Source organism: Pristis pectinata, chromosome 10 (assembly GCF_009764475.1).
Source record: "Pristis pectinata isolate sPriPec2 chromosome 10, sPriPec2.1.pri, whole genome shotgun sequence".
Lineage (NCBI taxonomy): Eukaryota > Metazoa > Chordata > Chondrichthyes > Rhinopristiformes > Pristidae > Pristis > Pristis pectinata.
This window is the reverse complement of record NC_067414.1, coordinates 161655-233743: the sequence shown is the minus strand read 5'-3', so window position 1 is coordinate 233743 and position 72089 is coordinate 161655.

Sequence of the window (72089 nt, the reverse complement as noted above, 5' to 3'; positions counted from 1 at the left end):
AGGGTGAAGGAACCGTGGGTGACAAGAGAGGTGGAACAACTAGTTAGGAAGAAGAAGGCAGCATACATAAGGTGTAAGCAGCAAGGATCAGACAGGGCTCGTGAAGAATATAGAATAACAAGGCAGGAATTTAAGAAAGGACTGAGGAGAGCAAGAAGGGTACATGAAAAGGCTTTGGCGAGTAGGGTTAAGCAGAATCCCAAGCCTTTTTTCTCTAACTTGAAGAGAAGAAGGATGGCTAGAGTAAAGGTAGGTCCAATTAAAGACAAAGGTGGGAGGATGTGCCTGGAAGCTGTGGAAGTGGGTGAGGTTCTCAATGAATATTTCTCTTCAGTATTCACCAAGGAGAGGGGACTCGGTGAAGCTGAAGAAAGTGTTGGTAAGGGTAATGTTCTAGAGTATGTTGATATCAAGAGAGAGGATGTGTTGGAGTTGTTAGTAAATATTAGGACAGATAAGTCCACGGGACCTGACGAAATATTCCCCAGGTTGCTTTGTGAGGCAAGGGAGGAGATTGCTGAACTGTTGGTTAGGATCTTTGAGTCCTCGTTGTCCATGGGGATGGTACCGGAGGATTGGAGGGTGGCGAATGTTGTCCCCTTATTCAAAAAGGGTAGTAGGGATAGTCCAGGGTATTACAGACCAGTGAGCCTTACGTCTGTGGTGGGTAAGCTGTTAGAAAGGATTCTAAGAGATGGGATCTATGAGTATTTAGAGAATCATGGACTGATTAGGGACAGCCAGCATGGCTTTGTGAAGGGAAGATCTTGCCACACAAGCCTGATAGGGTTCTTTGAGGAGGTGACCAGGAATGTTGATGAGGGTAGTGTAGTGGATGTGGTCTACATGGATTTTAGTAAGGCGTTTGACAAGGTTCCACATGGTAGGCTTCTTCGGAAGGTCAGAAGCCAAGGGATCCAGGGAGGCTTGGCCGTGTGGATTCAGTATTGGCTTGCCTATAGAAAGCAGAGGATTTTAGTGGAGGGAGTACATTTGGACTGGAGGGCTGTGACTAGTGGTGTCCCACAGGGATCAGTTCTGGGACCTCTACTTTTTGTGATATTTATTAATGACTTAAATGAGGGGGTGGAAGGGTGGGTTAGCAAGCTTGCAGATGACACAAAGATAGGTGGTGTTGTGGATCGTGTGGAGGACTGTCGAAGCTTACAGAGGGATATTGATAGGATGCAGAGCTGGGCTGACAAGTGGCAGATGGAGTTCAATCCAGAGAAGGACAAACTCCAAGGCAGAGTACAAGGTAAATGGCAGGATTCTGGGCAGTGTAGAGGAGCAGAGGGATCTGGGGGTTCATACCCACAGATCACTGAAAGTTGCCTCACAGGTGGATTGGGTAGTTAAGAAAGCTTATAGGATGTTTGCTTTCATAAATTGTGGGATCGAGTTGAAGAGCCGCAAAGTAATGATACAGCTTTACCAAACTCTGGTTAGACCACACTTAGAGTGCTGTGTCCAATTCTGGTTGCCTCATTATAGGAAGGATGTGGAGGCGTTGGAGAGGGTACAGAGGAGATTTACCAGGATGCTGCCTGGATTAGAGAGTATGGATTATGAGGAGAGACTAAAGGTGCTAGGGCTTTACTCATTGGAGAGAAGGAGGATGAGGGGAGACATGATAGAGGTGTACAAGATATTAAGAGGAATAGATAGAGTGGACAGCCAGCGCCTCTTTCCCAGGGCACCAATGCTCAAGAGGATATGGCTTTAAGGTAATGGGTGGGAAGTTCAAGGGAGATATCAGAGGGAGGTTTTTCACCCAGAGAGTGGTTTGTGCATGGAATGCGCTGCCTGGGGTGGTGGTGGAGGCTGATACGTTGGTCAAGTTCAAGTGATTGTTGCATAAGCAATATGGTGGAATTTAAGATAGAGGGATACATGGGAGGAAGGGGTTAGATAGTCTTAGGTGTGGTTTGAAGGGTGTCACAACATGGTGAGCCGAGTGGTCTGTATTGTGCTGTACTTTTCTATGGTTCTATGGTTGAATGGGTTCTTTGAGGAGGTGACCAGGAAGATTGATTAGGGTAGTGTAGTAGGTGTGGTCTACATGGATTTTCGTACAGCGTTTGACAAGGTTCCACATTGTAGGCTTCTTCAGAAGGTCAGAAGCGAAGGGATCCAGGGAGGCTTGGCCGTGTGGATTCAGAATTGGTTTGCCTGTAGAAAGCAGAGGGTTGTGGTGGAGAGAGTGCATTCGGATTGGTGGGCTGTGACTAGTGGTGCCCCACAGGGATCGCTTCTGTGGCCTCTACTTTTTGTGATATTTATTAATGACTTAGATGAGGGGGTGGAAGGGTGGGTTAGCAAATTTGCAGATGACACAAACATTGGTGGTGTTATAGATTGTGTGGCGGGCTGTCGAAGCTTACAGAGGGATATTGATAGGATGCAGAGCTGGGCTGACAAGTGGCAGAAGGAGTGCAATCCGGAGAAGTGTGTAGTGGTACACTTTGGAAGGACAAACTCCAAGGCGGAGTACAAGTTAAATGGCAGGATTCTGGGCAGTGTAGAGGAGCAGAGGGATCTGGGGGGTTCATATCCACAGATCACTGAAAGTCACCTCACAGGGTAGTTAAGAAAGCTTATGGGATGTTAGCTTTCATAAGTCGTGGGATCGTGTTTAAAGCCACAAAGTAACGATGCAGCTCTACAAAACTCTGGTTTGACCACACTTGGAGTAAGGTGTCCAGTTCTGGTTGCCTCATTATAGGAAGGACGTGGAGGCGTTCAAGAGGGTGCAGAGGAGATTTACCTGGATGCTGCCTGGATTATAGAGTGTGGATTATGAGGAGAGACTAAAGGAGCTAGGGTTTTACTCATTGGAGAGAAGGAGGATGAGGGGAGACATGATAGAGGTGTACAAAATATTAAGAGGAATAGATAGAGTGGTCAGCCAGCACCTCTTTCCCAGGCACCAATGCTCAATACAAGAGGGCATGACTTTAACGTAATGGGGGGGGGAGGTTCAAGGGAGACGTCAGAGGGAGGTTCTTCACCCAGAGAGTGGTTGGTGCATGGAATGTGCTGTCTGGGGTGGTGGTGGAGGCTGATACGTTGGTCAAATTCAAGAGATTGTTCGATAAGCATTTGGAGGAATTTAAGATAGAGGGATATGTGGGAGGAAGGGGTTAGATAGTCTTAGGTGTGGTTTGAAGGTCAGCACAGCATGGTGGGCCGAAGGGCCTGTATTGTTCTCTGGTTCTATGGTTCTCTCCTTAACTTTGACCGTTCCCCTGGTGAATCTGCTCTCACCCTTCTTCCCCACAACTGCCTATCACTATCGCTTACTTTCAGCTACCTATCACCACCGTGTGCCCACCCTGCCTCCCCTCTTCTGTTCACCTATCACTGCTCTGCTTTTCCCTCCTTTTTATTGAGCTTCCCCTTTTCCTATCTGCAGTCCTGAAGAAGGATCCTGACCTGAAACATTGACCACTTGCTTTTCTCCACGGATGCTGCCTGGCCGGCTGAGTTCCTCCAGCATCAGTGTGTTTTTCATCTAGACTCCAGCAAAGGATTTCAGTCCTTTGTTTCTCACATATTCTAAAAATTAGTAAATTGGTAAATTGGTTTATTATTGTCACATGTACTGAGGTAAAGTGAAAAACTTATCTTGCATAATGTCCATACAGATCATAGAGGTAGTACAAGGTAAAACAATAGCAGAATGCAGAATAAAGTGTTACAGTTATAGAGAAAGTGCAGTGCAGGTAGACAATAAGGTGCAAGCCCATAGCAAGAGAGATTGTGAGGTCAAGAGATTATCTTATTGTACTAGGGAACCATTCAATAGTCATATAAGAGTAGAACAGAAGCTGTCCTTGAGCCTGGTGGTACATGATTTCAGGTTTTTGTATCTTCTGCCGATGGGAGAGGGAAGAAGAGAGAATGTCCGGGATGGGTGGGGTCTTTGATTATGTCGGCTGCTTTACCAGGGCAACGAGAAGTGTAGACAGAGTCCATGGAGGAGAAGCTGGTTTCTGTGATGTGCTGAGCTGTGTCCACAGCTCTCTGCAGTTTCTTGTGGTTACTATTCTAAGTTGGTTACACCAAACTAAGGAATAACTAAGGAGAATTGATGCAATTATACTTTTGGAAACAAGATTCCACTTTAGCTGCCCATATGAAAGTCGTAGGTTCAAGTCTCACTCTTGAGACAAGACCACAAAAATCACTGAAGCACCTCTCCTGGGAACAAATTAAGAAAAATCTAGACTTACGCTCAAGTGCAGTGTCTAGGGAGTGCTCATTGTCAGAAGTGTCACCTTTCAAATGGGAACTACGACCCTCACTGCTTTCTCAAGATCAAGTCGCATGACAAGTTTCCAGACACACAGATTCTGTCCCAAACAAATCTCCCCAGCATTCACACATTGCTGAAAGAATCACAGGTCAGGTGGGAAGGACATGTCAGAAGAATGTTTGATGACAGAATACCAAAGCAGCGACATTATGGAGAGCTGAATGAGGGCAAACGATCAGTGGTGGACAGAGAAAGTAGTTCAAAGACCCCCTTTGAGTATCCCTGAAGAGTTTCAACATTGATACATCCCACTGGGAACAATAAGCATTGGATTGCCCTCTTTGGTGTACCCACATTAAAACCAATGCTCGCTACATGAGGAAACTAGAATGAAGGAATCTAAGAGGGAAAGAGAATCTTGAAAATCAAGAACCACTGATGCCACAGCATGCCCACCTCTGTCACCAGTGTGACAGGAACTTTCAAACCCAGATTGGTCCAATCAGACATCTCCATACATATTGCAACACGATAGACTGGAAGTCATGGTCTTAGTTGAGAATCAGTGATGAACAACAACACTGTTTTTAATGGAATGATATAAATGCAAATCATCCTTATTTTATTAAACTGATGCCAATTGTTATTTAATTATTCTGATGTCCAACTGACAAAAATTAAGATAGTATGAGGGAGGAGTATTTATTTGCAGTTGCATATTATCACATTATTAAATAAATTTACATTTTACAAGTGAACAAATAATATTACTTGGGATGAATTTCCTAGATCATGAAGTACCTGAGCAGTTGATACAAGAGGCATCAAAGGAATATAAAATCTGCTGTCCTGACGTGAGCCTGACCCTGCGTTGGATCGGGTGTGTAAAAGGATCAAACTTTCAGGATTAGGTTGGGTCAGGTTCGGCTGCTCTGTGTATGCCTGCTACTTTATCCAGATCAAAATGGATGACAATATTGTGGCTTCTGTCCTTGATCTAATTTGGTGTTTCATCAAGTAAATCAACAGCATGTTTCAAATTGCCATATTTATGACAATGATTGGGTCAGGAACAGGAAAATAAGATTGCAGGCTTGGGTCACATTCAAATTGGTCCTGGTTAGTTTGAGTTTAATAGAGTTATAGATTATACAGCATGGAGACAGACCCTTCAGCACAACTCATCCATGCCAACCATGTCTATATGAGCTAGTCCCATTTTAATGCTACAGTACACTAAAGCAAACCTCTAATATTAAGGGACTTGTTCTTCTGAATGGATGTAGGAAAGCTAAATTAATCTTCTTGCTATATCCTCATTTATATAATTCTTTCTTCAGCCATCAAGCAGATGCTAAGTGCCATACTTGTAATCATTGACATACATTAGTAGGAAGGGTCTGTGGTGGAAAAGGTGAGCAGCTTCAAGCTCCTGTGTGTCAGCATCTCAGTGGACTTATCCTGGGCCCAGCACAAAAATACAACCATAAAGAAGGTGCACCAGCATCTTTACTTTCTTAGAAGTTTAAAACGATTCGGCAGGTCTTCAAATGTTCTGACAAACTTACAGATATACAGTGGAAAACATTCTGACTGGTTGCATCATGGCCTAGTGTGGAAACTCCAATGTACAGGAATGCAAGAGGCTACAGGAAGTGATGGACCCAGCGAGTTCCATCACAGGTACAGCTCTCCCCACCACTGATGACATTTACAAGAGGCAATGTCTCAGGAAGGTGACATCCATCATCAGAGACCCCACCATCTGGGCCATGCCCTCTTCTCGATGCTGCCATCAGGCAGGAGTTACAGGAGCCTGAAGACCCACAACTCAAGGTTCAACAACAGCTTCTTCCCCACTGCCATCTGGTTCTTGAACCCTCCTGAAAAACCCGAACACTACCTCGGACTGTATATTTTTCTCTCTCTCAACTTGCACTAATGTCATAATGTTTATCTTGTTTATTTTGTTGTGTAACTGATGTATAATTTATGTTAATTTAAGTTTATGTTAACTTATGTAAACATGTTTGTAGTGCACTTTGCTGCTGCTGCAAAAAGCTCATTTTCATGGCATTCATACCTTTTGTATCAATGCCCAACACAATAAACTTGAACTTGAACTTGTAGTGATAGAGTCATAGAGGCCTTCAGCCCAACTGGTCCATGCCAACCAAAATGCCCATCTGAGCCAGTCCCATTTGCCTGCAATTGGCCCATATCCCTCTAAACCTTTCCTATCCATGGACCTGTCCAAGTGTCTTAAAAGTTATTATTGTACCTGCCTCAACTGCTTCCTCTGGCAGCTCGTTCCATCTACTGACCACGATCTGGGTGAAAAAGTTGCCTCTCAGGTTCCTATTAAATATCCTCCCTCTCCCTTAAACCTGTGTCTGCTAGTGCTTGACTCCCCAACTCTGGAGAAAAAACTGAGTGCACTCACCCTATCTATGCCCCCCATTATTTTATACACCTCTATAAGGTCACCTCTCAGTCTCCTACGCTCCAATGACGAAAGTCCCAACCTGCTCAACTTCTCTCTATAATTCAGTCCCTCAAGTCCTGGCAACATCCTTATAAATCTTTTCTACACTCCATCCAGTTTAATGGCATCTTTCCTATGGCAGGGTGACCAAATCTGAACACAATATTCCAAATGCAGCCTCACCCATGTCCTATAAAACTGCACCAGGACCTCCCAACTTCTATACTCAATACCCTGACTGATGAAAGCCAGCCTGCCAAAAGCCTGTCACTACCCTGTCGACCTGTGACGCAACTTTCAGTGAACCATGTACTTGTACTCCTTCGTCCCTCTGTCCTGCAACACTCCTCAGGGCCCTACTGTTCACTGTGAAAGTCCTACACTGGTTTGACTTCCCAAAATACAATACCTCACACTTATTTAATTAAACACCATGACTTGATTAAATAAATTTTCTCTTTTGTGCCTGTACCTCATAAGACCATAAGACACAGGAACAGAATTAGGCCAATTGGCCCATCGAGGGGCGAGAGCGGGAAGCAGTTTGGAGAGCAAGTTTTGTTGCTCAGCTAATTGGGCGGCAGCAGCAGCCAATAAAAAGAAGGTAAGCTCCTGTGGAGCAGCCATTGTGGAGCGGCCATTGTGTGAGTGGCTCAGTGTCAGAGTGGGACCTTGCAGCTTTGGCTCAAGGGGCTTCATCTCAAGAGACAGAGTAAGTGAGCAGAGGCTCAGGTGAGGTTCAGGTATGGTGTCTTTTTCTCTTATTGCACAGTTTAGAGCACTGGGAATGGCAGGCAGGGCAGTAGTTTGCTCCTCTTGCAGGATGTTGGAAATCAGGGAGATCTCTAGTGTCCCTGATGACTACACCTACGAGGAGTGCATCCGGCTGCAGCTCCTTACAGACCGTGTTAGGGAACTGGAGCTGGAGCTGGATGATCTCCGGATCATTCGGGAAACTGAGGAGATGATAGACAGGAGTTATCGGGAGGCAGTTACAGCTGGGTTGCAGGATGCAGGTCGCTGGGTGACTGTCAGGGGTTAGAGAGGGAATAGGCAGTCAGTGCAGGGTACCCCTGTGGCCATTCCCCTCAATAACAGGTATATCGTTTTGGATACTGTTGGTGGGGACGACCTACCATGGGAAAGCCCCAGCGGCCAGGTCTCTGGCACTGAGTCTGACTCTGCCACACAGAGGGGAAGGAGGAGAAGAAGACTGGGGTAGTGTTAGGGGATTCATTGGTTAGGAGAACAGATTGGAGATTCTGTGGATGAGAACAAGACTCCCGGATGGTAAGTTGCCTCCCAGGTTCCAGGGTCAGAGGCATCTCAGACCAAGTCCACAGCATTCTTAAGGGGGAGGGAGAGCAGCCAGAAGTCATGGTACATATTGGTACAAATGACATACAGTAGATAGGAAAAGGGATGAGGTCCTGAAGAAGAAATAAAGGGAGTTAGGAAGGAAGATAAAAAGCAGGATAAAAAGCAAGGGTAGGAATCTCTGGATTGCTGCCTGTGCCACGCACCAACAAGGGTAAGAATAGGAAGATATGGCAGGCAAATGTGTGGCTGAAGAGTTGGTGCAGAGCACAGGGTTTCAGATTTGTGGATCATAGGGATCTCTTCTGGGGAAGGTATGAGCTGTACAAAAAGGATGGGTTGCATCTGAACTCGAGCGGGACTAATGTCCTTGCGGGCAGGTTTGCCACAGCTGTTGAGGAGGGTTTAAACTAGTTTAGCAGAGGGATGGGAACCAGAGTGTTAGGTGAGATAATGGAGCAGTTGGTGTAAAGGTAGATGCATTATGCAGAGAGACTGTGAGGAAGGATAGACAGTGGATAGGTTGTAAATGCAGTCAGTTGGATGAGATGAAAGGTGTTTAATGCGAGAAGTGTCAAGAATAAGGGTGATGAACTCAGAGTATGGATCAGTACACGGAATTACGATGTTGTGGCCATTACGGAGACTTGGTTGTCACAAGGGCAGGAATGGCTGCTTGATGTTCCAGGTGTTATGTTTGTTCTTCATCACAAGACCAACTTGGCGTGGGTTTAACATCGGAACATTTATTAAAAAAAAACAACAAAACAACAGACTGCACAGACTTACAACCCCAGGCTGGCTGCTTTTCCCGCTCTTTCCAGCTACTTCCTGTTTCCCCATGTGACCCCTTGCATTGCCTGCTGGGAACCGTAGTTCTTCATTATAACTACATAATAACACATAATAACACACCAGGGTTTAGATGTTTTAAAGGGGATAGGGAAGGAGGTAAAAGGGCTAGGGGGAGAGCGGCACTGCTAATCAGGGACAGTTTCACAGCTGCAGAAAGGGAGGATGTCGTGGAGGGATCGTCTACTGAGTCAGTGTGAGTGGAAGTCAGAAACAAGAAGGGAGAGATCACTCTACTGGGAGTATTCCATAGACCCCCTCCCCCCCAATATCAACCGGGACACTGAGGAGCAGATAAGTAGACAAATTTTGGAAAGGTGCAAAAATAACAGGGTAGTTGTCATGGGTGACTTCAACTTCCCTAATGTTGACTGGCACCTCCTAAGTGAAAAAGGTTTAAATGGGGAAGAATTTGTTAGGTGTGTCCAGGAAGGATTCTTGACACAGTCTGTGTACAGGCCAACTAGAGGAGAGGCCATACTGGATCTAGTACTAGGCAATGAACCTGGTCAGGTGACAGACCTCTTGGTGGGTGACATTTTTGGAAATAGTGACCACAGCTCTGTGACATTTCACAGAGCCATGGACAGGGATAGGAGCAGACGATATGGGGAAGTTTTTAATTGGGGAAGGCTAATTACAATGGTATTAGGCTGATACAATAGGGACATTTAAAACACTCCTAGATAGGCACATGGATGTACGAAAAATGGAGGGTTATGGGCAGTGCAGGAGGGAAGGGTTAGATTGATCATGGAGGAGGTGTTCATATTGTTTGGCACAACATCATGGGCTGAAAGGCCCGTACTGTGCTGTACTGTCTATGTTTTATGAGTTTGCTCCACCATTCAATCATGGCTGATTTATTTTTCTCTCTCAACCCCATTCTCCTACCTTTGACACCCTTACTAATCAAGAACCTATCAACCTCCGCTTTAAATATACCCAATGACTTGGCCTCTACAGCCGTCTGTGGTAATAAGTTCCACAGCTACCTCAAAAAACAAGATGCTGGAGGAACAGTCAACGTTCCAGATCAGGACCTTTCTTCAGGACTCGAGAAGAAGGTCCTGACTCAAAACGTTGACTATTTTTCTCCACAGATACTGCCTGACCTGCTGAGTTCCCCCAGCATCTTGTTGTTTTTTCATCCAGATTCCAGCATCTGTAATTCTTTGTTTCTCTGAAGCAAAATACCTTTTTAGTTCATCCTTCATTTTTTTGTTCCCTATTTCTATCTCTCCAGTATTACTTTCCAGCAGGCCTGATGTCCACTCTTGCCTCTCTTTTATCCTTTATGTGTCTGCAAAACCTTTTGGTATCCTCTTTTATATTATTGGCCAGCTCATCTTTTCTTCCCTTATTGTTTTTTCAGTTGCCTTCTGTTGGTTCTTAAAAGCTTCCCAATCCTCTTGCTTCCCACTAATTTTTGCAATATTGTGTGCCCTCTCTTTTGCTTTTATACTGTCTTTGACTTCCCTTGTCAGCCACAGTTGCCTCATCCTCCCTTTAGAATGCTGCTTCTTCTTTGGGATGAACTGATCCTGCATTTTCCGAATTACTCCCAGAAACTGCTGCCATTGCTGCTCTACCGTCATCCCTGCTAGGGTGCCCTTCCAATCAATTTTGGCCAGCTCCTCTCTCATGCCTCTGTAGTTACCTTTACTCAACTGTAATCCGGATACATCCGATTTTAGCTTCTCCCTCTCAAACTGCAGGGTGAATTCTATCATATTATAATCACTGCCTCCTAAGGGGTCGTTTACCTTAAGCTCCCTAATCAAATCTGGTTCATTGTACAACACCAAGTCCAGAATTGCCTTTTCCCTAGTGGGCTCAACCGCAAGCTGCTCTAAAAAGCCATCTCGGAGACATTCTGCAAATTCTTTTTCTTGGGATCCAGTGCCAACGCAATTTTCCCAATCTACCTGCATATTAAAATCCCCCATGATCACTGCAACATTGCCTTTCTTACGTGCCTTTTCTACCTCCTGTGTAATTTGTACCCCACATCTTGGCTACTATTCGGAGGCCTGTATATAACTCTCATCAGGGTCTTTTTACCCTTGCAGTTCCTTAGCTTTACCCACAAAGATTCCACATCTTTTGATCCTATGTCACTTCTTTCTAAGCATTTGATTTCATTTTTAACAAAAGAGTCACCCCACCCCCTCTGCCCACCTGCCTGGCTTTTCAGTAGGATGTGTGACCTCCTCCAAAGCAGAGTGACATTTGTTTCTCCAAAGTCTTATAATGAGTGACACAGCTGAAAACAACTGGGGATTATTCAAACCTGTATGACTGCCTGAACCGCATAAGATCACCTTAAAACTGCCATATTTTTGTTTATTCATTCAGGAAATGTGGAGTTTGTTGATAAACCCAACTTTTTTTAATCTATTGCTAAATTTAGTGGCTTGCTAGCTGATTTTAGAAGGCAGTTAAGTCAACTACATTGGTGGACTGGAGATGAATATGACCAGACTGGGTAAGGATAGCAGATTTCTTTCTTTTAAGGACATCAGTGAAATAGCTGGTGTTTTAAGACAATCTAGTAGTTTCACAGTCAATATTGCTGAGAGCAATTTTCTATTCCAGATTTATTTAATGACTTTAATTTAAATTGCGCAGCTTCTCTGGTGGAATTCAGACTCAATGTTCACTTCTGGTCGCCTCATACCAGGAAGGATGTGGAAGCTTTAGAGAGGGTGCAGCGGAAGTTTACCAGGATGCTCCTGGATTGGAGAGCATGTCTTATGTAAATAGGTTGAGTGAGCTCGGGCTTTTCTCTTTGGAGGGAAGGAGGATGAGAGGTGACTTGATAGATGATAAGAGGCTTAGATCGAGTGGACAGTCAGACATTTTTCCAGGGCGAAAATGGCTAATACGAGGGGGCATAATTTTAAGGTGATTAGAGGAAGGTATAGGGGCGATGTCAGAGGTAAGTTTTTTTAGAGACTGGTGGGTGTGTGGAACACACTGCTGGCAAAGGTTGTGGGGGCAGATACATTAAGGACATTTAAAAGACTCTTAAATAGCCACATGAATGATAGAAAAATGGAGGGCTGTGTGGGAGGGAAGGGTTAGATAGATCTTAGAGCAGAATAAAATGTTGGCACAACATCGTGGGCCGAAGGGCCTGTACAGTGCTGTAATGTTCTATGATCGTCGGGCTCTGGATATCGATGCATCATCTTGCTCATGATGCAACTCCACATCAACATCTCTCAACTTGACACCAAAACAGTTACCTGAACTCCCAAGACATTTTCAACATCAGGTATAAAATTTATACAAACACAAATCTTTAATGAGACCTGTGGTCTGAGCTTGCAGCAAGACAAATCAGAAGTTATTTAGGTGACATGATATTACAGATTGAGGTGACATGATATTACAGATTGCAATACCTAGTTTTAGTTATAAATGAGAAGCAATGTTCTCATCCACAGTAATGGAATTGTTCCAAATTTAATTTCTTTGCTGAAAGGTAAAGTGGCCTAATTCTGATCCCCTGGCTGCTCAGTTTAATTTCACATCAATCCAATCGTTCTCAAGTAATGAAAGGAAGCCTCATTTATGGTTCATGACTGTGACCCAAACTTGCAGCTGTTTGATTTGTAGATGTGTATGCAATCACTGAAGTTACAAGCAAGCAGTTTTATATCAAGCAACCATCACTGAATGCTGCTGAGGAATATTTTCCTGCGGATTCTGTGGTATTCATTAAAGAACATTTTTGTAGCTTTGAGCAAATAGCTCCACCTAGAGGATATGCAATTCTTCCCTCTTTCCTCATCAAATTATCTGACCAAACTTTTATTTTTTTAAATGAATAAATAAAAGCTCATGTGTCACTTCTGTTGTCTGAGGTTCCCACCTGCTTCAAAAAGGCATCTATTGTACTGAAGCCCAAGAAGAGTGAGGTGACCTGCCTCAGTGACTATCGTCCAGTAACGAAGGGCTCCGCAAGGTTGGTTATGGCGTGAATCAACTCCTGCCTCAGAGATGACCTGGATCTGTTCCAATTTGCCTACCACCACAACAGGTCCACAGCAGATGCAATTTCTCTGGCTCTTCACTCTGCTCTGGACCATCTGGACAACTGGAACTCATACGTCAGGCTGCTGTTCAGCAACTACAGAGTTCAACATAATCCTCCCTTCAAAACTCATCATCAAGCTTCAAGACCTGGGCCTCTGTTCCTCCTTCTGCAACTGAATACTTGACTTCCTTATTGGTGACCTCAGTCAGTGAGGATTGGGAACAACATCTCCTCGCTGATCATCAACACAGGTCATCTCAAGGCAGCATGTTTAGCCCCCTGTTCTACTCTCTATACACACATGACTGTGTGGCTAAGCACAGCTCCGATGCCACTTTCAAGTTCACTGACAACACCACTGTTATTGGATGAATCACAGGTGGTGATGCGTCAGCTTACTGGGGTGAGATAGGACACTTGGTTGAGTTATGCCGCAATCACAACCTCTCGCTCAACGTCAGCAAAGCTAAAGAGCTGACTGTTGACTTCAGGAAGGGAAAGGAGGGCTAACATGCACCGGTCTACATTGGAGGTTTAGCGGTGAAGAGTCAGCAGCTTTAAATTCCTGTGCGTTAACATATCAAATGACCTGTCCTGGGCCCAGCACATAAATGCAATCATAAGAAAAACATGCCAGTGTCTTTACTTTCTCAGGGAGTTAAGGAGGTTGAGCTTGTCAAAGAACACTAACAAACTTCTACAAGTGTACTGTTGAAAGTATCCTACCTGGTAGCATCATGAGGTTAGCATAGAACAGGCAAGTGTGTTGGAGCATGTCGAGATTAAGGAAGAAGCAGTTAGGGAGCTCCTAAAAAGCATTAGAATCAGTAATTTAAGATAGGATTGTGCTGTATTGTTCTATGGTTCTCTGGTTCTATGGTTCTATGGTAAGTTCCCAGGGTCGGATAGGATCTACCGCAGGTTACTATGGGAAGTGAGGGAGAGATTGCTGGAGCATTAAAAATGATCTTTGAGTCATTCCTGGCCACAGGAGTGGTACCGAAGGATTGGAGGATGGCAAACGTTGTTCCATTGTACAAGAAAGGCAAAATGGATAATCCCAGCAATTATAGACCAGTGAGTCTTATGTCAGTGGTGGGCAAACTATTGGAGAGGATTCTTAGGGACAGGATTTATGAGCATTTGGAGAAGCTTACAGAGGGATATTGATAGGATGCAGAGCTGGGCTGACAAGTGGCAGATGGAGTTCAATCTGGAGAAGTGTGAGGCGGTACACTTTGGAAGAACAAACTCCAAGGCAGAATACAAGGTAAATGGCAGGATTCTGGGCAGTGTAGAGGAGCAGAGGGATCTGGGGGTTAATATCCACAGGTCACTGCAAGTTGCCACACAGGTGGATAGGGTAGTTAAGAAAGTTTATGGGACGTTAGCTTTCATAAGTCATGGGATCGAGTTTAAGAGCTGCGAAGTAATGATGCAGCTTTACAAAACTCTGGTTAGACCACACTTGGAGTACTGTGTCCATTTCTGGTCGCCTCATTGTAGGAAGGGTGTAGAGGCGTTGGAGAGGGTACAGAGGAGATTTACCTGGATGCTGCCTGGATTAGAGAGTATGGATTATGAGAAGAGATTAAAGGAGCTAGGGCTTTACTCATTGGAGAGAAGGAGGATGAGGGGAGACATGATAGAGGTATACAAGCTATTAAGAGGAATAGATAGAGTGAACAGCCAGCACCTCTTTTCCAGGGAACCGATGCTCAATACAAGAGGGCATGGCTTTAAGGTAATGGGTGGGAAGTTCAAGGGAGATGTCAGAAGGAGGTTTTTCACCCAGAGAGTGGTTGGTGCATAGAATGCGCTGCCTGGGGTGATGGTGGAGGCTGATACGTTGGTCAAGTTCAAGAGATTGTTCGACAAGCATATGGAGGAATTTAAAATAGGGGAATATGTGGGAGGAAGGGGTTAGATAGTCTTCAGAGTGGTTTGAAGGTCGGCACAACATGGTGGGCCAAAGGGCCTGTATTGTGCTGTATTGTTTTATGGTTCTATGGTTCTATGGTTACTAGGGATAGTCAACATGGCTTTGTGAAGGGCAGGTCATGCCTCATGAGCCTAATAGAGTTTTTCGAGGAAGTGACAAGATAAATTGATGAAGATAGTGTGGTGGATGTGATGTATGTAGACTTTAGTAAGGCGTTTGACAAGGTTTTCCGTGGTAGGCTTGTCCAGAGAGTCATGAGGTATGGGATCCGTGGGAAATTTGCTGTGTGAATTTGAAATTGGCTTGCCCTCAGAATGCAGAGGATGGTTGTAGAAGGGGAGTATTCGACCTGGAGGTCAGTGACTTGTGGTGTTCTGCAGGGATCTGTTCTGAGACTCCTGCTCTTTGTGATTTTTATAAATGACCTGGATGAAGAATGGATGGGTGGGTTGGTAAGTTTATAGATGACACAAAGGTTGGTGGTGTAGTACATAGTGCAGAAGGTTGTCGTAGGTTGCAACAGGATTTAGACAGGGGGTGCAGAACTGGGCAGACAAGTGGCAGATGGAGTTCAATCTGGAGAAGTGTGAAGTGATACACTTTGGAAGATCAAACTTGAATGCAGGTTACATGGTTAATGGCAGTGTTCTTAGCAGTGTGGGTCCAAGTACATAGGTCCCTCGAAGTTGCTGAACAAGTTGATAGGGTGGTTAAGAAGGCATATGGAGAGCTGATCAGCACAAGATCTGAGAACGCGGCCCGGGACACCATCTGGGCCAGCTGCTTTCCTCGTGTTCGCTCTCCGGAAGACTGATCTTACGTCCTCCACTGTGATCACAGGTTCAGCTGCGTTGGTGGCTGTCAGGGTGGATGGTGACAATCCACTTCCTTTTGTTCAAAATGCGCATAGAATACGTTAAGTTCATCAGGAAGGGATGCGCTGTTGTTAGCTATGCAGCCCGACTTCGTCTTGTAGCCTGTTATGGCGTGTAAGCCTTGCCATAACTGGCGGCTGGTCAGGGACTCTATTTTGATTTGGTATTGCCTCTTGGCATCCCTGATAGCTTTCGGAAGGTCATACCTCAATTTCTTGTACAGATGAAGATCACCAGATTTGTGTGCAGCAGTCCTCGCCTTCAGTAGGGAGTGGATCTCTCGGTTCATCCATGGTTTCCTGTTTGGGAACACCCGGATTGTCCTCTTTGGTACACAATCCTCCACACACTTGCTGATAAAGTCTGTGATGGTGGTGGCATACTCATCAAGGCTGGCAGCTGAGTCTTTGAACATGGACCAGTCCACTGTCTCAAAGCAGTCTCATAGGAGCTCATCTGCTTCCTCAGACCAGCACTGCACGACTCTCTGTACCAGATCCTCCTGTTTCAGTTTCTCTTTCTATGCAGGACAACATCGTGGGCCGAATGGCCTGTACTGTGCTGTAACGTTCTATGTTCTATGTTCTAAAACGAAGTCAGGCAGTATCATCAACAACAGCGCATCCTTTCCCAATGAGCTTAACACATTCTATGCACGTTTTGAACAGAAGGGGATTAGAATGTCACCGCCCACCCTAACAGCCTCCAATGGACCTGAAACTACAGTCTTCATTGCGGACATAACGTCAGTCTTCTGGAGAGTGAACCCATGGAAAACATATTAGATCCGACGCAGATCAGCTGGTGGGGTACTTGCAGACATTTTTAACCTTTCACTGCTTCAATCTGAGGTTCCCACCTGCTTTAAGAAGACCATTATTATCCCAGTACTTAAGAAAAATAAGGTAATGTGCCTTAATGAATACTGACCATTTTCTCTTGACATCCTCCATCATGAAATGCTTTGAGAAGCTGGTCATGGCACGCATCAACTGCAGCCTCCCAGACAACCCTGACTGACTGGACAGTAAAGACACCTATGTTAGACTATTGTTTATCAGCTGCAGCTCTGCCTTCAAAACTATAATTCCAAGAAAACTCATCTCCAAGTTACTAGACCTGGGACTCAACACCTCCCTTTGCAACTGGATCCTTGACTTCCTGACCAACAGACTGCAATCAGTGAGGATAGTCAGCATCAACTCCACCATGGTTATTCTCAACACTGGTGTCCCACAAGGCTGCGTCCTCAGCCCTCTGCTCTACTCTCTGTGCACTCATGACTGCATAGCCAGATCCTGCTCTAACTCCATCTACAGGTTTGCAGATGATACCACCATAATGGGCGCTATCTCAAATAACGAGTCAGAGTATAGGAAAGAGATAAAGAGCCTAGGTGACATGATGTCATGACAAAAATCTTTCCCTCAGTCTCAACAAAAGAGATGGTCATTGACTTCAGTAAGGGGGGCGGTGCACATGTTCTTGTTTACAATAATGGTGCTGAGGTCAAGAGGGTTGAGAGCTTCAAGTTCCTTGGAGTCAACATCACCAATAGCCTGTCATGGTCCTACCACGTTGACCCTATGGCCAAGAAAGCTCACCAGCACCCCTAATTCCTTGGGAGGTTAAAGAAATTTGGCATGTCCTCTTTGATCCTCACCGCTTTTTATCGATATACCACGGAAAGCATTCTATCCGGATGCATCACTGCTTGGTATGGCAACTGCTCTGCCAGCCACCGCAAGTAACTGCAGAGAGTTGTGAACACAGCTCAGCATATCATTGGAAACCAGTCTCCCCTCCCTGGACTCTGTCTACACTTCTTGCTACCCCAGTAAAGCAGCCAGCATAATCATAGACCCCACCCACCCTAGACATTCTCTCTTCTCCCCTCTCCCATCAGGCAGAAGATACAAAATCCTGAAAGCATGAACCACTAGGCCCAAGGACAGCTTCTATCCCGTTGGTATAAGGCTATTGAATGGTTTCCTAGTATGATAAGATGGACTCTTGAATTTCCACCTTATAGTCTACCTGCACTGCACTTTCTCTGTAACTGTTACACTTTATTCTGCATTCTGTTATTGTTTTAACTTAACTCCCTCAATGCACTGTATAATGATTTGATCTATGAATGGTATGGAAGTTTTTCACTGCACCTTCTCACGTGTGACAATGAGAAACCAAATTACCTATTCTACAACACTAAGGCCAAGGCCTTACACTAAGGCCAAGGACTAAAACCAAGGCCCTACCATTCATTGTGAATATCTGTGCTGCTAAAGTGAAGTTTACCATTCTGCACTCTGCCAATGTCAGAATTATCTTGCTGGACAGGTATAAGATTTATGAGTCGTCGCCCATGGATTCTGATAATGTACATAAATCTCAATATACTACCTCTTACTGTATTGTGCCAAGGTTTAGGTTGAGTTTGCCCAGACTTTGAGTTTCCTTGCTTCAGCTGGCAAGGGACAACAAATTCAAAATATCACCATGTCCTTACTCATACTAAGTCTCTGTCACTTAATTTTCTTAAAGCTCCATTGAATCTTCCTACGACAGCAAGATGAACTCAATTTCAGACACCTGTGTGGTTCCCCCAATCCTTCAAGTTGTCTCACCCATACATATTTACTGTTCATTCCTGCTTCAAAAGGGCATCAATCATACCGGTGCCCAAGAGGAGCAGGGTGAGCTGCCTTTTGACTTTCAGCCGGTAGCACTGACATCTACTGTGATGAAGTGCTTTGAGAGGTTGGTCATGAGTAGGATTAACTCCTGCCTGAGCAAGGAGCTGGACCCACTGCATTTTCCCCTCTGCCACAACAGGTCTACAGCAGACGCAATCTCACTGGCTCTTCACTTGGCTTTGGAGCACCTAGACAACAGCAAAACATATGTCAGGCTGCTGTTTATCGATTACAGCTCGGCATTCAACACCATCATCCCCTCAGTACTAATCAACAAGCTTCAAAACCTGGGCCTCTGTACCTTCCTCTGCAACTGGATCCTCGACTTCCTTATCAGGAGACCACTGTCAGTGTGGATCGATAGTAACATCTTCTCCTCACTGACAATCAATACAGGTGCACCTCAAGGATGTGTGGTTAGCCCATTGTTCTACTCTCTCTGCATTCATTACTGTGTGGCTAAGCACAGCTCAAATGCCATCAATAAATTTGCTGATGACACCGCTGTTGTTGGCAGAATCTCCAATGACGATGAGGAGGCGTACAGGAGTAGATAGATCGACTGGTTGAGTGGTGTCACAAGAACAACCTCACACTCAGTGTCAGCAAGACCAAGGAATTGATTGTGAACTTCAGGAAGGGGAAGTCGGGAGAACACACACCAGTCTTCATTGAGGGGTCAGTGGTGGAAAGAATGAGCAGCTTCAAGTTCCTGGACATCAACATCTCAGAGGATCTATCCTGGCCCCAACACATTGATGTAATCATAAAGAAGGCATGCCAGTGGCTCTACTTCATTAGGAGTTTGAGGAGATTTGGTATGTCACCAAAGACTCCTGCAAATTTCTACAGATGTACAGTGGAGAGCATTCTGACTGGTTGTGTCACTGCCTGGTATGGAGGCTCCAATGCGCAGGATCGCAAGAGGATGCAGAGGGTTGTAGACTCAGGCAGCTCCATCATGGGAACAACCCTCCCCATCATTGAGAACATCTTCAAAGGCGATGCCTCAAGAAGACGGAATCCATCACTGAGGACCCTCACCACCCAGGACGTGCCCTCTTCACATTACTACCAATAGGGAGGAGGTACAGGAGCCTGAAGACCAACACTCAATGTTCCAGGAACAGCTCCTTCCCCTCCACCATCAGATTTCTGAATGGTCCATGAACCCACGAAGACTACCTCGTTGTTCCTCTTTTGCACTATTTATTTGTTTTTGTAACTTAAAGTAATTTTATGTCTTTATGTCTTGCACTGTATTGCTGCCACAAAAAACAAATTTCATGACAGATGTCAGTGATTCCTATTCTGAAGTCTGGGATCCTCCTTGCCTTCTGCTGCTTCTCCTCCACTGCAGATTGCTGCACATCCATTTAATACGGTCTGTTCTTTCAAAGTTATCCAACTGCCTACATTCAAAAGACGATTTGACTGAAACTTGGATGTCTTGTCCCTGATATCCAAAGTCAAATAGTCAAGTCAAAGTCAAGTTTATTGTTATACTGTGTACAGGTGCAATGAAAAACTTACTCACAACAGCATCACAGGCACATAGCATCATATAAGCAGAATTCACAAGAAAAACATAAATTATACAAATTATACAAGAAAGAACACAACTGGAACAAAAATTATGTCCATTGTAATGCAAAGTAGTCAGAGTGTTGCTAAACTCTCGTAATTAGGGTTGTATCAGTTGATTTGAGAACTGAATGGTTGAGTGGAAGTCGCTGTTCTTGAACTTGGTGGTGTGGGACTTCAGGCTTCTGTACCTCCTGCCTGATGCTAGCTGCGAGAAGATGGCATGGCCTGGATGGTGGGGATCTTTGATGATAGATGTTGGCCTCTTGAGGTATACCTCATGTAGATACTTCCAATAGTGGAGAGGAATGTGCCCGTGATGTATCAGGCAGAGTCCACTGCTCTCTGCATCTTCTTATGTTCCTGCACATTTGAATTGCCGTCCCAGACCACGATGCAACCAGTAAGGATACTTTCAACAGTCCATCTGTAGAAGTTTGTTAGAGTGTTCAGTGACATGCCAAACTTGCTTAACCTTCTAAGAAAGTAGAGACACTAGTGCACCTTCTTTGTGATTACATCTGTGTGCTGGGTCCAGGACAGATTATACGATATGTTAACGCCCAGGAATTTAAAGCTGATGACCCTGCCTACTGCTGATCCCTCAGTGTAGACTGGCGCATATTCACTCTTCTTCCCCTTCCTTAGGTCAACAATCAGCTCTTTAGTTTTACTGATGTTGAGCAAGAGGTTATTGCTGTGGCACCACTCAACCAAGTGCCTGATCTCACTCCTGTACGCTGACTCATCACCATCCTTGATTTTTCTACATTCTCTTCCTACTTAGAGTCACAGAGCACTACAGCACAGAAACTGACCTTTCAGCCCTTCTAGTCCATGCCGGCCTGGTTTTCTGCCTAGTCCCATCTACCTGCACTCGGACCATCGCCTTCCAAACCCCTTCCATCCATGTACCAATCCAAACTTCCCTTAAATGTTACAATTGAACCCGCATCCACCACTTCCACCTGCAGCTCGTTCCACACTCGCACCACCCTGAGTGAAGCAGTTTCCCCTAAGATTCCCCTTAAATATTTCACCTTTCACCCGAAACCTATGGCCTCTAGATCTAGTCTCACCCAACCTGAGGGGAAAAAGCCCGCATGCATTCACCCTATCCATACCCCTCATAATTTTGTATACCTCTATAAGATCTCCCCTCATTCTCCTGCGCTCCAGGGAATAAAGTCCTAACCTATTCAACTTATCCCTGTAACTCAGGTCCTCAAGTCCTGGCAACATCCATGTAAATTTCTGCACTCTTTCAAGCTTATTGATATCTTTCCTGTAGGTAGGTGACCAGAACTGCACACAATGCTCTCAGTTTGACATTAACCAAAGTCTTGTACAACTTCAACATAACAAAGAACATAGAACATAGAAAAACTACGGCACAATTCAGGCCCTTCAGCCCACAAAGCTGTGCCGAAAATGTCCCTACTCTAGAAATTACTAGGCTTACCCATAGCCCTCTATTTTACTCAGCTCCATGTACCTATCTAACAGTCTCTTGAAAGACGCTATCGTATCTGCTTCCACCACCATTTCCGGCAGCCCATCCCACGCACTCACCACTCTCTGAGTAAAAAACTTACCCCTGACATCTCCTCTATATCTACTCCCAAGCACCTTAAACCTATGTCCTCTTGTGGCCACCAATACAGCCCTGGGGAAAAGCCTCTTACTATCCACCCGATCAATACCTCTCATCATCTTATGCACCTCTGTCAGGTCCGTCCTCATCCTCCATCTCTCCAAGGAAAAAAGACCAAGTTCCCTCAACCTGCTTTCGTAAGGCCTGCTTTGCATTCCAGGCAGCATCCTTGTAAATCTCCTATGCACCCTCTCTATGGCTTCCACATCCTCCCTGTAGTGAGGCGACCAGAACTGAGCACAATACTCCAAGTGGGGTCTGACCAGGAACCTATATAGCTGCAACAATACCTCTCGGCTCCTAAATTCAATTCCCCGATTGATGAAGGACAATACACCATATGCCTTCTTAACCACAGAGTCAACCTGCGCAGCCACTTTGAGCGTCCTATGGACTCGGACCCCAAGATCCGTCTGATCCTCCACACTCCCAAGAGTCCTACCATTAAGACTATATTCTTCCAACATATTTGACCTGCCAAAATGAACCACTTCACACTTATCTGGGTTGACCTGCATCTGCCACTTCTCAGCCTAACTTTGCATCCTATCTATGTCCCTATGTAACCTCTGACAGCCCTCCAAACTATCCACAACACCCCCAACCTTCGTGTCATCCACAAACCTACTAACCCACTCCCTCATCCAGGTCATTTATAAAAATCACAAATAGTAAGGGTCCCAGTACAGATCCCTGAGGTACACCACTGGTCACTGACCTCCACTCAGAATATAACCCTTCAACAACCACCCTTTTTCTTCTGTGGGCCAGCCAGTTCTGGATCCACACTGCAACATCCCCTTGGATCCTATGTCTCCTCACCTTATCCATAAACCTCGCATGGGGTACCTTATCAAACACCTTGCTGAAATCCATATACACTACATCTACTGCTCTCCCTTCATCAATGTGCTTAGTCACATCCTCAAAAAATTCAATCAGGTTTGTAAGACAGGACCTGCCCTTGACAAAGCCATGCTGACTATTCCTAATCATATTATATCTCTCCAAATGTTCATAAATCCTGCCTGTCAGGATCTTCTCCATCAGCTTACCAACCACTGAGGTAAGACTCACCAGTCTATAGTTCCCTGGGCTATCCCTACTCCCCTTCTTGAATAAGGGAAAAACATCCGCAACCCTCCAATCTTCCGGAACCTCTCCCGTCTCCATCGACGACGCAAAGATCATCGTCAGAGGCTCTGCAATCTCCTCCCTCGCCTCCCACAGCAACCTGAGGTACATCTCATCTGGTCCCGGTGACTTATCTAACTTGATGCTTTCCAAAAGTTTCAGCACCTCCTCTTTCCTAATATGTACATGCTCAAGCTTTTCAGGCTGCTGCAAGACCCCACTACAATCCCCCAGATCTTTTTCTGTAGTGAATACTGACGTAATGTATTCATTAAGTACCTGCCCTATTTCTTCCGGATCCATACACACTTTCTCACTGCTGCACTTGATAGGCCCTATCCTTTCGCATCTCATCCTCTTAGTCTTCACATACTTGTAGAACGCCTTGGAGTTTTCCTTAATCCTGCCCGCCAAGGCCTTCTCATGTCCCCTTCTGGCTCTCCTAATCTCTTTTTTAAGTTCCTTCCTTTTAGCCTTGTACTCCTCCAGATCTCTAACATTACCTAGCTCTCTGTACCTTTTGTATGCTTTTCTTTTCCTTTTGACTAGATTTATTATAGCCTTCGTACACCACAGTTCCTGTATCCTCTCGTGACTCCCCTGTCTCATCGGTACATGTCTATGCATAGCTCCATACAAATACCCCCTGAATATTTGCCACATATCTTCCATACTTTTTCCAGAGAACATCTGGTCCCAATTTAATCTTCCAATTTCCTGTCTGAGAGCCTTATAATTCCCTTTACTCCAAGTAAACGCCTTTCTAGTCTGTCTGTTCCTATCCCTCTCCAGTGCTAACGTAAAAGAGATAGAATTATGATCACTATCACCAAAATGTTAACCTACTGAGAGATCTGACACCTGACCAGGTTCATTTCCCAATATCAAATCAAGCACAGCCTTTGGTCTTGTAGGTCCATCTACATACTGTGTCAAGAACCCTTCCTGAACACACCTAACAAACTCCACCCCATCTAAACCCCTCACTGTCTGGAGATGCCAATCGATGTTTGGGAAATTAAAATCCCCCATCACAACAACTCTGTTATTCTCACACCTTTCCAGGATCTGCTTCCCTATCTGCTCCTCAATAGCCCTGTCACTATTGGGTGGCCTATAAAAAAACACCCAGTAAAGTTATCAACCCCTTCCTGTTCCTAACCTCCACCCACAGAGACTCCATAGACAATCCCTCCACAACGTCCACCTTTTCCACAGCCGTGACAGTATCTCTGATCAACAGCGCCACTCCCCCACCTCTCTTGCCTCCTTCCCTGTCCTTCCTGAAACATCTAAAACCCGGCACCTGAATCAACCATTCCAGCCCCGGAGCCATCCAAGTCTCCTTAATGGCCACCACATCATAGCTCCAAGTATCGATCCAAGCTCTAAGCTCATCCGCCTTGTTCACAACACTCCTTGTGTTAAAATAGACACATCTCAAGCCTGTCTGAATATCCCAACTCCTGTACTCATTGCCCTGATTTATGAAGGCCAATGTGTCAAAAGCTCTCTTTATGACCCTATCTACCTGTGATGCCACTTCCAAGAAATTATGGATCGGTATTCCCAGGTCTCTTTATTCTACCACACACCTCAGTGCCCTACCATTCACTTGACACTTATTACAATTCAAACCAGCATAAGACTTATACTATGAATGGTAGGGCACTAGGAAGTGTAATGGAACAGAGGGCCCTAGAAGTACAAGTGCATAGTTCATTGAAGGTGGCATCATCAGTAGTCAGGATGGTGAAAAAGGTGCTTAGCGCACTTGCCTTCATCAGTCAGGGCATTGAGTACAGGAGTTGGGACGTTATGTTGCATTTGTATAAGTCATTGGTGAGGCTGCACTTGGAGCACTGTGTACAGTTTTGGTCACCCTGTTATAGGAAAGGTGTGGTTAAACTGGAAAGAGCACAGAAAAGATTTATGAGGATGTTGTCAGGATTAGAGGGCCTGCATTATAGGGAGAGGTTGGCCAAGCTCAGTCGTTATTCCTTGGAACATAGGAGAATGAGGGGCAACCTTATAGAAATGTTTAAAATTATGAGAGGCATAGATAAGGGGGATGGTAACAGTCTTTTCCCAAGGGTAGGGGAGTCTAAAACTAGGGGGCATAGGTTCAGGGTTAGGGGGGAAAGATTTAAAAGGGACCTAAAGGACAACTTTTTCACAAAGAGGATGGTGAGTTTTTGGATCGAGCAGCTAGAGGAAGTGGGTGAGGCAGGTACATTAGTATCATTTAAGAAGCACTTGGATAGGTACCTGGAGGGGTTGGGGGGGCTCAGAGGGATATGGGCCAAACACAGGAAATTCGGACTTGCTGGGTGGGCATCATGGTCGGCATGGACTGGTTGGGCCGAAGGGCCTGTATCTATGCTGTATTGCTCTGTGACTCTCTGACTCAAAATGGAGAAAAAGTAAACTAGTCCATTATTTCCACACTCTCATACAGCTGGAGTGAAGGAAGCTTTATGGAGATTGTCTGCTTTTGACAGATGAGGTCTGAGAATATCAGAAGATAAATTACTGAATCAAGGACTGATTCAGATCAACACATCTTGAAAAGGATCCCTTCTAATTAACTAATCCTGCCTTCCATCAAAGAATAACAGTCACATTTCTACACAAGGATCACAATATGCCAACAAGTTTTCAAAATTTTCTTTTTGGATTTTAGGGTTGATATTTGCACATAATGCACTTACACTATTATATTTTATGCTGTTTTTTTTCTATGGAAACAATCACATGGAAAACAAAACAGATAGATGAAGACAGCAATATCCAGGACAGAAGTCATAAAACGTGTGCAAAATTCAGTATGGCCCCAATGACCCTCACCAATTTTACAATGCACTATAGAAAGGAGCCTACCCAGATACATCATGGCTTGGTATGGCAACTGCTCTACTGAAGCCTGCAAGAAATTGCTGGGAGTTGTGAACGCAGCCCAGATCATCATGGAAATCAGCCTCCCCTCCATGGACTCTGTCTACACTTCCTGCTGCCTCGGTAAAGCAGCCAACATAATCAAAGACCCTTCCCACGGCGGTAATTCTCTCTTTCCCCACCCCTCCCATCGGGCAGCAGATACAAAAGTACTACAGGTTCAAGGACAGCTTCTATCCCGCTGTTATAAGACATTTGAATTGACCTCTTGTACAATAAAGATGACTCTTGACCTCTCAATCTACCTTGTCATGGCCCTTGCACCTTATTGTCTACCTGCACTGCACTTTCTCTGTAACTGTAACACTATATTCTGCATTCTGTTATTGGCTTTTCCCTTGTACTACCTCAATGTACTGATGTCTGCAATTATCTGTATGGATGGTATGCAAAACAAAATTTTTCACTATATTCTAGTACCTGTGACAATAATAAACCAATTCCAATTCCCTTAGGGCTGATTACAAACTAAGAAATTCTAATCTTGTACAAATAAGTTTTGTCTGTGCATTGCTTCTGCAAATGACAAATATACTCTGCCTCTGAGATTCAACATACCATACATCAGGAAACCCCCACTTGTGAATATCAAAGGAATAAAGGATACCTTATGCAACTGCCTGCAGACAGTCAACAGAAACCTGACCTGAAATTTAAACTGATACAGAAAGACTGTGGCATAGTTATTACCATATCCTCTGTTAATGCCTCAGCCATAGACAGTGTGTGCAACTGGCAACATTACTCTGGTGTTGAAAGGTCAGTGCAACCTGTGGAAAATGAGTTCGGGGATCACAGGATGCAACACTGACCCAATGCTCATTGATTGCAGTGTAGGCAGGATGACTACTTCATGCTGTCAGCTTATTTACATAATTGCTCTGTGCAGCCAGTGCTCTCCCCACTGTTTCCTGTCTGCATGCATCAACAGGGGGGCTGATCTTGAAAATGCCTCACGCCAATTAAAAGAAGATTCCAACTCTTAAATCAGAAATGTTCTATGAATGTGAGGTCCTGAAAGTATTTTAAAGTATGCGTGGGAAGGTTCAGTGAAAGCTGCTTGTGGTGCTGTCAGGCTCCAAGGTTTTCACACAATGTACTGAAATCTTGTTGGAAGAGATAGAAAGGAGGAGAGATGTCTTGTAATCTGTACAGGGCTCAGGAAGCATTGAGCAAAGATAATGGTGAAGGTCAAACTGAGATTAAAAAGGTCCAAGCACCTGGATGCAGTGCAGAAGAAGTTGAAATTATCTCCACAAAAGTTCTCAAGACCAGTATGTCTATCTTCAAGTCTCATATCCTACTGAATGATTGTGAATTCACTGCACGCGCATCATATGACTACATAGCAGCTCTATAGAACTCTGGTCAGACCACACTTGGCGTATTGTGTTCAGTTCTGGTCACTTCATTATAGGAAGGATGTGGAAGCTTTAGAGAGGGTGCAGAGGAGATTTACCAGGATGCTGCCTGGATTGGACAGCATGTCTTATGAGGATAGGTTGAGTGAACTACGGCTTTTCTCTTTGGAGAGAAGGAGGATGAGAGGTGACTTGATAAAGGTGTATAAGATGATAAGAGGCATAGATCAAGTGGACAGTCAGAGAGTTTTTCCCAGGGTGACAATGGCTAATATGAGGGGGCATAATTTTAAGGTGATTGGAGGAAGGTATAAGGGGGATGTCAGAGGTAAATTTTTTAGACAGAGAGTGGTGGGTGCTTGGAATGCACTGCCGGATGAGGTTGTGGGGGCATATACAGTACATTAGGGACATTCAAGAGATTCTTAGATAGACATACTGTAAATGATAAAGAATTGGAGGACGATGTGGGAGGGAAGGGTTAGATAGATCTTAGAGTAGGATAAAATGTCGGCACAACATCGTGGGCTGAAGGGCCTGTACTATGCTGTAATGTTCTATGTTCTACAGAAGATTAAGATGCATGGGATCCATGGTGACTTGGCCGTTTGGATTCAGAATTGGCCTGCCCACAGAAAACAACAGGTAGTGGTCAATGGGTCTTATTTTGGCCAGAGGTTCGTGGGTTTGTGACTGGTGGTGTTCCACAGGGATCCATACTGTAAATTCTGCTGTTTGTGATATACAAACAAGATTCCCAAAAGATACAATGGGATATAGATCAGTTGCAGATATGGGTGGAGAAATGGCAGATGGAGTTTAATCTGGGCAAGTGTGAGCGGTTGCACTTTGGGAGATCAAATATAAAGTATACTGTTAATGGCAGGACCAGTAATAGTGTTGATGGACAGAGGGATCTTGAGGTCCAAGTCAATAGCACAAGTCAATAGGGAGGTAAAGAAGGCATATGGCATGCTTGCCTTTATTAGTCGAGGCATTGAGTTCAAGAGTCAGGAAGTTTTGTTGCAGCTTTATAAAAACTTTGGTTTGGCCGCATCTGGAGTATTGCATTCAATTCTGGTCACCCGATTACAGGAAAGATGTGGAGGCTTTGGAGAGGATGCAAAAGAGGTTTGCCAGGATGCTGCCTGGTTTAGACGGCAAGTGCTATAAAGAGAGGTTGTTTTCTCTGGTGTGTAGGAGGCTGAGGCATAGATAGTGTAGACAGCTAGAATCTTCTTCCCAGGGTGGAAATGTCAAACACTTGAGGCCATTCATTTAAGGTGAGAGGGGGTACATTCAAAGGAGATGTGTGGAACAACTTTTTACACAGAAAGTGGTGAGTGCCTGGAATGTGCTGCAGATACAATAGAATGGAAGCAGGTACAATAGAAACATTTAAACCCAAGGTTAAGTAAGAAATATTTACAAAAATTAAAAAAGGACGGTGGCATGGCTTTGCCTAACCTTAGATTATATTACTGGGCAATTAATGTCAGATATTTAATTTTTTGGGCACCAGATTTAGATGTAATTCAATGTCCCGAATGGGTATACCTTGAGTATGAATCTGTGCAAGGATTTTCATTAGTTTCTATTTTGGGAGCCCCACTCCCTTTTGCACTTACTAAATTGAGTAAGCATATGACTAACCCAATAGTTAAACATACAATATGAACATAGTTTCAATTCCGTAAATTCTTTGGGTTGAATAAATTTAACTTATCAAGCCCCATTCAATCTAATTTTTTCTTTCAACCATCCAGAATTGACTCAACTTTTTCTTTATGGAAGATGAAGGGAATAACGTTTCCGTGATTTATTCATTGATAACAGTTTTTTACCTTTCGAACAGTCATCTCATAAATACAATTTGCCCAAATCACACTTTTTTCGACACTTACAGATTAGAAATTTTTTAAAAGTTACTATGCCTTCTTTTCCGACTCCATATAAAATTGAAATTACAGAAAAAATTTTAGGTTTTAATCCCCATCAGAAGGGCTTGATAGCAATAATTTATGATCTAATTATGAAAATACGTCCAGAGACACTTGATAAAATTAAGAATGAATGGGAGAGAGAACTCCAGATACTTTTGCCCACAGAGACATGGAAGAAAATTCTTTAATTAGTTAATACATCTTCAATGTGTGCCAGACACTCTTTGGTACAATTTAAGGTGGTTCACAGGACCCATATGTCGAAGGACAAGTTAGCCCGTTTTTATCACCATATAAATCTTATATGTGATAGATGTAATTCAGAGGTGGCTTCCCTGACACATATGTTTTGGTCCTGTCCTCTTTTGGAAAAATATTGGAAATACTGATTTACAACCTCACCCAATCACTGCAATTTTTGGGCTACCAATGGTGGCTACCAATGATGGAATCTGGCCACTTATCTGCTGCTGCTTGTCGTATGATTGCCTTTGTTACATTAATAGCCAAGCGATCCATTTTGTTTAAATAGAAGGATCCAATACCTCCCACTACTTTTCAATGGCTTTCTCAAACTATACCATGTTTAAACTTTGAAAAAATTAGGAGTGGCACTGTGGATTCTTCGCTTAAATTTGAGGAAGTTTGGAATCCATTCATTCAATATTTTCATATCATATAGATCCCTTTTCAATAACCTTTGAACTTAGAGGAGCGGAGTTGATGACATAATAATGCTCTTTGTTTATTGAGAAACAAATATATGTAGATATATATTAAAAATATATGTAAATATATGTAGGTATCTGTAGATAGGCCGACAAGAGGAGGGGCTATGCTTGATTTGGTATTGGGAAATGAACCTGGACAGGGGGTCAGATCTCTCAGTGGGTGAACATTTTGGTGATAGTGATCATAATTCTATCTCCATTACATTAGCACTGGAGAGAGATAGGAACAGACAGACTAGAAAGGCATTTACTTGGAGTAAAGGGAATTATGAGGCTCTCAGGCAGGAAACTGGAAGATTAAATTGGGAACAGATGTTCTCAGGGAAAAGTTCAGAAGAAATGTGGCAAATATTCAGCGGATATTTGGGTGGAGTTCTGCATAGGCATGTTCCAATGAGACAGGGGAGTCACAAGAGGACACAGGAACCGTGGTGTACAAAGGCTATAATAAATCTAGTCAAAAGGAAAAGAAAGCTTACAAAAGGTACAGAGAGCGAGGTGATGTTGGAGATCTGGAAGAGTATAAGGCTAATAGGAAGGAGCTTAAGAAGGAGATTAGGAGAGCCAGAAGGGGACATGAGAAGGCCTTGGTGGGCAGGATTAAGGGAAAACCCCAAAGCATTCTACAGGTATGTGAAGAGCAAGAGGATAAGATGCGAAAGAATAGGGCCTATCAAGTGCTGCAGTGGGAAAGTGTGTATGGATCTGGAAGAAATGGCAGAGGTACTTGATGAATACTTTACGTCGGTATTCACTACAGAAAAAGATCTGGGGGATTGTACTGGGAACTTGCAGTGGGCTGAAAAGCTCGAGCATGCAGACATTAGGAAAGAGGAGGTACTGAAACTTTTGGAAAGCATCAAGTTGGATAAGTCACCGGGACTGGATGAAATGTACCCCAGGCTGCTGCGGGAGGCGAGGGAAGAGATTACGGAGCCTCCGACGATGAACTTTGCATCATCGATAGAGACGGGAGAGGTTCCGGAAGATTGGAAGGTTGCGGATGTTGTTCCTTTATTCAAGAAAGAGAGTAGGGATAGCCCAGGAAATTATAGACCAGTGAGTCTCACCTCAGTGGTTGGTAAGCTAATGGAGAAGATCCTGAGAGGCAGGATTTATGAACATTTGGAGAGGTATAATATGATTAGGAATAGTCAGCATGGCTTTGTCAAGCGCAGGTCCTGCCTTACGAACCTGCTTGAATTTTTTGAGGATGTGACTAAGCACATCGATGAAGGGAGAGCAGTAGATGTAGTGTATATGGATTTCAGAAAGGCGTTTGATAAGGTACCCCATGCAAGGCTTATTGAGAAAGTAAGTAGGCATGGGATCCATGTGGGCATTGCAGTGTGGATCCAGAACTGGCTGGCCCACAGAAGGCAAAGAGTGGTTGTTGATGGGTCGTATTCTGCGTGGTGGTCGATGACCAGTGGTGTACCTCAGGGATCTGTACTGGGACCCTTACTATTTGTGATTTTTATAACCGACCTGGATGAGGAAGTGGAGGGGTGGGTTAGTAAGTTTGCGGATGACATAAAGGTTGGGGGTTTTGTGGATAGTTTGGAGGGCTGTCAGAGGTTACAGAGGGACATAGATAGGATGCAAAGTTAGGCTGAGAAGTGGCAGATGCAGTTCAACCCAGATAAGTGTGAAGTGGTTCATTTTGGTAGGTCAAATATGATGGCAGAATATAGTCTTAATGGTAGGACTCTTGGCAGTGTGGAGGATCAGAGGGATCTTGCGGTCCGAGTCCATAGGACACTCAAAGCGGTTGTGCACGTTGACTCTTTTGTTAAGAAGGAATATGGTGTATTGTCCTTCATCAATCGGGGAATTGAATTTAGGAGCCGAGAGGTATTGTTGCAGCTATATAGGACCCTGGTCAGACCCCACTTGGAGTACTGTGCTCAGTTCTGGTCGCCTCACTACAGGAAGGATGTGGAAGCCATAGAGAGGGTGCAGAGGAGATTTACAAGGATGCTGCCTGGGATGCGGAGCATGCCTTATGAAAGCAGGTTGAGGGAACTCGGCCTTTTCTCCTTTGAGTGACGGAGGATGAGGGGGGACCTGATAGATGTATATAAGATGATGAGAGGTCTTTATCAGGTAGACAGTCAGAGGCTTTTCCCCAGGGCTGAAATGGTGGCCACAAGAGGACATAGGTTTAAGGTGCTGGGGAGTAGGTATGGAGGAGATGTCAGGGGTAAGTTTTTTACTCAGAGAGTGGTGAGTGCATGGAATGGGCTTCCGGCAATGGTGGTGGAGGCTGATACGATAGGGTCTTTTAAGAGACTGTTGGATAGGTACCTAGAGCTGAGAAAAATAGAGGGCTATGGGTAAGCCTAGTAACTTCTAGGGGAGGGACATGTTCGGCACAGCTTTGTGGGCCAAAGGGCCTGAATTGTGCTGTAGTTTTTCTATGTTTCTAAATGTCTGTCCAGTTTTTTGTTTCTTCTGAAATTTTTTTCTAGTTTGTTTTGTTCTATTACTTATAATTTTTTTCAATTTGAGGTTTTTTATATAATAAATCTTTTCCTTTCTCGTTTTTTTGTGTAATATATTCATTTACTAAGAAACCGTGGGGCTTAAAATATATCTTTTTTATTCTTTATGACGATATATATCATGATTGTCCTCCTGATCTCTTTGTATTACGTGTATAATTACCAATGTTATATGTATTATTCTGTATTAATTTGAAAATTAATAAAAAGATTTAAAAGGAAAAAAAAACATTTAAGAAGCATTTAGACAGACACAGGAACAGGCAGGGAATGGAGGGATGTGGATCATGTGCGGGCAGATTGAGTTAGTTTCGATTGGCATCATGTTTGGCACAGACACCATTGGCCAAAGAGCCTGTTTCTGTGCTGTACTTTTCCATTAATTTGTATTCTTATTGTTTTCTTCATAGTTGAGAACATGTTTGATTGATACAATGAATAAAGAGAAACTTAATAGAAAAAGACACAAAATATAATGAAGGGGAGGAAGATTTGGAAATACAGTGTAAGGTGCATTCTTGAGTTTAAGAGGCAGATGTGGTCTGATAAAAGGACTGAGGTAAATCAAGTCAAGTCGAGTTTACTGTCATGTGCACTAGTATGTTGAGGTACAATGAAAAACTTGCTTGCAGTAGCAACACAGGCATATAGGTACTGACAGCAGGCAGAATATAAACTACACAATCAGAAACAAGTCCATGGTAGTGCAAGAGGTGGTCCATATTGTTCCTTTGCTCAGGTTGGATGAGGGTTGTGCAGGTCAGTTCATGTACCTGGTGGTTGTAGGAAAGTAACTGTTCCTGACCCTGGTGGTGTGGGACTTCAATCTTCTGTACCTCCTGCCTGACAGTAGCAGCAAGAAGAGGGCATGACCCAGATGGTGGAAATCTTTGATGATAGATGCCACTTTCTTGAGGGACACTTGAAAAGAGGTGAGTCTTTATGCCTGAGCTGGTGAATTTCACTTTCGGTGTCAGGAATTGGAGCAAGATTTTGAGCGGTCCGCTTAAAAAGAGGTGAGTCTCTGTGCCTGAGCTGGTGAGTTTCACCTTGCAAGAGTCTAAACGAGTGACATTTGCAAATTGTTACCAGCTGATTAGCTTATAAACAGCAGCAAATAAAGGCAAGGCAAGTATAAGTGGAGTGGCTATTGTGTGAGTGGTCTAGTGTTAGAGTGGGGGAGTTGAGGCTTTGGTTCAAGTGGCTTCAGTGAAAAGAGGTGAAGGTGAGTCTCTGGTAAGTGTCTTTCTTTCTTTGATTTGGTGTTCTCTGTAGTGAAGAGCACTGAGAATAGCTCAGTGAACTGAGTGGTGTGTTCAGCTTGTGAGATGTGGGAGTTTTGGGAGACATCCAGTCTCCCTGATAACTACATCTACATGAAGTGCATCCAGCTGTAGTTCCTTACAGACAGTGTTAGGGAACTGGAGCTGCAGCTGGATGACCTTTGGCTCCTATGGGATACTGAGGAGTACATAGATAAGAGCTACAGGGAGGGAGTCACTCTGAAGCTGCAGGAGGCAGGTAGCTGGGTGACTGTCAGGAGAAGGATGGAGAATTGGCTGATAGCGCAGAGAACCCCTGTGGCTGTTCCCCTCAATAACAGGTATACTGCTTTGGATACTGTTGGGAGGGATGGTGTACCAGAGGAAAGCCACAATGACCAGGTCTCTCACACTGAGCCTGGTCATGTGGTGCAGAAGGGAAGGGGGGAGAAGAGGAGAGTGGTAGTGATAGGGAATTTCATAGTATGGGGGGCAGACAGGAGATTCTGTGGATGTGAAAGACTCCTGGATGATATGTTACCTCCCTGGTGCTAGGGTCAGGGATGTCTCAGATTGGGCCCATGGCATTCTGAAGGGGGAGAGTGAACAGCCAGAAGTCGTGGTACATGTTGGTACCAATGACATAAGTAGGAAAAGAGATGAGGTGCTGAAGAGGGAATATAGGGAGCTAGGTAGGAAGCTGAAAAGCTGGACCTCAAGGGTGGTAATCTCTGGATTGCTGCCTGTGCCACATGCCAGTGAGAGTAAGAATAGGATGATTTGGCAGATGAATGCGTGGCTGAGGAGTTGGTGCAGGGGGCAGTGTTTCAGATTTGTTGATCATTGAGATCTCTTATGGGGAAGGTACGACCTGTACAAAAGGGATGGGTTACATGTGAAATAGAGGGGGACCAATATTCTTGTGAGTAGGTTTACTGGAACTGTTGGGGAGGGTTTAAACTAGTTTAGCAGGGGGATGGGAACCAGAGTAATGGGTCAGAGTTTGGTTAATTTACTGTATAGGTAGATGCAGAGTGTAGAAAGACTGAGGAAGGATAGGCAGTTGAAAGGGCAAAATTGCAGTCAGCTGGATGGGCTGAAGTGTGTCTACTTCAATGCGAGAAGTATCAGGAACGAGGCTGATGAACTTAGAGTGGGTAAGGATGTGGAACTATGACGTGGTGGCCATCACAGAGACTTGGCTGTCACAAGGGCAGGAATGGCTGCTGGATATTCTCGGGTTTAGATGTTTCAAAAGGGACAGGGTGGAGATAAGAGGTGGGGGAGTGGCTTCGCTGATCAGGGACAGTGTCACAGCTGTAGAAAGGGAGCATATCCTGGAGGAATCGTCCACTGAGTCAGTGTGAGTGGAAGTCAGAAACAGAAAAGGAGCAATCACTCTATTGGGAGTATTCTACAGACTGCACCCCCCCCCCCCCCCCCCCCCAAATAGCAGCGCAGATGCTGAGGAGCAGATCAGGTGGCAGATTTTGGAGAGGTGCAAAAAATAGGGTTGTTGTCATGGGTGACTTCAACTTCCCTAATATTGATTGACACCACCTGAGTGTAAAGGGGAGAGATGGGATGGAATTTGTTTGGTGTGTAGAGGAAAGGTTCCTGACACAGTATGTGGACGGGCTGACTAGAGGAGGGGCCGTAATGGACCTGGTACTCGGCAATGAGCTTGATCAGGTTTCAGATCTCTCGATGGGAGAGCATTTTGGAGATGGTGACCAGAACCATCGCCTTGGAGAGGGATAGGAGCAGACAATATGGGGAAGTATTTAATTCGGAGGGGAATTATGATCCTATTAGGCAGGTACTTAGGAGTGTAAATTGGGAACAGATGTTCTTGGGGAAGTGCATGACAGAAATGTGCAGGTTGTTTACTGAATACTTGCATGGGCTTCTGGTGAGGTTTGTCCCATTGAGACAGGGTAAGGATAGTAGAGTGAAGGAACAGTGGTTGATGAGATGTAAAATAGCTTGTCAAGAGGAATAAAGTAGCTTACCTAAGGTTTTGAAAGCATGTTTCAGACAGGGCTCTGGAGAGTTGCAAGGTAGCCAGAAGGGAGGTTAAGAATTGAATTAGGAGAGCTGGAAGGGGGCATGAGAAGGCCTCAGAGTAGAACATAGAAAACCTACAGCACAATTCAGGCCCTTTGGCCCACAAAGCTGTGCCAAACATGTCCCTACCCGAGAAACTACCAGGCTTACCCATAGCCCTCTATTTTACTCAGCTCCATGTACCTAGCCAACAGTCTCTTAAAAGACCCTATCGTATCCATCTCCACCACAGTTTCTGGCAGCCCATTCCACACACTCACCACTCTGAGTAGGATCAAGGAAAACCCCAAGGTGTTTTACATGAATGTGAAGAATAAGAGGATGACTAAAGTGAGGGTAGGACCAATCGGGGATAAAAGAGGAAATGTGCCTGGAGTCTGAAGAGGAAGGGGAGGGCCTTTATGAATACTTTGCTTCAGTATTCACCAGTGAGAGACACCTTGATGTTTGTGAGGATGGTGTACAACAGGCTGATACACTAGGGCATGTCGACGTGAGGAAAGATGATGTGCTGGAACTTTTGAAAAATGTTAGGGTAGATAAGTCACTGCAGCCAGGATATAGCCAAGGTTATTATGGGAAGCAAGGCAAGAGATTGGTGCGCCTTTACTAATGATCTTTGCGTCCTCACTAGTGACAGGAGTAGTGCTAGATGATTAAAGAGTGGCAAATGATGTACCTTAAGAAAAGAACTAGGGATAACCCTTGGAATTACAGACCAGTGAGCCTTACTTCAGTGGTGGGCAAATTACTGGAGAAGATTCTTAAAGAGGATTTATGGGCATTTGAAGAAGCATAAGCTGATTAGGGACAGTCAGCATGGTTTTCTGAGGAGCAGGTCATGCCTCACGAGCCTGATTGAATTCTTTGAGGATGTGACAAAGCACATTGATGAAGAGAGAGCAGTGGATGTGGTGTACATGGATATTAGTAAGGCGATTGATAAGGTTTCTCATGGAAGGCTCATTCAGAAAATCAGAAGGCATGGGATCAGGTAGACTTGACTATGTGGATTCAGAATTGGCTATCCCATAGAAAAGAGGGTGATGGTAGATGGAGCATATTCTGCCTGGAGGTTTGTGAGCTGTGAGGTTGTGGAAAGGTAAGTTAATAAGTTTGCTGATGATACAAAGGTTGGTGTTTTGGATAGTGTAGAAGGTTGCTGTAGGTTACAACAGGACATTGATAGGATGCAGAGCTGGGCTGTGAAGTGACAGAGTTCAAACCAGAAAAGTGTGAAGTGATACACTCTGGAAGATTGAAATTGAAGGCAGAATACAAGGTTAATGGCAGGACTCCTTACAGTGTGGAGGAACAGAGGGATCTTGGGGTCGACATGCATCGATCCTTCAAGGTTGCCATAGAACCAAAGAATGATACAGGCCCTTCGGCCCACCATGTTGTGCTGACCTTTAAACCATGCCTAAGACTAACACCTTCCTCCCACATATCCCCCTATTTTAAATTCCTCCACATGTTTATCTAACAACCTCTTGAACTTGACCAACCTATCAGCCTCCACCACCACTCCAGGCAGCGCATTCCATGCACCAACCACTCTCTGGATGGAAAAACCTCCCTCAGATATCTCCCTTGAACTTCCCACCCATTACCTTAGAGCCATGCCCTATTTTATTGAGCATTGGTGCCCTGGGAAAGAGGAGCTGGCTGTCCACTCTACCTATTCCTCTTAATATTTTGTACACCTCTATCATGTCTCCCCCTCATCCTCCTCCTCTCCAATGAGTAAAGCCCTAGCTCCCTTAGTTTCTCCTCATACATACTCTCTAAACCAGGCAGCATCCTGGTAAATCTCTAACCAGGCAGCATCCTGGTAAATCTCCTCTGCACCCTTTCCAACGCCTCCACATCCTTCCTATAATGAGGCGACCAGAATTGGACACAGTACTCCAAGTGTGGCCTAACCAGAGTTTTGTAAAGCTGCATCATTGCCTCTCAGCTCTTAAACTCAATCCCACGACTTAAAAAGCTTATGGGATGTTAGCTTTCATAACTACCCTATCCACCTGTGAGGCAAATTTCAGTGACTTCTGGATATGAACCCCCAGATCTCTCTACTCCTCCACACTACCTAGAATCCTGCCATTAACCTTGTACCCTGCCTTGGAGTTAGTCCTTCCAAAGTGTACCACCTCACACTTCTCCAGATTGACCTCCATCTGCCCCTTCTCAACCCAGCTCTGCATCCTATCAATATCCCTCTGTAAGCTTCAACAGCCCTCTACACTATCCACAACACCACTGACCTTTGTCGCTGCAAGCTTGCTAACCCACCCCTCCACCCCCTCATCTAAGTCATTAATAAATATCATGAAAAATAGAGGTCCCAAAACCAATCCCTGTGGGACACCATTAGTCACCGCCCTCCAATCCGGATGTAATCCCTCCACCACAACCCTCTGCTTTCTACAGGCAAGCCGATTCTGAATCCACATGGCCAAGCCTCCCTGGATCTCTTGCCCTCTGACCTTCTGAAGAAGCCTAACATGCGGAACCTTGTCAAACGCCTTACTAAAATCCATGTAGACCACGTCTACTGCACTACCTTCATCAATCTTCCTAGTTACCACCTCAAAGAATCCTTTCAGGCTTGTGAGACAAGATCTTCCCTTCACGAATCCATGCTGCCTGTCCCTAATCAGTCCATGATTCTCTAAATGCTCATAGATCCTATCTCTTGGAATCCTTTCCAACAGCTTGCCCATCACAGACGTAAGGCTCACTAGTCTGTAATTCCCTGGATGATCCCTATTACCTTTTTTGAATAAGGGGACAACATTTGCCACCCTCCAATCCTCCAGAACCATTCCTGTGGACAACAAGGACTCAAAGATCCTAGCCAATGGTTCAGCAATCTCCTTCCTCACCTCATGAAGCAGCCTGGGGAATAATCCGTCAGGCCCTGGGGACTTATCTGTCCTAATATTTTCTAACAAATCCAACACATCCTCTCTTGATATCTACATGCTCTAGAACATTAACCTCACCAACATTGTCCTCAGTGTCATCAAGACCCTTCTCCTTGGTGAATACTGAAGAGAAGTATTCAGTGAGAACCTCACCCACTTCCACAGCTTCCCACCTTTGTCTGTAATCAGACCTATCATTACTCTTGTCATCCTTCTGCTCTTCTTGTACGAGAAAAAAGCCTTGGGATTCTCCTTAACCCTACTTGACAAAGCCTTTTCATGTCCCCTTCTTGCTCTCCTCAGCCCCTTCTTGAGTTCCTTCCTTGCTACTCTAAATTCCTCACGAGCCCTGTCTGATCCTTGCTGCTTACACCTTGTGTATGTTGCCTTCTTCCTAACTAGTTGTTCCACCTCTTGTCACCCATGGTTCCTTCACCCTGCCATTCCTTCTCTGCCTCACCGGGACAAATTTATCCCTAACATCCTGCAAAAGATCCCTGAACATCGACCACATCTCCATAGTACATTTCCCTTCAAAAATGTCATCCCAATTTACACTCTCAAGTTCTCGCCTTATAGCCTCATAATTCGCCTTTCCTCAATTAAATATCTTCCCATCCTCTTTGCTCCTATCCTTTTCCATGACAATGATAAAGGTTATGGAGCAGTGGTCACTGTCCCCCCAAATGCTCACCCACAAAGAGCTCTGTCACCTGACCCAGTTCATTAGATCTAATATGCAATATCTAATATGGCATTCCCTCTAGTCAGTCTGTTAACATACTGTGACAGGAATCTGTCCTGGATACACTTAACAAACCCTGCCCCATCTAAACCTTTGGCACTAAGCTGGTGACAATCATTATTTGGGAAGTTGAAGTCTCCCATGATAACAACCCTGTTACTCTTGCATCTTTCCAAAATCTGCCTCCCAATCTGCTCCTGGGTATCGCTGCTGCTACTGGGGGGCCTGTAGAATACCCCCAGTTGAGTAACTGCTCCTTTCTTGTTCCTAACTTCTACATATACTCTCTCTAGAGAGGATCTTTCTACATTATCTGCCTTTTCTGCAGCTGTAATAGTGTCCCTGACCAGTATTACCCCCCCTCCTCTTCTTCTCCCCCCCCCCCATCCCTTTTTTTAAAAAAACTGAAAACCATGAATATTCAATATACATTCCTGCCCTGGTGACAGCAAAGTCTCTGCAAGAGCCACAATATCATAGTCAATTATACTTATCCAAGCTCTGAATTTTCACCCTTATTCCTGATATTTCTTGCATTTAAGTAAATGCACTTTAGCCCATCCGCTCTTCTACTGAGGATCAGAGGGATCTTGGGGTCCGAGTCCATAGGATGCTCAGTGGCTGCCCAGGTTGACTCTGTGGTTAAGAAGGCATATGGTGTATTGTCCTTCAATCGGGGAATTGAATTTTGGAGCCTGGAGGTATTGTTGCAGCTATATAGGTCCCTGGTCAGACCCCACTTGGAGTATTGTGCTCAGTTCTGGTCGCCTCACTACAGGAAAGATGTGGAAGCCATAGAGAGGGTGCAGAGGAGATTTACAAGGATGCTGCCTGGGATGCAGAGCATGCCTTATGAAAGCAGGTTGAGGGAACTCAGCCTTTCATCCTTGGAGACATGGAGGATGGGGGGGGGGGGGACCTGATAGAGGTGTATAAGATGATGAGAGGTATTGATAGGGTAGATAGTCAGAGGCTTTTCCCCAGGGCTGTATTGGTAGCCACAAGAGGACATAGGTTTTAGGTGCTGGGGAGTAGATACAGAGTATATGGCAGGGGTATTTTTTTTTTACTCAGTGGTGAGTGTGTGGAATGGGCTGCCAGAAATGGTGGTGGAGGCTGATACGATAGGGTCTTTCAAGAGACTGTTAGATCGGTATATGGAGCTGAGTGAAATAGAGGGCTATGGGTAAGCCTAGTAATTTCTAGGGTAGGGACATGTTTGGCACAGCTTTGTGGGCTGAAGGGCCTGAATTGTGCTGTAATTGTTCTATGTACTTTTATACCCTGTACTCTGCTCCTCCTTCCTCAAAACCTCTCTGCATGTTAGATCTGACTTTTCCCTATCCACTTCTTCCTCTGACCTACCCCTCTGCTTCCCATCCCCCTCACAAAATAGTTTTGCCATTTGCAGTTTGCCGCGCAGGTTGATAGGATTGTTAAGAAGGTGTATGGTGTGTTAGCCTTCACTAGTTGAGATATTGAGTTCAGGAGCTGTGAGGTGATATTGCAGCTCTATAGAATTCTGGTTAGACCACACTTGGAGTATTGTATTCGGTTCTGGTCACCTCATTATAGGAAGGATGTGGAAGCTTTAGAGAGGGTGCAGAGGAGATTTACCAGGGTGCTGCCTGGATTGGAGAGCATGTCCTATGAGGATAGGTTAAGTGGGCTTGGGCTCTTCTCTTTGGAGAGGAGGAGGATGAGAGGTGACTTGATAGAGGTGTACAAGATAAGAGGCATAGATAGAGTAGACAGTCAGGGACTTCTTTCCCAGGGCAACAATGGCTAACATGAAGCGGCATAATTTTAAAGTGATTGGAGGTAGGTATGGGGGGGGTTGTCAGAGGTAAGTTTTTTAGAGAGTGGTGGGTGCGTGGAATGCACATGCCAGCAGAGGTTGTGGGGGTAGATACATTAGGGGCATTTAAGAGACTCTCAGACAGCCACACGAATGATAGAGAAATGGAGCGTGATGTGCGAAGGAAGGGTTAGATAGATCTTAGAGCAGGATAAAATGTTGGCACAACATTGTGGGCTGAAGGGCCTGTACTGTGCTTTAGAACCATTCAACACTACAGCACAGAAAACAGGCCATTCTGCTCTTCTAGTCTGTGCTGAAACTTTATTCCACTAGTCCCATTGACCTGCACCCAGTCCATAACCCTCCAGAATTCTCCCATCCATGTATCTATCCAATTTATTCTTAAAACTTGAGTGAGCCCACATTTACTACATCAGATGGCGCCTCGTTCCACACTCCCACCACTCTGACTGAAGAAGTTCCCTCTCATGTTCCCCCTAAATCTTTCCCCTTTCACCCTAAAGCCATGTCTTCTCATACTTATCTCTCCTAATCTAGGTGGAAAGAGCCTACTTGCATTAACTCTGTCTATACCCCTCAATCTTGTAAACCTCTATCAAATCTCCCCTCATTCTTCTGTGCTCCAAGGAATAAAGTCCTAACCTGTTCAATCTTTTCCTGTAACTCAACTCCTGAAGACCCAGCAACATTCTAGTAAATCTTCTCTGCACTCTTTCAATATTACTGACATCCTTCCTATAGTTAGGTGATCAGAACTGCACACAATACTCCAAATTTGGCCTCACCAATGTCTTGTACAACCTCACCATAACATCCCAACTCCCATACTCAATACTTTGATTTATAAATGCCAGGATGCCAAAAGCCTTCTTTACAACCCTGTCTACCTGTGATGCCACTTTCAGGGAATTATGTATCTGAACTCCCAGATCCCTTTGTTCCTCTGCACTCCTCAGTGCCCTACCATTTACTGTGCATGTCCTACCTTGATTTGTCCTTCCAAAATGCAACACCTCACACTTGTCTGCATTAAATTCCATCTGCCATTTTCTGGCCCACTTTTCCAGTTGGTCCAGATGCCTCTGCAAGCTTTGAAAGCCTTCCTCGCTGTCCACAACGCCTCCAATCTTAGTGTCATCAGCAAACTTGCTGATCCAGTTTACCGCATTAACATCTAGATCATTGATATAGACAAACAACAATGGTCCCAGCACAGATCCCTGAGGCACACCACTAATCACAGGCCTCCAGTCTGAGAAACAACCATTCACTACCACTCTGTCTTCTCCCACATTTGGAATCCAGTTTACAACCTTTCCATGGATACCTAGTGTCTGAACCTTCTAAACTAACCTCCCATGTGGGAGTTTGTCAAAGGCCTCACTAAAATCCATGCAGACAACATCCACAGCCTTTCCTTCATCTACTTTCTTGGTAACCTCCTCGAAACTCTACAGATGTAATGTTCTATGTAACAAGATACAGTGAAAAGCATTTATGTACCATCCAGACAGATTTCATACATAAGTACATTGAGGTAGTACAAAAGGAAAATATTAACAATGCAGAGTATCATGTTACAGTTAGAGAAAATGCAGTGCAGGTAGACAATAAGGTGCAAGGCCATAATGTGGTAGATTGGGAGATCAAGATTTCATCTTTTTTGCACAAGGGGTCCCAAGAGTCTTGTAATAAAGGGATGGAATCTGTCATTGAGCCTGGTGATGCATGACTGAGTCTAAGTTGAGATAGAGAAATAAGATATCTTTTAGTCCAAGATATTTGGTATGGCAACTGCTCTGCCCAGGACCACAAGAAACTGCAGAGACTTGTAGACACAGCCCAGCACATCAACGAAACCAATCTCCTTTCCATGGACTCTGTCTATAACCCTCACTGCCTTGGTGAAGCAGCCAGCATTATCAAAGAGCCCTCCCACCCAGGCCATTCTCTTTTCTCCTCTCCCATCAGGCAGAAGATTCAGGAGCCTGAGGGCACATACCATCAGATACAGATCCCTGAGGCACACCACTAGTCACAGGCCTCCAGTCTGACAAACAATCATCCACTACCACTCCAAACTGCAATAAGTACATTGTCATCTACTTGTTCTTTATTGAATTATTTTAAGGCTCATCTCCAAATAAAAACTGGCTTATGAAAGCAAGCAGCGGCGAGGAAAAAATCCAACAAACAATCCTTCTTTCAACATGCTCAAGGGCAATACCCAAGTTCTCTACACCAGGCATGGTAGTGTGGCGGTTAGTGTAACACTATTACAGTGCCAGTGAACCAGGTTCAATTCCAGCCTTTGTCTGCAGGGAGTTTGTACGGTCTCCCTATGTCTGCGTGGGTTTCCTCCAGCTGCTCTGGTTTCCTCCCACATCCCAAAGACAAGAGTTAGGAAGTTGTGGCTATGCTATATTGGTGCCGGAAGTGTGGTGACACTTGCAGACTGCCCCCAGAACACTATGCAAAAGATGCATTTCATTGTGTGTTCTGATGTACATGTGACTAAAAGATATTTTATCTTATCCTTTCCTTTAGGCTGAACTATTTTATGGATTAGCAAGAGTGGAGGATGTCAGTGATGCTGCATTTAATAGGCACAAGTCTACCTTCCCAGGGTCAAAACATCTGACACCAGAGAGAGACAGACACGGTAGACAAGGAGAGAGACACGGTAAATTCAAGGGAGATGTGCAGAGCAGGTTTATTTACAGTGGTGAGTGCCTGGAATGTTCTACCTGGGGTGATAGTGGAGGCAGATACAATAGAGGCATTTGAGAGGCTCTTAGATAGGCACATTCATGTGCCGAGAATGGAGGGATTATACCATGTGCAGGCAAAAAGGATTAGTTTAATCTGGTGTCATTAGGCCAACTAGTTTGGCACAACATCATGGGCTGAAGGTCCTGTGATGTGCTGTACTGTTCTGTGTTCTATGTTCTCGCTGAACGAGGCCACTTATTTGTTGAGTCTTACACTGACAATTCAGCACTTCCTACTCCTTCCTCCACTATCATCCCCCCCCCCCCCCCCCCACCGCCCCAATTCTTAGATACAAAAATCAAGCATTGATAGCATTCCTATTCATTAAACCTTATTTTGGAACAATCAAGGCATCAGCTAAAAAATGAACATTATTTCATGGTTTGAGTCCAAGGAAAACTATTCCATTACTAGTTTTGATTTTTGAAGAGCCATGCATGCAAAAACTTGTCATAATATTCCAAAAGCCGTCTTTCCCCTCCTCAGTGTAATTCTCATTTCCAAAATCTGGGCATGATATACTGCATCTTACTGATAATGCCTCAGCAACCCAATTTTATCTGTCAACTGTATAAATGTTTGGTAGAACTTGTCGCAAGTTCTCAGATGATATAAATGGAATAAAGACCTTAGATTAGGGAAAAAAGAAAAGTAGAACTGATTCGATTCCTGTCACTGTCTGTAAGGAGTTTGTACCTTCTCCTGTGTCTACATGGGTTTCCTCCGGGTGCTCTGGTTTCCTTCCACATTCTAAAGATGTACGGGTAGGTTAATATGGGGGTTTAAAATGGGCAGTATAGACTCATTGGGCCAGAAGGGCCTGTTAACATGCTGTAAATAAAAAAAAAAATTAAATGCAATGAACATACACACAATTCTGCATCCAAATTTTCCATCTCCATATAACAAATCATACAGATATCAAACTAAAAAGTCCTTGATTACTTAAGCTAAGCATAAAAGCATCTGGGATGAGGAGGGGGAATATGCTTCCTCACTGAGGTATTGTTTTCACAAAAATATTGACTGAGGTTTAATGAAGAACTGTTATTCTTGTAGGTAAGATTTTTAAACTAGATGGATGATGGGGAACCAAGAGACATAGAAATGTGATATACCACTGAAATATTGGAATGACAGAGGATACCTGGCTTTTGACTGCAGTGAATTTCATTTGCAGTAAGCACCAAAAGCAACTCAAGTACAATGTATAGTCTCAAGAGTCACCTATCTCTATTTCACTATCTTGAACAAGTGAAAAGAGCTTACTGATTTCTAATGTCATTAAGATTTTGCTCAAATAAGTCTGCCACATAAACCTGCCTACCAACACATAGGTAGGCAGGGTGGAGAAGAAGGCTTTAGGCACACTAGCCTTCATCAGTCAGGCCACTGAGTATAGAAGTTGGGATGTTATGATGCAGTTGTACAAGATGTTGGTAAGGCTGCACTTGGAATATTGTGTACAGTTTTAGTCACTGTTATAGGAAAGACAAAATTCACCTGGAAAGAATGCAGAGGGGATTTACAAGGATGCTGCCAGGACCTGAGGGAATGAGTTATAGGGAGAGGTTGGACAGGCTAGGACTTTATTCCTTGGAGCACAGGAGACTGAGGGGTGATCTTAAAGGTGTATAAAATCATGAGGGGTACATAGGGTGAATGCACTCAGTCTTTTACCTGGGGTTGGGGAATCAAGAACTAGAGGGCATGGGTTTAAGGTGAGGGGGGGAGAGATTTAGTAGGAACATGAAGGGCAACTTTTTCACCCAGAGGGTAGCAAGCTGCCAGAGGAAGTGGTTGAGGCAAGTGCATTAACAATATTTAAAAGGCACTTTGACAGGTATGAATAGGAAAGGTTTAGAGATGGCCCAAATGCAAAGAAGTAGAACTAGCTTAGATGGCCATCTTGGTCAGCATGGACCAGTTGGGCCAAAGGACCTGTTTCCATGCTGTAGGACTGAGTCTAAGTGAAACTTCCTCCAATGAATATACCCCATCAGCACCTCACATGCCTTCCAGCCACAAACTTGTGCCTTTCTCTCGTTTCCTTCCTATTTTACTTCATGCACTCTTCCAGCTCATTGAGGTACAGGGTCCACTGCCTGCCCCCCATCTCCCAGCCCCACAAGACTGAGATATACTCAGCTTCCCTTCCTGGTTTCCCTCATATCTGATGCTGGAAATCATTCCCTGCATCCTTGCATCAACCCTTATTTCATGACCATCATCATTCACTTTATCAACAATAAAATGTCTTCTTTGTCTTGTAAACTCCTGCCATCCTGACATTCCTTTCCATTCTGAAGTGATATCACTACAGAATTAATGCAAAACTTTGCTTTCTCTATTGTTTGAATCTTTCCAGGTTTGTCTCTGCCTTGTTTGACATCATAAATGGCATGCCCTGTAACCTTACCACAGTGCATTGTACGTGCTCTCCTTCTGAACTTCCAATGTACCATTTCATTTTCCTGCACAACTGATCTCCAAATAACTGGCGGCCAGCTGAAACCTTGCTGATGGTTAATGCATGCAGTGCATGGAAAACCCTCCACAAATCTGAAACCCACTCTGACGAATACTTTTCGCTTCCCCACAAAATTGCTGCTTCTGCCTGCCAATGGTCTGCTTTTGTATTTCACTTGCTCACTTGACTTTAGTTGAAGGCATGCTGCCACATGTTTGTGGATTGCATGTGTTGTTGTCAAAGAATAGCCACCATTACCCTTTGGTTTGATGTAGTTACTCACATGCAAATGACACAGCAGGCTGTGTAGGAAGAAGACATCATAGTTGTTGCCAAGATCTTTCATTTGCAGGAAACTGATTTATTTATTGGTTTATTTATTATTGTCACTTATGCCAAGGTACAGTGAAAAACTTGTCTAACAAATGGATCATACAGGTCAATTCATTACACAGTGCAGTTACATTGAGTTAGTACAGGTTAAAAACAATAACAACACAGTGTCACAGCTACAGAATGCAGTGCAATAAGGTGCAAGGTCACAAGGTAGATCATGAGGTCAGAGTCCATCTCATTGTATAAGGGAACCATTCAATAGTCTTATCACAGTGGGGTAGAAGCTGTCCTTAAGTCTGGTATGTGTATCTTCTACCCAATGGAAGAGGAGAGAAGAGAGAATATCCCAGCTGGGTGGGGTCTTTGATTATGCTGGCTCCTACACCAAGACAATGAGAGGTAAAAAACAGTCCAAGGAGGGGAGGCTGATGTCTGTGATGCGCTGGGCTGTGTCCACAACTCTCTGCAGCTTCTTGCAGTCCTGGGCAGAGCAGTTGCCATACCACGCTGCGATACATCCAGATAGGATGCTTTCTATGGTGCATCGGTAAAAGTTGGTGAGAGTCAAAAGGGACAAACCAAATTTCTTTAGCCTCCTGAGGAAGTAGAGGTGCTGGTGAGCTTTCTTCGATGTGGCATCTACGTGATTTGACCAGGACAGACTGTTGGTGACGTTCACTCCCAGGAACTTGAAGCTCTCAACACTCTTGCCCTCAGCACCATTGATGTAGACAAGTGCATGTACACTGCCCCCTTTCCTGAAGTCAATGACCATCTCTTTTGTTTTGTTGACATTGAGGGAAAGGTTGTTGTCATGACACCATTCCACTAAGCTCTATCTCCTTCCTGTACTCTGACTCATCACTGTTTGAGATATGGCCTACAACGGTGGTATCATCTGCAAACTTGTAGATGGAGTAAGAGCAGAATCTGGCCACACAGTCATGAGTGCACGGAGTAGAGTAGAGGGCTGAGGATGCAGCCTTGTGGGGCACAGTGTTGAGAATAATCGTGCCAGAGGTATTGCTGCCTATCTTCACTGACTGCAGTCTGTTAGAAAGTCAAGGATCCAGTTACAGAGGGAGGTGTTGAGTCCTAGGTCTTGGAGTTTGGTAACAAGCTTGCTTGGAATTATTGTATTAAAGGCAGAGCTGTAGTCAATAAACAAAAGTCTAATGTATGTGTCTTTACTGCCCAGATGCTCCAGAGCTGAGTGTAGGGCCAGGGAGATGGCATCCACTGTAGACCTGTTTCAGCGATAGGTGAATTGCAATAGGTCCAGGTTGTCTGGGAGGCTGGAGTTGATCCGTGCCATGACCAACCTCTCAAAGCACCTCATGATGGTGGATGTCAGAGCCACTGGTCAGTAGTCATTGAGGCATGTTACCTTGCTTTTCTTTGGTACTGGGATGATAGTGGTCTTCTTAAAACAGGAGGGAACCTGAGATTGAAGCAGGGAGATGTTGAATATGTCCACAAATACTTCTGCCAGCTGATTTGCACAAGATCTGAGCATGCGGCCCGGGACACCATCTGGGCCAAGTGCTTTCCTCGTGTTCGCACTCCAGAAGACCGATCTTACGTCCTCCACCGTGATCACAGGTTCAGCTGCATTGGTGGCTGTCAGGGTGGATGGTGACAATCCACTTCCCTTTTGTTCAAAATGCACATAGAATGCATTAAGTTCATCAGGAAGGGATGCACTGTTGTTAGCTATGCAGTCTGAATTCGTCTTGTAGCCTGTTATGGCATGTAAGCCTTGTCATAACTGGCAGCTGGTCAGGGACTTGGTATTGCCTCTTGGCATCCCTGATAGCTTTCGGAAGGTCATACCTCAATTTCTTGTACAGATGATGATGCCCAGATTTGTGTGCAGCAGTCCTCGCCTTCAGTAGGGAGTGGATCTCTCGGTTCATCCATGGTTTCCTGTTTGGGAACAGCTGTATTGTCTTCCTTGGTACACAGTCCTCCACACACTTGCTGATAAAGTGTGTGATGGTGGTGGCATACTCATCAAGGCTGGCAGCTGAGTCTTTGAACATGGACCAGTCCACTGTCTCAAAGCAGTCTCATAGGAGCTCATCTGCTTCCTCAGACCAGCACTGCATGACTCTCTGTACCAGATCCTCCCGTTTCAGTTTCTCTTTCTATGCAGGACAACATTGTGGGCCGAATGGCCTGTACTGTGCTGTAACGTTCTATGTTCTAAAACTAAGTCAGGCAGTATCATCAACAACAGCGCATCCTTTCCCAATGAGCTTAACACATTCTATGCACATTTTGAACAGAAGGGGATTAGAATGTCACCACCCACCCTAACAGCCTCCAATGGACCTGAAACTACAGTCTTCATTGCAGGCATAACATCAGTCTTCTGGAGAGTGAACCCATGGAAAACACATTAGCTCCAACACAGATCAGCTGGTGGGGTACTTGCAGACATTTTTAACCTTTCACTGCTTCAATCTGAGGTTCCCACCTGCTTTAAGAAGACCATTATTATCCCAGTACTTAAGAAAAATAAGGTAATGTGCCTTTAAGTACTGACCAGTGTCTCTGACATCCTCCATCATGAAGTGCTTCAAGAGGCTGGTCATGGCATGCATCAACTTCAGCCTCCCAGACAACCCTGACCCACAGGACAGTAAAGACACCTATGTTAGACTGTTGTTTATTGACTGCAGCTCTGCCTTCAAAACTGCATTGTTGGCTGTCAGGGTGGATGGTGACAATCTACTTCCTCTTTTGTTCAAAATATGCATAGAATGCATTAAGTTCTTCAGGAAGGGATGCACTGTTTGCAATGCAGCCTGACTTCATCTTGTAGCCTGTTATGGCATGTAAGCCCTGCCATAACTGGCAGCTGGTCAGGGACTCAAATTTGACTTGGTATTGCCTCTTGGCATCCCTGATAACTTTTGAAGGTCATACCTCGATTTCTTTTATCTCCATGTTAACATGCAACACCCAAAAAGCAGCACACTTACAGTCAGTATACCCTGTACCAATGAGAAGACTGAGATTCTCATGAGATTGTTCAATTGCTATATCTTCTGTCCAGAAAGAAACAGTGGATTGCAAACTACAGAATGATAAATGTTTCTGACCTCAGAATGGAAGAAACCTAATGTTTACTGTCATTGTTACTTTGACAGTTACTGCCGATATGATCCTTGTCCTGGTCTGAAATCACAGTATTGCTGCAGTTATACAAGATTTGGTGAGTCTGCACTTGGAGTATTGTGTACAGTTTTGGTTGCCCTGTTATAAACCATAGAACCACACAGCCCAAAACAGGCCCTTCAGCCCACCATGTTGTGCTGTCCATCAAACCACCCTCACTATCTAACCTTTGCTCCTGCATATCCCTCTCTCACATTCCTCCATGTGCCTATCCAACAAACTCTTGAACCTGTCCAATGTATCTGCCTGCACCACCACCCCAGGCAGTGCATTCCATGCACCAACCACTCTCTGGGTGAAAAACCTCCCCCTGACATCTCCCCTGAACCTCCCACCCATAACATTAAAGCCATGCCCTCTCGTCTTGAGCATTGCTGCCCTGGGAAGGAGGTGCTGGCTGTCTACTCTATCTATTCCTCTCAATATTTTATATACCTCTATCATGTCTCCTCTCATCCTCCTCGTTTCCAGTGAATAAAGCCCTAGCACCTTAAGCCTCTCCTCATATTCCATATGCTCTAATCCAGGCAGCATCCTAGTAAATCTCCTCTGCACCCTCTCCAACACCTCCACATCCTTCCTATAATGCAGTGACCAGAACTGAACACAGTACTCTAAGTGTGGTCTAACTAGAGTTTTGTAAAGCTGCATCATCACTTTGCGGCTCTTAAACTCAATCCCACGACTTATGAAAGCTAACATCCCATAGGCCTCCTTAACTGCTCTATCCACCTGAGGCAACTGTGAATACGAACCCCCAGATCCCTCTGCTCCTCCACATTGCCAAGTACCTTGCCATTTACCCTGTACTCTGCCCTGGAGTTTGTCCTTCCAAAGTGTACCACCTCACACTTCTCCGGATTGAACTCCATCTGCCACTTGTCAGCCCAGCTCTGCATCCTATCAATATCCCTCTGTAAGCTCCGACAGCCCTCCACACTATCCACAACACCACCCATCTTTGTGTCATCCGCAAACTTACTAACCCAGCCTTCCACCCCCTCATCTAAGTCATCTATAAATATCACAAAAAGTAGAGGTCCCAGAACTGATCCCTACAGGACACCACTAGTCACTGCCCTCCAACTTGAAGGCACTCCTTCCACCATAACCCTTTACTTTCTACAGGCAAGCCAATTCCTAATCCACACAGCCAAGCTTCCCTGGATCCCTTGGCCTCTGACCTTCTGAAGAAGCCTACCATGAGGAACCTTATCAAATGCCTTACTAAAATCCATATAGACCACATCCACTACACTACCCTCATCAATCTTCCCAGTCACCACCTCAAAGAACTCTATCAGGCTTGTGAGGCAAGATCTTCCCTTCACAAAGCCATGCTGGCTGTCCCTAATCAGTCCATGATTCTCCAGGTGTTCATAGATCCTATCCCTTAGAATCCTTTCTAACAGCTTACCCACCACAGATGTAAGGCTCACCGGTCTGTAATTCCCTGGACTATCCCTACTACCTCTTTTGAACAAGGGGACAACATTCACCACCCTCCAATCCTCCGGCAACATCCCCGTGGACAATGAGGACTCAAAGATCCTTACCAGCAGTTCAACAATCTCCTCCCTCACCTCTCAAAGCAGCCTGGGGAAAATCCTGTCAGGCCCCGGAGATTTATCTGTCTTGATATTATTTAACAACTTCAACACATCCTCTCTCTTGATATCTACAACCTCAAACATTACCCTGACCAGCACTCCCTTCGTGTCATCAAGACCCCTCTCCTTGGTGAATACCTAAGAAGTATTCATTGAGAACTTCTCCCACTTCCGCTGCCACCAGGCACATTCTCCCACCTTTGTCTTTGATCAGACATACCTTTATCCTAGCCATCCTCCTACCCTTCACGTACGTGAAAAAGGCCTTGGGATTTTCCTTAACCCTACTAGCCAATGCTTTTTCATGTCCCCTTCTAGCTCTCCTCAGCCCTTTAAGTTCCTTCCTCGCTACTCTATATTCTTCACGGGGCCCTGTCTGAACCTTGCTGCTTATACCTTATGTATGCTACCTTCTTCTCCCCAACTAGTCATTCCACCTCTCTCGTCACCCACAGTTCCTTCATCTTGCCATTCCTTCCCTGCCTCACCAGAACATATTTATCCCTAACATCCTGCATAAGATCCCTGAACATCGACCACATCTCCATGGTACATTTCCCTTCAAAAAGGACATCCCACTTTACACTCCCAAGTTCTCTCCTTATAGCCTCGGTTCACCCTTCCCCAATTAAATATCTTCTTGTCCTCTCTGCACCTGTCCCTGTCCATGACAATTTTAAAGGTTATGGAGCAATGGTCTCTGTCCCCCAAATGCTCACCCACCAATAGATCTTCCTGTCCTGGTTCATTTCCTGAAACTCGATCTAGCGTGGCATTCCCTCTAGTCGGCCTGTCGACATACTGCATCAGGAATCCCTCCTGGACACATTCATCAAATTCCATCCCATCTAAACCTTTGGCACTAAGCAGGTGCCAATCAGTATTTGGAAAGTTGAAGTCTCCCATTATAACCCTGTTATTTTTGCTTCTCTCCAAACACTGCCTGCCAATCTGCTCCTCTATATCTCTACTGCTACCAGGGGGCCTATAGAATACTCCTAGTAGAGTAACTGCTCCTTTCTTGTTCCATACTTCCACCCATACAGACTCTAGAGATCCTTCTACAACATCCATCCATCCTTTCCGCAGCCATAAGTGTCCCTGACCAGTATCGCCACCCCTCCCCCATTCCCTATCCCTCTTAAAACACCAAAAACCAGGAATGTTCAATATCCACTCCTGCCCTGACGTCAGCCACATCTCAGTAATAGCCACGATATCATAATCCCCCATACTTATCCAAGCCCTCAGTTCCTCTCCCTTATTCCTGACACTTCTTGCATTTAAGTAAACACACTTCAGTCCATCTACCTTCCTACTTTTATAGCCTGTATTCTGCTTCTCCTTCCCCCAAAGCCTCTCTACCTGTTTGATCTAACTTTTCCCTGTCCCCTTCTTCCTCTGACCTACTCCTCCGGTTCCCTTCCCCCTCACAAACTAGTTTAAACCCTCCTGAACCACCCTAGCAAACCTAGCCGCAAGGATATTGGCCCCCTTCTGGTTCGGGTGTAACCCATCCTCTATGTACAGGTCCCACCTTCCTGAGAAGAGATCCCAATGATCCAGAAATCTAAAACCCTCCCTCCTGCACCAACTTCTCAGCCACACATTTATCTGCCACCTCTTCCTATTCCTGCCTTGACTAACACGTGGCACTGACAGCAATCCTGAGATTGCTACCCTTGAGGTCCTGTTCCTCAGTCTTCTGCCTAGCTCCCTGAACTTGCTCTTCAGGACCTCATTCCCCTTTCCTACCTATGTCATTGGTGCCAACATGGACCACAACTTTTGGCTGCTCTCCCTCCCGCTCAAGAATCCTGTGGACCCGATCAATGACATCCTGGACCCTGGCACCTGGGAGGCAACATACCATCTGGGATTCATGCTCACTGCCACAGAACCTCCTATCTGTTTCCCTGACTATCGAGTCCCCTATCACAACTGCATGTCTCTTTCCCACCCTTCCTTTCTGAGCAGCAGTAACAATCCCAGTGCCAGAGACTTGGTTACTGCAGCTAGGCCCCTTCAGGTCATCCCCCTCAACAGCCTCCAAGGTGGAAAACCTGTTACTGAGGAGAACAGCCACTGGGGTTCCTTGCTCTCTGCCTGCCTGACTTCTTCCTCTTCCCTCCCCTGACAATCACCATTCTATCTGCATCCTGAACCTCAGATGTACCTGCTCTAAGGGGGGTGACTGCCTCCTGATGGACCGTGTCTACATAACTCTCTCCCTCCCTTATGCTGTACAATGTTTGTAGCTGACTCCAGCTCATCAACTCTGAGCTGAAGTTTGTCCATCCTCAAGCACTTACTGCAGATGTGGCCATCTTGGACCACAGCAAGGTCCACAAGTTCCCACATCAAACAGCTGCAGCATATGACCATGTCCTCCATCTGACTACCTTTTTTCTCTCCCTGCCCCCCCCCCCCCCCCACCCCCAGTTAATCCCACCTACAAATCTACAATAGACAACAGGTAAACCTTACCTTTACCTACTTACCAGCTACTTACCCTCCTTGCCCCTTCACACCAAAGCCCCTTGAGCCAAAGCCTGACCACTCTGCTACCTCTCACTCAGCTGCCCGCTCTGGCACTACCTGCTCTATAGGCTGTTTGCTTTTTTTAAGCTGCCCGTGTCGCTCCTGCGCAGTCCAGCCCCCACTCGACCAGTTAGAAAATACTTTTAAAACAATTACCAAAGCAAGTTATAGAAATCTAACCCTTACACATAAACCCTGACAAAAACTAACCCTTACACTTAAAACTCTAATAAAAGTGATAAACAGAAAAAACTTAGCTGCTCCAAAGTCCTCCGAACTGAAGCCCTCAAGAAAGACATCATTAAGCTGGAGAGAGTGCAGAGAAAATTTGAGGATTCTACCAGGACTTGTATAGGGAGAGGTTGGACAGGCTAGGTCTTTATTCTTTGGAGCATAGAGATTGAAGGGTGACCTTAGAGCTGTATAAAATCATGAGGGACACGGATAGGGTGAATGCACAGTCTTTTGCCCAGGGTAGGAGAACCAAAAACCAGAAGGCACAGGTGAGAGGGGAGAGATTTAGTAGGAACCTGAGACAGGTGCATGGTTAGGAAGGTTTAGAGGGACATGGGCCAAATGCAAGCAAATGGGACTGGCTTAGAGGAGCACCCTGGTCAGCATGGATGAGTTGGGTCAAAGGGCCTGCTTCCATGTTGTTGCCTCCATCTGGTGGTAGCGGAAGGATGTGGAAGCCATAGAGAAGGTTCAGAGATACCATTGACAATCATATCCTGTGTGCTTTCCCTCAGAGCTGTGGAAAGGAGAAATGATTGCTGAAAACATTGGACAGTTGCTGCTGCTGAAACAACCAACCTCCTTCCTCTATCAGTGTGCCCTGTCCTCTGACAAATTCTCCCCATCATGCTGATCTCCAATGAGGATACTCACTTCTGCATCCATAAAGGAGAGCAACTGATTTCTGCAGAAAACTGGTGTCCTGGCTCAGTACCCCCACACAGCTGAAGGAAACACCAAACATTTGTGGAATGAAAGCAACAGCCAATGAAAATCGGTTGTGATCACTAAAGATCACAAAAGCAGAAATATCTAAGTGATTTCTGAAATGCTGCAAAAAGACTGGCAGTACATCGCAAATGCTAAATTCTGCAAAAGGTCTGACAGGCGTTTTTCTCATTTTTCTTTTCAATTGACAACTGATTCTGCACTCCTGACTTTGCTAATTTGCCAATCTAGAATCAGATCAGTGACTCACCAATATCTAAGTGTTGAAGTACAAGTACTTGCTGTGCAAAGCTACAGCCACCAGCCAAACTTCCAAATAAGGATGATGATATACAATCTGAAACACTGAGAGCCAAGGGGAAAGCTATATACGTCCCTGGTCAGACCCCACTTGGAGCACTGTGCTCAGTTCTGGTCACCTCACTACAGGAAGGATGTGGAAGCCATAGAGAGGGTGCAGAGGAGATTTACCAGGATGCTGTCTGGAATGCAGAGCCTGCCTTATGAAAGTAGGCTGAGGGAACTCTGCCTTTTCTCCTTGGAGTGATGGAGGATGAGGGGGGACCTGAGAGGTATATAAGATGATGAGAGGTATTGACTGGGTCGCTAGTCAGAGGCTTTTCCCCAGGGCTGAAATGGTGGACACAAGAGGACATAGGTTCAAGGTGCTGGGGAGTAGGTATAGAGGAGATGTCAGGAGTAAGTTTTTCACTCAGTGGTGAGTGCGTGGAATGAGCTGCCGGCAACGGTGATGGAGGTGGATACCATAGGGTCTTTTCAGAGACTGTTGAAATAGGTACATGGGGCTGAGTAAAATAGAGGGCTGTGGGTAAGCCTAGTAATTTCTAGGGTAGGGACCTGTTCGGCACAGCTTTGTGGGCCAAAGGGCCTGAATTGTGCTGTAATTGTTCTATGTTCTAACTACCGTATCAACCTGCAAGGCAACTTTCAGTGATCTGTGGATATAAACCCCCAGATCCTACCATTTACCTTGTACTCCACCTTGGCGTTTGTCCTTCCAAAGTGTACCACCTCACACTTCTCCGGATTGAACTCCATCTGTCACTTGTCAGCCCAGCTCTGCATCCTATCAATATCCCTCTGCAAGCTTCGACAACCCTCCACACTATCCATGACACCACTGATCTTTGTGTCATCTGCAAATTTGCTAACCCAGCCTTCCACCCCCTCATCTAAGTTGTTAATAAATATCACAAAAAGTAGAGGTCCCAGAACCGATCCCTGCGGGACACCACTAGTCACAGCCCTCCAATCGGAATGGACTCCCTTCACCACAACCCTCTGCTTTCTACAGGCAAGCCAATTTTGAATCCACATGACCAAGCTTCCCCGGATCCCTTGGCCTCTGAGCTTCTGAAGAAGCCTACCATATGGAACCTTGTCAAACGCCTTACTAAAATCCATGAGAGAAGATAGAATGACCCAGTTTGGTGGGGTATTTGATTATGCTGGCTGCTACACCAAGACAACGAGAGGTAAAGACAGAGTTCAAGGAGGGGAGGCTGGTGTCTGTGGTGCGCTGGGCTGTGTCCACAACTCTCTGCAGCTTCTTGCGGTCCTGGGCAGAGCAATTGCCATGCCAAGCTGTGATACATCTGGATAGAATGCTTTCTAAGGTGCATTGGTAAAAGTTGGTGAGAGTCAAAGGGGACAAACCAAATTTCTTTAGCCTCCTGAGGAAGTAGAGGCGCTGGTGAGCTTTCTCGGCCGCGGCATCTATGTGGTTTGACCAGGACAGGCTGTTGGTGATATTCACTCCCAGGAACTTGAAGCTCTCAACCCTCTCAACCTCAGCACCATTGATGTCGACAGGTGCATGTACACCGCCGCCTTTCCTGAAGTCAATGATCAGCTCTTTTGTTTTGTTGACATTGAGGGAAAGGTTGTTGTCAAGACACCATTCCACTAAGTTCTCTATCTCCTTCCTGTACTCTGACTCATCGCTGTTTGAGAAATTGGGAAAGAAAGAAAAGACTAAGAAAATAAGTTCAAATTCTTTGAACTCCAACAGAAGAAGAATCTCTGTTGAGTACTGATTTTAACAGAAATGAGGAGGCGGGGAGGAAAAGTAGCTTGGTGTGTGAATATCAGGAGCTGAAAAGGAACAACAAAGATTTGAGGATAACATCAGTAATAACAACGGGAACTTGTGCCAGAAAACTCATCTTTCAAATCTTCCTCCATTTCAAAATCCAATTTGAATCAGAATGAGTCATAAAACACATCCTTGGATCACTCTAGTAGTTAATCTGTCAATTGTTTTTCACATCATGTTTATGAACTAACCATTGGTGTAATCACTTATTAGTGTCATGGTTAAGGATGGTAAAGGGGATTCCAAAAGGACTATAATTTAAATATATCACTAGATATGTTGCATAACAATAACATTGTCAAGGAAAAGGCATAAACATGAATAGTGAATACATGACCATGGGCATTACCATGCTGTGTTTTGAATAATTACAAGTTATGGCTTAAAGCAGAAAAACTCTTTTGCACAAAACAATGTCGTACTTGACATGGTCTACATTGTATTTTGGCACATTTGTCACAATGTTAATATGATAATTTAACCAAGGAATATCTGATTTCTCTCTACAAAAATGAGAGCTCTCTTAGTTAGATTAGATGCCTTTATTAGTCACACGTGCATCGAAACACACAGTGAAGTCCATCTTTTGTGCAGAGTGTTCTGGGGGCAGCCCGCAAGTGTTGCCACGTTTCCAGCACCAACATAGCATGCCCACAACTTCCTAACCCGTACATCTTTGGAATGTGGGAGGAAACCAGAGGAAACCCACGCAGACACGGGGAGAACGTACAAACTCCTTACAGTCAGCGGCCGTAATTGAACCCGGGTCGCTGGCACTATTAAAGCGTCACGCTAACCGCTACACTACCATGCCTGCACGTTCCTACATGGTATTTTCCTCATAGTATGTTATATTCTGTGAATATACGCAGTCCATTAAATCCTGTCACATCCTATTACACAACCAAGTCAACCAATTATGCAAAATTGTCCATGTAGAGCCAGACTGATTATCTTCAATCTGTCACAGCTCGACCAAAACCAGTTTTTCTTCACTCTCATTCACCTAAATGCCTTCCTGTTTCCACTGAATTCAATGCTTCTGGGAGGCAATAAAAAATTGCTGGAAATAGTTCATCGAACATAGAACGTAGAACACTACAGCACAGTACAAGCCCTTCGGACCACAATGTTGTGCCGACATTTTATTTTGCTCTAAGATCTATCTAACCATTCCCTCCCATATTGTCCCCTATTTTTCTATCATTCCTGTGTCTATCTAAGAGTCTCTTAAATGTCCCTAATATATCTGCCCCCACAACCTCTGCAGGCAGTGCACCCACCACTCTCTGTGTGGAAAAAAAAACGCCTAATATCCCCCTTATACCTTCCTCCAATCACCTTAAAATTATGTCCCCTCATGTTAGCCATTGTTGCACTGGGAAAAAGTCTCTGGCTGTCCACTCGATCTATGTCTCTTATCATCTTGTACACCTCTATCAAGTCACCTCTCATCCTCCTCCTCTCCAAAAAGAAAAGCCCTATCTCGCTCAACCTATCCTCATAAGACATGCTCTCCAATCCAGGCAACATCCAGGTAAATCTCCTCTGCACCCTCTCTAAAGCTTCCATGTCCTTCCTATAATGAGGCAACCAGAACTGAACACAATACTCCAAGTGTGGTCTGCCCAGAGTTCTACAGAGCTGCAACATCATCTTGCGCCTCTTGAACTCAATACCCCGACTAATGAAGGCCAACACTCCATACACCTTCTTAACAACCCTATCGACCTGCGTGGCAACCTTGAGGGATCTATGGACATGAACCCCAAGATCCCTCTGTTCCTCCACACTGCTAAGAGTTCTGCCATTAACCTTGTACTCAGCACCTTGTTGTAATTTCATTCAAGTTATAGTTATATCATTAACTTGGAAGGAAACATTGGAGATTAAGATAATGTCAGCCTTGCCACAATGTCATTTAAATTTAGCCTGCAGCACATGGGTTTACATGATTAACCACTGAAAGTGGGTGAGAAAATCAAGAGTGAAGGATCAAGTGCAGATTCTGTTTAGCAGTGATATTTATTGGACCATGCACAACAGGGAGTAGACAAGGCAGGGAGCATGTGAGGGAATCACAGAGAAGGAGCGATAGAGACAGACAGACAGAGAAAAAGAGAGAAAGAGGCAGAGAGAGAGAGGTAGAAAGAGACACAAAGAGAGAGAAAGAGGGAAAGAACATTGAAACAACTCTCAGGAAGACATGAAGACATGTCTCAGGAAGACACAGCACAGTAGTGTAGTGGTTAGTGTAACGATATTACAGTGCCAGTGGCACAGGTTCAATTCCAGCCACTGTCTGTAAGGAGTTTGTACTTTCTCCCCGTATCTGCGTGGGTTTCCTCCCACATTCCAAGGATGTACTGGTTAAGAAGTTGTGGGCATGTTATGTTGGCACCGGAAGCGTGGCGACACTTGCGGGCTGCCCCCAGAACACTCTACGCAAATATGCATTTTACTGTGTGTTTCGATGTATATGTGACTAATAAAGATATCTCATATAATAACATCCCATGGCACAACTTTGAAGATGAACAGTAGAGGTGTTCTGGACAATGTGTGTCCCTCAATCAACATCACAAACAGATAATTTGATCAGTCCCACACTGGACTTCCTGCCAATTGCTGTGTGCAAATTGGCTGCCACGTTTCCTTTATTTCAAAAGTGACCGCATTTGAGAAGTAGTTCACAGATTGTAGAGCACTTTTTTAATGACCCACGGTCATGAAAATTGCTCAATAAATGGAAGCCTTTGGTCCAGGTGAAGGGTCTCAACCTTAAACGCCAACTCCATTTCCCTCCATTGATGCTGTCTGACCTGTTGAGTTCCTCCAGAAGTTTGTTTTTTTGTTAATGCTAGTTGTTGCTGGATTCTTTGGCACTGATGCCACAAAGGCCTCCGATTCTTAATGGACTGTTTATCTTCCATGATCAGTGGGCAGCAATGGGTCTTTGCTATCCAGGTCAATACAGTGTGGCATGGACTGAGCCTCACAAAATGAGCTTGATAACTAGTTCTATAAATGGCATTGGCTTCAGGGTATACCACTGCTTTTCCCAACTGTTGCATCAAACCCTATGGATTTGGCACAGCTGCTAGCTTTAACAGCAATTTGGCAGGAATCTGCATGCACAAATCCTCTTTTCTAATAATATGGTGCCACCATAAAGGTCTCATGAAATATATTTCTCTATTAATATTACATGTACGTCTTGTCTGTTAGGGCCACAGAGAGAGAAATCTTTGAAAATTTTACAGATGGTAATTGATTCTAACGAAATGTCAGCATCCTTGAAAGCGATGCATGACTGTAAATTCTCAGCTACTAACTTCCTGAAGCTATGCTCTTTAAATCCAGGTTGCAGTTCAAGGAAGTAAATGTTTGCTGCATTATTAAAGCCATCCAAAAAGCATTAAACGTAAAGGATAAATAATTGTGTTGTCATGACCTAGTTACCTTGATATAGCCTCAAGGTAGTAATTGTTACTTCATTCGCTTGCTCAGTTTTTCAGTGTAGAAGCAAAGGGAATTATGAAAGCAAGCTCCTGCTGCTTTAAGTGTTATTCTTGACTTTGATAATAACTCCAGTACTTTTCCAAAAACCATGCACCTTTCCTATCCTCATGTGAACTTTCTTCTAAACTGCATCACTTCTGAAGAACATTGAAGTGAAGGAAGTCAAGGAGCAAAACTCCTGCAATGTGTGCACACTTTTTGCATCAAGTATCTGATAGATCTTTTCAGGGCACCTGGAAGAAATAATGTTTCAAATGGGGGAGATCAGAGCCTGACATGACCAATTATTTAGGGGTTACATTGATCCCAAGTATCAACGTGGGTACTTAAGCTGCAAGTACATAAACATCTTTACCACAACAGGCACCAGGATAAAATGCAAATTCTTTTGGTAAGATAATGGTACACGTTGATTTTGTTAATCAACAGAATGGCTTATCACATTAGAAACCTGGTTTTATATGCCAAGCTAGTGAAAAGAGACAATAAAATTCCAAATATGAATAAGTTGCAGTAAGTGAAGTCTGCAGCTTTTATTCTATAGTTCTCTAACCAATACCAACAATAATACCAAAAAGCAAGTGCTTCATTGATGAGTTCTGCAATTCAACCAAAGAGCTACTGTAGAGATGGTAGACAGCTTCAAGTTCCTTGGCATCCATGTCAACAGCAACCTCACCTAGTCCTTCCACACCGATGCAGTGATCAAGAAAGTGCGTCAGCGAATGGACTTCCTGAGGAACCTGAGAAGATTCAGCTTGACTTTGAGGATTCTCTCAAATTTCTACAGATGTGCTTTAGAAAGTATCCTGACAGGTTGTATCTCAGTCTGGTATGGTAATTGCTCTGCTCTGGACCATCGGAACCTGCATTGAGCGGTAAACACTGCCCAGTCCGTCACAGGCTCCTCACTTCCTTCCATCCAGTCCGTCTTCACCGTGCGTTGTTTCAGGAAGGCTGACAGTGTCGTCAGGGACACCTGTCACCCCGGCCGTTCCCTTTTCTCTCTTCGACCTTCTGGGAGAAGATCCAGGAGCTTGAAAGCCCCGACGTCCAGATTCAAGAACAGCTTCTTCCCCACTGCTGTCAGACTCCTGACCCAGTCACCTCCCTCACATCCCCTTCCCGGCAGTGCTGCCACGTTCCCGGACTCTGAACTCTCCCTCTCTCGGTTATTCTGTTATTGTCACTTCAGCATTTCTGTCTGCACTGCCTCAGACCGCACGACAGTCTCTGCACCGTCCTGTTGTTCTGCACTTGTTGCTGAATTTATTGATGTATTTATTATTATCTTATACTGTTTACTCTTTGAGCTTCACATGAACAAGGAATTTCATTGCACCCTGGTGTATATGATATTAAACTAATCTAATCTAAGGTACAAGAATCAACAAAAAACATGAATGACACTTCAGAATCAGAATCAGGTTTATTATCACTAACATATGTCGTGAAATTTATTGTTTTGAAGTAGTAGTACAACGCAAGACATAAAAATTACGATAAATAACCAAAAAATAAGTAAATAAATAGTGCAAAAGAGGAATAACGAGATAATGTTCATGGGTTCATGGACTATACAGAAATCTGATGGCGGAGGGGAAGTCACTGTTCCTGAAAAGTTGAGTGTGGGTTTTCAGGCTCCTTTACCTCCTCCCCGATGGTAGTAATGTGAAGAGGATACATCCTGGATGGTGAGAGTCCTTAATGATGGATGCCGCCTTCTTGAGGCACCGCCTCTTGAAGATGTCCTTGATGGTGGGGAGGGTTTTGCCCATAATAGAGCTGGCTGAGTCTACAACCCTCAGCAGCCTCTTTTGATTCCGCATGTTGGAGCCTCCATACCAGGTGGTGATGCAACCAGTCAGAATGCTCTCCACCGTACATCTACATAAATTTGCAATACTCTTTGGTGGCATACCAAATCTCCTCAAACTCCTAATGAAGTGGAGCTGCTGGAGTGCCTTCTTCATAATTGCATCAATGAGTTGGGCCCAAGAAAAATCCTCTGACATGTTAATACCCAGGAACTTGAAGTTGCTCGTCCTTCCACCGCTGGCCCCTCAATGAGGACTGGTGTGTGTTCTCCTGACTTCCCCTTCCTGAAGCCCACAATCAATTTCTTGGTCTTGTAGACATTTAGTGAGAGGCTGTTGTTGCGACACCACTCAACCAGCTGACCTATCTCACTCATGTACCCCTCCTCGTCGCTGCTGAGATTCTGCCCACAACAGTGGTGTCATTGGCGAATTTATAGATAGTGTTTGAGCTATGCCTAACCACACAGTCATGAGTGTAGAGAGAGTAGAGCTGTGGGCTAAGCATGCATCCTTGAGGTGCACCTGTGTTGTTTGTCAGTGATGAGGAGATGTTATTACCGATCCGCACTGACTGTGGTCTCCCGATAAGGAGACCAAGGAACCAATTGCAGAGGGAGGTACAGAGGCCCAGGTTTTGGAGCTTGTTGCTTAGTACTGAGGGGATGATGGTATTGAATGCCAAGCTGTAATTGATAAACAGCAACCTGACATATATATTGCTGTTATTCAAGTGCTCCAAAGCCCAGTGGAGAGCCTATGAGGTTGCATCCGCTGTTGTGGCAGTAGGCAAATTGCAGTGGGTCCAGGTCCTTGCTCAGGCAGGAGTTAATTCTAGCCATGACCAAGCTCTCAAAGCACCTCATCACAGTAGATGTGAGTACTACTGGGCGATAATCACTGAGACAGCTCACCCTGCTCTTCTTGGGCACTGATATGATTGATGTCCTTTTGAAACAAGTGGGAATCTCCAACTGCAGCAGTGAGAGGTTGAAGATGTCCTTGAACGCTCCAGCCGATTGGTTGACACAGGTTTTCAGTACCCTGCCAGGTACACCATAGGGGCCTGATGTCTTGCAAGGGTGTAGTATGAAAGGTCAGGGGTCAGAAGACAGTGACAACACTACTGACCACCATGGTCAGATGATAGCATTGCCTATCAGGTTGGAGGCTACACCACTGTCAATCAAGGGTCCAGCTCCGCCCCACCCATTAAAGAGCACACCTGAGGATTGTTTCGTAACCCACCTTTGTTCTTGACCCTGAGTCATTGGCTTGTTTCACTTGAGCGGCTCCACCCAGCTACAGCCCTATAAAAGATGGTACACGTGGGCTCTCTTCCTCTTTTCCGATTGCTGCTGGGGTCGAGACCACAGGTGAGAGGATGCACTTCCACAGGGGTCTAGGAGCGTCCTGAGTAGATTCCCAGTAGCATAGAGCCGTTGTTTGTCCCGATTCAGGGGGGTCCAGACAACATATTTGTTCATTCCCTGATCGTTTGTACTAGTTCGTTGTGTGTGTGTGTGTGTGTGTGTGTGTGTGTGTGTGTGTGTGTGTGTGTGTGAGCGTGTGTGTACTTCACCCCTGTTGCGACTCCTCCACGTTTCGCCATCACCCTTGTGCGAGTGTGCGAGTGTGCATTTGTTCTTTCACATTCTGTTCCCGCGTCGGTCTTTGTGAATAAAATCCTCCTTTTAAAGTACAAAGACTGTGTGTCCAGATACCTTTATCTTTAAGATACCAAAAGAACCTTTCTCATAACAAAGGGTTCACCCTCTTGAAGGATGTTCTGTCATCTACCTCCGAGACAGAGATCACAGGGTCTCCAGATGCTCTGGGAATTTACACAGGTTAGGTTTTCCCTTGCAGGAAGTAATGGCATGCAAACCCTGCCACAGCTGTCATGCATCTGATTGTGTCTCTAATTTCACATGGAATTGCCTTTTCGTTCGCACGATGACTTTTCGTAGGTCATACCTGGACTTCTTGTAGGGTTCTGGATTGCTGGTTTTGAATGCTACAGGTCTAGCCCTCACCAGACTGTGAATCTCCTGGTTCATCCAGGGCTTCCGGTTTGGGAAGACTTGGTATGTTTTTGAAGGCACACACTCATCCATGCAGGTCTTGATGAAATCAGTGACAGCTGTGGCATATTCATTTAGATCTGATGATGAATCCTTGAATATTTATGATCTATACAACACAAAATTATTTAAGTAGTTAAAAATAAACAGGTTACATCTAAACCAAAATTGAGTCATTATTAACAGATTTTAATTGTAAAATAAATAATGAAATCATGGCATTATGACCACAGTGTCAGAATTATCAATTAGCCCAAGTACTGAGATAAGAAAGTGAAACTCCACAGGTTCAGTTATCATTGCAACCAATCAAGCAAATGATGTCCTCACTGACATTCATATGGAGGCGCTTTCCAAGGGAAGTCACTGGACAGCGATATGGCAATCATTGCAAGAATCCTCAAAACGTTTGCATTCTTCAGCTCACTTTTCACTGAAATTGGAGCCACGGGTAGACAGGGTGGTGAAGAAGGCTTTTACACGCTGGCCTTCAGAAGTCAGGGCATTCAATATAAAAGTTGGGAGGTCATGATGCAGTTGTACAGGATGCCGGTGAGGCAGAACTTGGAGTATTGCATTCAGCTTTGGTCGCCCTGCTATAGGAAAGATGCTATTAAACTGGAAAGACTGCAGAAAATATTTACAAAGATGCTGCCAGGACTTGAGGGACTGAGTTATAGGAAGAGGTTGGACAGGCTAGGACTTTATTTCTTTGAGTATAGAAGACTGAGTGGTGATCTTATAGAGATGTATAAAATCATGAGGGGCATAGGGTGAATGCACTCAGTCTTTTTCCAGAGTTAGGGTATCAAGAACTAGAGCGCATAGGTTTAAGGTGAGAGGGGAAAGGTTTAAGAGGAATTTGAGGGGCAATATTTTTACACAAAGAATGGTATCTATGTGGAATGACTGTCATGGTTCCGAGTGCTGGTTCTCGATTCTGCCCCTTATCCCCATTGATGGTGCCTTGTTGTGCAGCACATGGTTTCCATGCACTACTACTTGCCTCATGACACACACCTGAGTTCCATCAGGAGACTAGTATAAGAACCCTGGTTTCACAAATACTGGTTTCTAGATTATTGGTCTATTTCTGGGTATACTTTGTTTCCCGGCTGCTTAGAGCCGGCAACTCTAGAACAGTCCTGGTTTCGCTGTTTCTCCTAGAAAACCCTGTTTTCGTGTTGGGACTCTGTCTCAGAGCCCCGAGGCAAGATTCCTTCTGTTTGCTGTTCTGCGTTCAGTTCTGAGGAAGCATCCCGACTCCAGTCTCGGACCGGTGTTCCGCATTTGGGTTCTCCGCGATCTTGCTCTTCATTTGACATTGTGACAGAATAATCTGGACCCCACAAACCCAGTGGGCATGAATCCCCTGCAAGAAGCCCTCACCAGCCAGGACTCACTTCTCGGCCGGCACGACCAGCAGCTCCAGGAGGTTATGGAAAACTTCCGTACCCTAGCAATGAATGTTGGGCAGGTCAGTGAACAGGTCAGCTGAGTCTCCACTCTTCTTACCTCTTCCACTCCGAGAACTCTGTGTGACCAGCCTGGACAATCCGTAATGGCATCACCTTATGGTTCAATGATCCGACCACCCAAGGAACCACACGTACCTGACCCAGAACCCTACGCTGGGGATCTGGGAAAGTGCCGGTTCTTCCTGCTACAATGCTCATTAGTGTTTGAGCAGTGGCCCTCCAAGTACATCACCGATAGATCCAAGATAGCATTTATCATGGAGCTGTTGCGAGGAAGTGCGTTAGAATGGGCCACTGCCATCTGGGACAATCAGCCAGAGACCTGCTCTTCATTTCACACATTCATTGCGGAAATGAGAAAGGTCTTCGACCATCCCACTGGGGCAAAAAGGCAGCCAAGCGACTACTGACCCTCCATCAGGGCTCCCGCAGTGTCGCGGAATACTCCGTGGAGTTCCGGACATTCTCAGCTGACTCGGGGTGGAGTGACGAGGCTCTCCAGGGGGTTTTTCGGCAAGGCCTTGGTGACAGGATAAAGGATGAGTTGGCGGCAAGGGATGAGCCAACCAGTCTGGATGCGTTGATCTCCCTAGCCACCAGGCTGGACAACCGACTCCGGGAATGGCAGAGAGAGAGGATGGTTCATCCAACACCTCTGTTCACCCCGCGGGTCAACTTCCCAGCCTCTCCTAGCCCGAGCCTCTCTGCTCCTTCCACTCCTAGAGGCGCTCCCAACCCAGCTGATTTCACCAACCCAGAGGCAAAACCAATGCAGCTGGGACAGAATCACCTTTCTCCCACCAAACAATGTCAGAGGTTAAGAGCTGGGAATTGCCTCTACTGTGGCCAACCTGGCCATTTTCTTGCCATTTGTTCCCTTTGGCCAAAAGGGGAAGGCTCACCAGTTGGGGGGGGGGGGGGGGGGGGTGGATCCTGGTGAGCCAGACAACTTTCCCTTTCGTCCCCAAGAACCAGATGCTGATCCCAGCTACCATAAGGCACCTCAAACAGTCCCTGTCCCTTTCTGCCTTGGTGGACTCTGGCACTGAGGGAAATCTGTTGGACAAAGACGTAGCTTTCCGGGCCGGGATTCCTCGGGAGCCACTGAGTACCCCTCTAGAAGTTCGGGCACTCACGACTGTTGACCTGAGTCACGTACCATAAACCTCCACTGTCTTTGCTTATCGCTGGAAACCATCGGGAACAGGTCCAATTTTACCTGATCGCCTCCCCGCAGACTCCGATGGTTCTTGGGTACCCCTGGTTGAGCTGCCACAATCCCCACATCGATTGGTCCATGGGTAGGATAGCCAGTTGGAGTCCGTTTTGCCACTCCACTTGTCTTCAGTCGGCCCTTTCCCCGGTAAAGTCTACCGCTAGTTCGTCAGCCGCCAAAACCCCCAGATTTGTCCAGAGTCCCAGCAGAGTATCACAACCTGGGGCAAGGACTTAGCAAACAACGGGCTCTTTCCCTGCCTCCACACTGGCAATAAGATTGCGCAATCGACATTCTCCCCAGAGCTCCGCTACCTACCAGTCGGTTATACGACTTGTCCCGACCAGAGAGGGAAGCAATGGAGGGGTATATCAACGAATCTCTCACAGCAGGCATTATTCGTCCCTCATCCTCCCCGGTAGGTACAGGATTCTTCTTTGTGGGGAAGGAGGGTGGCTCACTGCGTCCGTGCATCGACCACCGGGGCCTAAATAACATAACTGTCAAGAACGAATACCCACTGCCTCTCATCAGTTCCACCTTTGAACTACTTCATGGGGCCACCATATTCTCTACGAGGTGCTTACCATCTAATCAGAATAAGGGAGGGAGACAAGAGGAAGACAGCGTTTAAAACCTCTCTCGGCCACTTCGAATACCTGGTAATGCCATTCGGCCTCACCAATGCTCCTGCCGTTTTCCAAGCTCTGATAAATGTCCAACGAGACTTTATAAATCGATTTGAGTTTGTCTATCTGGATGACATCCTGATCTTCTCCAGTAGTCTCCAGGAACACACCAATCATGTCGGTCAGCTCCTCCAGAGGCTGTGGGAAAACAAGCTCTTCATGGCTGAGAAATGCGAATTCCATGTCCCCTCCGTCAGCTTCTTAGAATACATCCTTGAGAAGAGACGAGTAAGGGCGGATCCCGAGAAGATCTGGGTGATGGCGGAGTGGCCTTGACCCACGACACGCAAACAACTCCAAAGGTTTATGGGGTTTGCGAATTTCTATCGCCTTTTCATTAAGAATTATAGTCTGGTGGCGGCACCCCTTACTCAACTCACTTCACCTATGACCCCTTTTCTTTGGAACCCTGAAGCTGAATCAGCATTCTCGGAGCTGAAGAAATGCTTCACGTCCTCCCCCATCTTGGTGCAACCAGACCCCTCCAATCAATTCATTGTGGAGGTCGACGCCTCTGACTCCGGGGTGGGAGCAGTCCTCTCACAACGCTTGGGCCCGGATCAGAAACTGTACCCCTGTGCTTTTTTTTCTCGCCAGTTGTCCCCCACCAAACGTAATTAGGACGTGGCGAACCAGGAGTTACTGGTGGTCAAACTTGCTTTAGAGGAGTGGAGGCACTGGCTAGAGGGAGCGGAGAATCCATTTATCATTTGGACAGACCACAAGAACCTGGAATATGTCCGAACCACTAAATGCCTGAATTCCTGCCAAGCCCATTGGGCATTATTCTTTGGCAGGTTCAGGTTTACATTAACCTATCGTCCTAGGTCCAAGAACGAGAAGCCCAATGCTCTCTCCTGGCAATACACTACCGAGGAGGACCATCCTAACCCCAAGACCACTCTTCACTGGTCCTGTGTGGTGGCAGCCCTCATCTGGGAGATCGAGGCCATAGTCAAGAAAGCCCAACCTGACCCAGTTAATGGACCACCCAACCTCCTTTTTGTACCCGAATCCATGCGGTCTCAAGTTCTTCAGTGGGGACATTATTTTTGTTTTGTCTGCCATCTGGGGATTGATAGGACTCTTCTCCTTTTGAAGAAACACTTCTGGTGGCCCTCCATGGACGCTGATACCCATTCCTTTGTTTCTGTCTGTGCCCGTAGAAAAGCCTCCCACTGACCACCCACTGGACTGCTTCGTCCCTTACCCATACCTAGCCATCCATGGTCCCATATTGCCCTGGATTTTGTCACGGGACCGCCCCCTTCTCACGGGAACACAGCTGTCCTCACCATAGTGGACCAATTCTCCAAAGCAGTGCATTTTGTGGCCCTTCCCAAACTCCCTACTGCTCGGGAGACAGCTGACCTGGTCGTCCAACATGTCTTCCGCCTCCACGGAATCCCTGCAGGCATTATTTACAACCGGGGTCCCCAGTTCATCTCTGTGGTATGGAAGTCTTTATGTCAGGCCCTCAGAACATCTGTAAGCCTATCGTCCGGTTTCCATCCACAGACGAAAGGCCACACGGAACGGGCGAATCAAGATTTGGAAGCAGCACTACGCTGCATAACGGCGAACAACCCACCTACATGGAGCACCCACTTCGCTTGGGTTGAGTACGCCCACAACTCTCTGGTCTGCACTGCCACCGGAAGATCCCCCTTCGAATGTTAACTCGGTGACCAACCCCCTCTGTTCTCCATCCATGAAGAGGATATCGCCATGCCCTCAGTTCAGGACCATCTCCGCCGTTGTCACAAGGTCTGGGAGGACACGTGTGTCCCTGTTCTGTTCCGCCAACCGCAACCGGAGAATTGCTCATCGCCGTGGGGTTCCTGCACCAGAATACCAGCCTGGACAGAAGGTTTGGCTCTCAGCTAGGGACATCCCCCTCAAAGACGAGCCCAAGAAACTCGCCCTCTCGTTTCTTGGGACCTTCTGACATTGAGCAGATTGTCAGTCCCACGGCAGTCTGGCTCAAATTACCTACAGCTCTAAGGATACATCCCACTTTCCACGTGTCCCAGGTGAAGCTGGTGGTTAGCAGACCATTGTGCCCTCTGGCCGAGCCCCCTCCGCCACCCTCCCCTCCCCCGGATCATTGACAACCATCCAGCATACACCGTCCAACGTTTACTAGATGTGCGCCACAGGGGCAGGGGTCTGCAATACTTGGTTGAATGGGAGGGATACAGTCCAGAGGAACGTTCCTGGGTTCATCGCTCCTTCATTTTGGACCCTTCCCTCATTCATGAATTCCATCAGAACCATCTAGACAAGTTCAGTGGTTCACCTAGAGGCTCCCGTTGAGTGGGGGGTACTGTCATGGTTCTGAGCGCTTGTTCTCGATTCTGCCCCTTATCCCCATTGATGGTACCTTGTTGTGCAGCACATGGTTTCCATGCACTACTATTTGCCTCATGACACACACCTGAGTTCCATCAGGAGACTAGTATAAGAACCCTGGTTTCACAAACACTGGTTGCCAGATTATCGGCCTATCTCTGGTTATACATTGTCTCCTGGTTATTTAGAGCTGTCAACTCTAGAGCAGTCCTGGTTTCACTGTTTCTCCTAGAAAACCCTGTTTCCCTGTCGGGACTCCGTCTCAGAGCCCTGAGGCAAGATTCCTTCTGTTCATTGTTCTACGTTCGGTTTCGAGGAAGCATCCTGACTCCAGTCTCGGACCGGTGTTCCGCATTTGGGTTCTCTGCAATCTCGCTCTTCATGTGACATTGTGACAATGACCTGTCAGGGGAAGTGGTTGAGGCAGGTACAATGACAACTTTTAAAAGACATTTGGACAGGTACATGTGAGGAAGTGAAGGGTGAGGAATTGCAACCATACCTATAACTGGTAAACAAAATATATATATGCATTTATATTTCTCTAGCAAGGACTAGCAAGCTGCTGACCCACTAGTTAGGTTGGAATGTTAAGTATGCCTTTGTTTCGGGTAACGGACCATTCCGATATGTCAGACGGTGGCGATACTGGGTGTAATTAACATCGAGGTGAAGGCTTGGTCTGACAATAAAGGGTGATACCTGCCTTTGAATGCCTTGATTATAACTCAATTATACTAAGACAAGAGGTGCGATAGCTGTCTCGGGATCTCTATAGCTTGACCGAAACTCGCGGCGCCGTTTGCATGGGATGTGCGTGACAATTCCTGTATAAATGTCTGTCTGCCCTTTGTGCGGGGAGAACTCGGGAAGCAACTCTTAGTGAGTGCTGAAGAGAATTCTCCTAGCGGTGCACTGCTAATAAAGGTATTTGTTCGAATCGACCTCGTGGCACTGTGTTATTTACAGCGGACAGAAGGGGAAAATTAATTTCGGGACGACACATAGATTGGAAAAGTTTAGAAGGTTTTGGGCCAAACGCTGGCAAATGGGACCAGCTTGGATGGGGTATCTTGGTTAGCATGAACCAGCTGGACTGAAGGGCCTGTTTCTGTGCTGTATCACTCTGACTATTAACATTAATGTCATTCTCCAAATTCAACTTTTATAGAGGATTGAATTTGAGCCCCTTAAAGTGTGTTTTGCATTGTACGGCAAATTCATTGTCTAAGGCATTAGTAACAACAATCCATATTTTTGTGCAATTCCTTTGTACTTTCACAATGATTGTGATTTCTGCTGTGAGTGGTGGGCAGTTGTGATGCTTCTTTTGAGGGTTTAATGGTAGAGTGAGACTATCTCACTTTATAACGTGTTATGATTTAAAGAAGAGTCAATGTCACAGCTCACTAGCATATTGTTACTACTTTAAATTTAACTGTTCTCCGATCACTGTAGAAATGTCTTCTTTCCTGTGACAATTATGTCATTTGTCCTAAAATCAGCTGAAATCACCTCCATGTCCACTCTATCAACTTGGCACAATGCATATGTAAGAGAATTCGTAAAGGGTGCTGCTTATTTTGTTGTCCATTAACCTGCTCACACAGTGATAGTAATCGTTTGATGCTATAACATATTTACATGTATAGCCTGTAACACCTGATTATTTCAGCCATGAAAATAAATGTAATGTTAACACCAACAAATTAAAATATACAATAATACTTTCTTTTCCAATCTTTTTATTAATTTTCAAATTAATAAACATAACAACA